Source organism: Mytilus californianus, unplaced genomic scaffold (assembly GCF_021869535.1).
Source record: "Mytilus californianus isolate M0D057914Y unplaced genomic scaffold, xbMytCali1.0.p SCAF_33, whole genome shotgun sequence".
Taxonomy (NCBI): domain Eukaryota; kingdom Metazoa; phylum Mollusca; class Bivalvia; order Mytilida; family Mytilidae; genus Mytilus; species Mytilus californianus.
The window spans coordinates 550,429-622,517 of record NW_026262683.1 but is presented as its reverse complement, the minus strand read 5'-3'; the positions used below and the strand labels follow the sequence as shown (position 1 = coordinate 622,517).

Here is a 72,089-nt window from a genome sequence, read left to right as displayed (position 1 = left end):
CTTAATCTAGAAATTGACAATGAGGGTCGTTTGAGAACAAAACTTGACGACATGATTTCAGCTTCCCAACTGTGAACTTTCCATTTCTATCTAGCAACATTCAAGCAGCGCCTGCATACAGAGTATATATCTCCCAATTGATACTATATTCTCGCGCCTGTATTTCCTATCATGATTTCCTTGATAGAGGGTTGCTGCTTACAAGGAAGCTATTAAACCAAGAGTTCAAAATGGTGAAGTTTAAATCATCCCTTCGTACATTTTACGGACGCCATCACGAGTTGGTTGACCGTTATGCAATAACCGTTTCACAGATGATATCGGATATGTTTCGTACGTCGTAACTACAATCCCCTTCCCCTTTCATGAATGTGACCTAACGAATTAAAATATATACCGTGTTTGTACATGTAATAACATAACCAACACGACGGGTGCCACATGTGGAGCAGGATCTGCTTACCCTTCCGGAGCACCTGAGATTAACCCCAGTTTTTGGTGGGGTTCGTGTTGCTCAGTCTTTAGTTTTCTATGTTGTTTCTTGTGTACTATTTATTGTCTGTTTGTCTTTTTCATTTTTAGCCATGGCGTTGTCAGTTTATTTTCGATTTATGAGTTTGACCGTTCATCTGTTATCTTTCGCTCCTCTTTTAAAGGTAAAAGGCTTATAATTTGATACCCCGAATTTGGGCAGACAGGCTTTTAGTAGTGGGAGATATTTTTGGGAAAATATACGACTTTTAGTTTTGATATTGTAACGTGTTCGCAACCCGCTGAGATTATTTCGTCCAGACTAGACTAACATCAAGACAAGGCAGACACAAACGGGCAAAATCACTGACCAAAACAATTTAATAAAAAAAAACGCTTAAATAATAACTAATACATTATAAATCATGAATATTCAACACGATTTTGCACAAATAACCCACTATTAATATATGTGTCGTTTTTCTGTTGATTGAAAGTTTCCTTTTTGTGAGGTAAGACGTGTTAGATGTATTTTTATATGCATTCCAACATGAATCATATTCTGTATTAATTGCGATGTTCTTAATTAAAACACAACGCAGTCAAGTTCAACAGTTTATATTAACGATACAAGCATTATAACATGTTCAAAATGAGTTACACTTGTTAACGGTGTGGGTTCTTAAATCAAATATCAACCCTTTTCTGTCTATATTAAACAATGAGTATCAATAATACATAGATCTAACAGAAAACGACATCCATGGTACACGTAGGTTTCATCGTCAATTTTCCGTATTACATGTATTAAATATAGTTATATGTAAATAAATAAATCACAATTCTTTATAACCTTCTTTCTACTTCATTAAAATAGATAAACAGTAACCCAACATTTTAAAACTTAACGCACCTTTACCTTAGTCAAAGTTAAAATTCACTTTACTTCTATTATCATGATGTTGGTCACATATAAGGAGGCATTCGATTCAAAATGAAGGCATACAAAAATAACAAAAGTTAGAGGTTAGTCTTGAAATTAATCCCATTAGTAAACAGAGATCAGTAAATTAGAAAAATCAAACTTTATGAAATAAGTTACACAAAGGAAACAAATAATATAATTTGTTGACTCCATTTTGGCGACAGATTGAGGGAGCGTTAATTAAAGAACAATACACCACGATAAAGGAATGAGCTGACGTCACAGGAATGGTTTAAGTTTTACAGATACAATGGATAAGTGTTGATTCTTGACAATGATACTATGAGCCCGGAGGTTGAATTGTTTGTTTTTCACGATCCAATGCCTATTCGTTGTATATATAACTTAAACTATCATATTGATTTCTTTTAAAAGCTAAAGTCTTTTTTCCAATTAGATGGTATTGACAATGAGTTTAAATAATCCTCCTATCATGATCAACTATGCGTAAATAAGTAAAAGTTCTCAACTAATTTGTTAGAAAATTACAAAACACATTTTCTTTAAATTATTATGAATCTGAATATTACCCATTATTTACAAAGGAAGACATTATTTCCGAGGACATGTAATAATTATGTTACCAAAATATTTAGCAAGAAACCTAATTATAAGCACATCACGTTTTATCGCATAGGTTTTTGCGAATAAACATTTGTAAAGATGTAAAACAGTTTAAATCATACTATATTTATAAAACAAAAAATTGACAAATTGATTATATTTTTTCCCCTTTCAAATAAAACCAATTAAATTCAAATAAAAATAAACGAAGAAAATGATAATATTACTTATATATCCATCATAACATATAAAATAAGAGAAAATGAACAACTAAAGAATTGAGTGGAAATAGGGAAATCTAGCCGACAAGTCTCTAATCTGACTCTGTTACTTAAAGACCTTAACTTTGCGGCTACCAACTTTAATATATACGACTGTCTATTATGTATACATAAAGGTACAAGCATGTGTGTTTGTTGTACTGGTATGCATCATATGATTATTTATATATATCATAAAAATCTCAATTGCAATCTATTGGTAGCGTTGATGTGATGATATCAGACACATATTACAGATTTCATCGAGGTGTTCAATTCCAATTGAAGGCATATAACAGTTACAAACGTCAAAGATAAGTTTTTCAATTAATTCCATTAATGAACAGAATCAGTAAATTAGCAAATCCAATTCGATGAAGTTAGGCACATGAAGGAAGCAATGGAATATGATTTTAGTGACAAATTTAGGGAGCATTGACCCTACAAATAAAGGGAATTATAGTAAATGAAAAGCCTGACGTCACAGTTGTGGTTTAAACAATACTAAATTGCTCATATAAAAGTGAAATGAAAACGAAAACAAACAAAAAAACAAACAAAAAAAACAAACATAAAAACTAACAAACCCAGAATAAGGAATATTCAAAACGGGTGTCCTTTATCAAATGAACGGAAAACAAATGTCATTATCTGGACTTGGTACAGGCATTTCTTTATGTGAAGAATTGCATGTTAAACTTGGTTTCGTAGCTAACTAGTTAAACATGTTACTTGTATGACAGTCGCACAGAATTCCATTATATTGACAACAACATGTGAACAAAACAAACATACATAATAAGCAAAAATGCAAAAAAGATTGGGGTACAACAGTCAACATTGTGTTATAAATCTTAATCACTATAAAAAAATATATATATTTCAGCAAAGTGGCATATATACACTGTATACAAAAAGTACATATTAGGCAAAACTGAAAGACAAGATAGAAGTAAAAATAGTTAACTACATAAATAAATACATACATTTAATACCATAATAAAAAGTCCAATTTGTAACACACATCAATAATAATATCAACAAATGGCATTACTATCATCCAAACTCAAGATTAAAAGACATCAAGATCTTTGACTAAATGTTTTTACAACTCGCTTTGTCCTTTTATGCCATCGTGTCATCAAATTTCTTTCCAAACGCTGTAAAGATGAAACAAGAAGATGTTGTATGATTGCCAATGAGACAAGAATCAAGCAATATATAGTCTGTAGTAACTAGAAATAATATTATTCCAACTAGACAGGAGGGTTGAGATCTCAAAAAACATGTTTAACCCCGCCGCATTTTTGCGCCTGTCCCAAGTCAGGACCCTCTAGCCTTTGTTAGTCTTGTATGATTTTTAATTTTAGTTTCTTGTGTATAATTTGGAGTTTAGTATGACGTCCATTATCACTGAACTAGTATATAAATATATGTTTAGGGGCCAGCTGAAGGACGCCTCCGGGTGCGTGAATTTCTCGCTGCATTGAAGATCTATTGGTGACCTTCTGCTGTTGTCTGTTCTATGGTCGGGTTGTTGTCTCTTTGACACATTCCCTATTTTCATTCTGATATTTGATAAAATGAGTTATCATGTTTAGGGTAACAGAATCTGAGTTGGATAAATATCTTTAGACTGCTTTTGATAAGTTATAGGGGCTGCAATACAGTATTAAACATTGTAGTATTGCAACAAAGTAGTATCTAGTTAAAACTTAACTTACTGAGAATCCTTTATGTACATTTTATAAAGAAAAAAAAAAAAAAAAAAAAAAAAAAAACAAGAATATTGAACATCTCTTTTATAATTGCAATTATATGCTGAATATTCTATAGTACATTGATAACATTTTTTTCTGGCTGGATAAGTCTATCCATGAATAAATAAAACTCTATCTAAGGAAAACATGATCAATAATAAAACCTCTCAATCTGTATTTTTTTTTCTGTTTATACATGGCATTTGGGATGGCGTATATACGTAAGCACGGAACATGTACATAGGCAGAAAAAAGTACATACCGATTGGAATGTTGTATACCTAATTCTACTACTATGTATACTATATTTGACACCTAAACCACCATTTGATGGCAGTGAAGACATCTATAACATAGTCGGTACTATGAAATATTAGGCTTCCATACCTGAGTGTTACAAAAAATGTGTACTAAAAAAATGTCAAGGTCAGATTTGAAGGATACAAACATGTCATAGCTTGACTGTTCCTCTGGTATCTTTCGCCCCTCTTTCATACATTTCTGAGTATGAGTTACTCCAGTTGTTAATCCCAACTAATGCCATTTCATATTAATATTAAAAATAATTATTTGTGAATGTATTGAACAAATATGATTGAATAAAACTATGAATTAAGTTATTAACCTACTTTTATAATAAAAACACAAAAATTGCCCAGTTAAAACATGATAAAATTTAATATCCTTAGTGGACCATTTGATATCCAGTGGGAGGGGATTTTTTGTGTATAGAATATTCATTTTACAACGGTTGATAATTTACTTAGACGGAAAAAAAATTTGATTTTGGTGGGGTTCGTGTTGCATTGTCTTTAGTTTTCTAGGTTGTGTCTTCTGTACTATTATTTGTCTGTTTGTCTTTTTTTTTAGCCATGGCGTTGTCAGTGTATTTTCAATCTGTGAGTTTGACTTTTCCTCTGGTACCTTTAGTCCCTCTTTTATACTAGTACACAACTTTTTCTTGCAAAGTCCTTCATTTTGTAGGACAAACTATTCATTTGCAACATGTCGGAGACACAGTTTTTATTACAGTTAGGAACAGTCCAGACTATCAATTTCTAATATTATCTGATGTGTGACTGAGGAAAAAAAATATAGTCTTTTACATCTTCTTCCGATTGGTCGTAAAACCTTTGCCAAAGTAGGGCGTCCGTTTTGCTTTGCGGGATGTACAAGTACTCAACCACGTCCATCTTTATCTCGGAGTGCCTCTATTATAGGACTTACCTATTATATATATGGTGGATTTGTTCCCGCCCTGAACATCAATGAAATATTTGCCACTAGACGTTTAGCAATCAACAGTTAATTCATTTCAAATTACCTTGTTTCGCCTGTTGGTACGCTGATTTAGCAAACGTTATTGAAAAATTTTGAAATCAATAGGAAGACTATCATAAGGAACGGACTATTAACTTCGTGGGATAAACTACTTTTTTTTTTAGATCATCAGTTTTCCAATAACATACAAGACATTTTGTTTAAACTCCATAATGAATCCACTTCCTTTTATTTTCAAGAAATCAAACAATTTTCTCACGTTCCTCCTCCTACAAAAAATATGTTTTTCGAAACAAAAATGAATGTAAACAATTTTTCCCCCTCCCCCACACCTCAAAAAGTATTGGTCTAACTGATACAAAAGTTTACAGAGATAGTTTTTAAATAAAATTCAATGCAATGAATATCTAAATTACGTGTACATGTTGTTTACTGATGTGAACAATTTTCAGGTACATGTAATTAAAACCGGTGTACAGATGAGAACAAATTAAATGTGTTGAAGTTCGGTATCCCATAACCTTCCGATAGCTTAATATAAGTTAACAGTTTTGTTTATTGTTGTGCAGTACCAAAACTGTACTCTATGTGCACGATATGCACGATATGGATATTAAACGATCTTAATAATAGAACATTTGTATGATAAATGTCATTAACTGCATTTAGCAATAAATCGTGTTGTTTGAATATGCATCATAATGTATTTGGTGAGAATATTCTTGGGATCATAAGCAATTGAAATGAAAATGGATCATATTTGTAGAATTCATACATGTATTTATATACAGGTGATCTTTCAAATAATCGTTTTTACTGATCGTGCTCGATTTTTAACAATATCAATACCTAATTGATATGGAAACTTAGCGTGCCGAGCAAAAATATTTTTGCCATTTAGCAACATATCTTCGCAAGGGAGTCATCTTTTACATGTTTCACTAAAACGGGAATATGGGGACCTATATTTAAAAGACGAGTATTATGCTCACTGAAAGCATGTCAAAGGTTTTTACTACACTATGTTTAATTTGTATCATGATATGTGTAGCATACCAGGCCTGTGAGGATATACACTGTGTTTGCTTTACATTTGATTACTTACTAAGTAATGCAATAGAAAATCCACACAACAATCCATCGGTGGTAACATATACAGCAATTGCAACAAGACCACCTAAGATATATGGTTGAACTACAAAAAGATATGCATTGCAGATTATACAAGAATAGTGATGTTTGTGTTTGTTAAATAATAAATTTGCTTTTAAATTACAGTAGAAAAATATCGTCTTGTTTTTGGATCTCTAAAATAATATCAGTTCAAAATTATTTACCAACGTATGCCAATTTGGAAAAATGTGTTCTTATTGTGTTTGTCTCGTCCTTGACATGTTTCAGAGAATGATAATCCTATTCCATAAGTGTTTCATCAACACTGTAGATAACGTTGATTTTATGCACGAGGCCCTTACCGATTAGATGTCTGGTATTCCAATATTTATAGTATATACATGCCATAACTATCTTTGTCAATTGTAAAGGAAAGACTATCATGATAATCTGAATTTAGTAATACTTATAATTAAACTGTAAATGAATCTTGCACTGGAATTTTTCATATCCGTTAAACAATGGTAACATAATCTGCTAAAAGTATTGGCAGTAAATGATTTCTTAATATTCAAGGCATGACCTTTACAAATTTTAAAATACTCTAGAGAGATTGGACATTAATTTATAATAATTACATAAGAAGTGTGTTTCGTTATTTTACATTATTTTAATTGGCTAACAGCAATCTCGACTCATTCTTTTTTTCAAAATGAATTGCATGAAATGTAACAAACATGATGACACACGTTTCCCAAATAAAGTGCACAGGTTAATGAAAGGAAAATTTGATAGTAATCTTATTTCATGATGACAGCGAACAAATGTAATTTTAAGTAAGAAATGCTTTTTTTAGTAATTTAATAGGGTTGTAAAAGCGTTGACCGTGCCATACATTTTCAGAATGAAGAGCTTCTGCGCTATAAAATAACTGTTAACAAAACTTTGAATTATTAAAATACTAAGGCTTTTCTACCTCAGGAATAAATTACCTTAGCTTTATTTGGCAAAACTTTTAGGAATTTTTGGTCCTCAATGCTCTTCAACTTCGTACTTTATTTGGCCTTTTTAACATTTTTTTATTCGATCGTCACTGATGAGTCTTTTGTAGACGAAACGCGCGTCTGGCGTAAATATAATCTTTCAAATCCTGGTATCTATAATGAGTTTATTTACAACCACTGGGTCGATGCCACTGATGGTGGAGTTTTAATTCCCCGAGGGTATCACCAGCCCAGTAGTCAGCACTTCTGTGTTGACTTGAGTTATCGTTGATATGTTCATGATTATAAAATAAATGTAAACAAAACTTTGAATTATTGAAATACTAAGGCTTCTCTACCTCAGGAATAGATTACCTTAGCTTTATTTGGCAAAATTTTTAGGAATTTTTGGTCCTCAATGCTCTTCAACTTCGTACTTTATTTGGCCTTTTTAACATTTTTTGATTCGAGCTTCACTGATGAGACTTTTGTAGACGAAACGCGCGTCTGGCGTAAATATAAAAGTTCAAATCCTGGTATCTATAATGAGTTTATTTCATACAGAATGTACTTAGCTAAATACAGAAATACTGAATGCTGAAAATCTGTAAACCTTTTATGTTAACAAACATTATGTTATATAGTATGAATACAAACATGTAGAAAATCAGTACGTTATGGACTTAAGTTCTTTGTATGTCTTCTTTATTTACATCGAATTGACTAAAATCAACATAGATTCCAGAGATTTGATATTTAAAACTATATGAAGTGTAATCTTTATGGAGATCACTGAAAAAAACACGTGTTATGCAATTGTCAATATTTAAATGAACGTAATGTAAAGCAATATCCTTATGTTAAGCCATATAATAGAACAGATTTAATTAATTATGCAATTATGTATATTCTCGTTACAAACAATAACCTATGTCGTCATGAAAGCTAAGCCTAGCCCATGTAAATACGAAATTTAAAACAAGCAACTTTGCAATAAATCCTCTTTAGAATTAATTTGTAAAGGAAGGGATTATTGTTATAATAACACTCTAGTGGAAAGTTGTCTCGAGCTCAATAACAATCATACCACATCTTCTTTTTTATGTTGCTTAAATTCCAGCCAATGTCTTACGTTATTGACAGAAAGTTGATATAACAAAATACAAAAATAATTAAAATTTAGCTAATTTAATGTATGGAAGGCCTTCCTACTTTATACTGCTGTTTCATTGCATTTGTTGTGGTCTTTGCATAGCGCGGTCTAAACATCTATAGCATTTCGTATTTCGTGAAAATCGTAAATATTTATTATTTTGATATTGATATATCTTGGAAATGTTACCTCTATTTATAGCTGCTTGGCTATCATTTCCTGAATTTACACATTTACGAGTGTTCGTTGTAGATCTACGTCTTCCTAAACACGCGCCTACACAGATATAATAATATGCAATCAAGATAACGAGAATTTATTGAATAAGTATCCGATGTTATGAGGCTCATGTCCAGCAGATAAATTCCCAAACATTATTGGTTCGTTTTGTCAAACACATTCATCAAACTGCTTGATCAAGGACTAAAGTTTGACACATCAAATGGAAACTATGACACTACTCTATGAACTATGTTCTAGAGCCAATTCTAAAACAGGAAATATCACTGGATTGTTCATTTTGATGAAGAGCCAGAACTCCCTTCACTATATTGGTTACCAAAATTATTTTTTTGTATTCACAATGACTTACTACATGATTTAAAATGAAGAGAAGACAGCATAGACATGATAGATACATTCAATGTATATATTTTAAGAAGGGACTGGTCATACTTTGATGCAACAACAACAACAAAAACTCTAACTGAAACACAATTTTTTCTGAGACTGCCATCAGCACTATGTTTGATAAATTACTTTAATAGCAATTTTGGATCCATACCTTATTAAGCAACTTTAATAGTATACACTATTCAGAGGCAACGCAGCGAATAGAAAAAGGTAAAATCTCAAAACATAACGAACTCCGAGGAAAATTCAAAACGGAAAGTCCCGAATCAAATGGCAAAATCAAAAGCTCAAACACATCAAAGAAATGGATAACAACTGACATACATGTTTACATTACTTTTAAAATGCATCAGTGAAATATTAATAACAATATTTCTACAAATTTCTCAAAAAAGAGGGGCGAAAGATACCAGAGGGACAGTCAAACTCATTAATCGTAATTAAACTGACAACGCGTGCGCCATGGCTAAAAAATAAAATGGCAAACAGACAAATAATAGTACAAAAGAAACAACATAGAAACCTAAAGACTATGCAACACGAACCCCACCAAAAACTGGGGTGATCTAAGGTGCTTCAGAAGGGTGAGAAGATCCTGCTTCACATGTGGCACCCGTCGTGTTGCTAATTTTATTACAAACCCGGTAAATAGTTTAATTCGGTAAGTCTCAACAATTGAACTCCCCATTTTGAACCAAAACTGAATCATTCTTCTGTGTTTTTCATAATATATTAGTTAACGTCCCGATACAAATTAAACCATGTTATGAACAGTAGTTTCTCGAACTTTACACAAATTCAAATGTGATTTAACGAAATCATCAGTTTTGTGAATACCCCTTACTTTACAGCTATAGTTAAGAATATTTGATAAATGAGTATCAAGTAAGGACAGTAACTTTTCACAGTAATAATAATCATCTACAGTGTTACTACAAAAAGCAAAAACGGCGTTTCTACCTTGATTGGCTAATATTGTTTGAGTATCTCAAAAGCTACCATTATAATTAATAAGGATGTACAAATATACAAAATTTTCACATATATCAAGTTGGAATTTCTTTTTAAATGTGTACACTAACTCTGTTTCTATAAACTGGACTACATTAATTCTAGACATATTAATATGTAAATAATATTCATTTGACATGTTTGAGGAAGAGTTTACTGTATTCATCATATTTTGCACATCATCTATGTTTTCACTAATTAAAACAGTGTTGTCTGCATACATACATAAGAACAAATTTAGCCTTAATTCTCTTTCATTAACACACAACGAGTATAATAATGGAGATAAATATTCCGCTTGCATCAAGCCTGTATTACATTCACATAAATCTGAAATGTTCCCATTACACTTTATACAAGTTTTCTATTTTGAAAACATAGCTTTATTTAGAGTGAGAAGTTTACCAGTAACTCTACATCTAACTAGTCTTAACCACAACATGAAAAACACTACCAAAGGCTTTAATATAATCGACGACATAACACCAGCGTTACCCTTACTTAATGACTTAGAAATCAAAGAATGAAGTGAGAAGATGGCAGCAGAAGTGCCGAATCAGAACGAAAAAAAAAACCAATGCATCTGACAGAGTGTTGTAAATTTTGCACCATGTTATAAGTCTTGATCACATCAACGACGTTAACACTTTTCCTTGATTTGAAACCAATGGAATACATCTATAGATTCCAGAATAGTCAGGATTTTCTTTCTTAGCGATTGGAATTTAAATACATTTCACCCATATTTCAGGAAAATGTCAGGCACATAAAATGTTTTTGAAAAGTTTGCAAAGAACAGGTTTCAATAAAGTTTTACCAAAACGTATATACGCGTTCATTATATTATCATAACCAGTGGACTTGTTTTGTTTTTTTTTTTTTTCTTCATGCACGCATCAAGTTCTGTCTCTATATACGGAAGATCTACTTAATCAAAAACAGTTTCTGGAGTATTGACCGTGAAATAATAAATGATGTAAGGCAAGAACCGCAATTCGATCGGTAAAACCATCCCTTATCAGTTCATTTGTGAGCTCTCAACTGGAAGAAATAATATGTCTTGATTGTTTTAGTAACAAAAGTATATTATTATAAGCATTTTGAGTCGAGGACTTGTATATTTTATGTCAACGTTTGACGTTATGTTTTTCTTCTTGCTTAGAATATTTACTTCCGGGAATTTCAAATAAATACCAGTGCAACGTCACGTTCGTCAGTCTTTGCTGTGTTTACATTTGGCTTGCAGCAAGGCTCAGTCCGGGGGTTCCTAGAGGTGAGAAGCAGCGCATTTAGCTGTATGCCTCGCAGTTTATATTACAAGTAAGGGTCGTAGTTTAGAGGTAAAAAGCAGCGCAGATAGCTGTATGCCTTGCATTTATTTACGTTGTCATTGTAGAATTTATTAAGATAATCCCGTTTGGTCCGTACAAAAATACAAGAGAAAGAATGTTATTTTAGTAGCTCCGCCCCGTATGTAAATTATATAATTGTTGCTCGAATATTGTACATGTATGGAAATATATCGGCTGTTCTAGAAGTTTAATATAAGTACCATTTTCTACTTTTGATTATTTATTCACGCTACCAATAATGAGAGAGAACAGACAACAGATTTGACGGCCGTATTTATTCATCCCTTAATTTAGTCACAAGTTTTGTGAGTTTATTCGTATTTGCTGGCTTTAAAACTATACAAATACATAGCAAGAAGCAGAAATTACGACAATGGTGGCAGCGGTTTAGTTCTCACGTTTCAAGGAATTTGGCACGTCTATTTTTAGAAATGTTAGTGTGTATGGAACACATTTCGAAATATATTTTGTGTATGAAGTGCATTTAGCTCTATACATTATACTATAATAAATAGAATATTTTGGAAAATAAAGGAGTGCATTTAGCTTCTAATCTTTTTTTAAATATTTATTAAGGAAGTGCATTTAGCTTCCAAATAATTATTTATTAGAAAAATAGAGGTGCAGTTAGCTTCTATTGGCATATTATTGGGAACATTGTTTGATTTTAAACATGGATCTTAGAAATAGAAAAATCCCAGCTCCAAATTTTGGAAGGGGGGAAAGTATGAAGAATATCATTATTTCACAGAGCGGTAACTGTTGAGCCCTGTAATTTAATAGATTTGGGTATAGAAGATGGTGTTAATTTATCTACCTCCAGCTCACAGTAAGTCCTATAAACTCGCCTGTGCAGAATACTAGGACGATTGAGGAAAGTAAGACGAATTTGAATGATAACAATATTATTGCGATTCTAACGGACATTCAGAGACAATTAAAAATCAAAATGATAGATTTTCTGAGCTCAAGACGAAAGTTTCTGAGATAAGCACGCAAGTTTCTGAGATGAGCACGTAAGTTAAGTTAAATCAGGAAAATATAGCTAAATTAGCAAGGGGTAACCATGTGGCTGAAAATAACACCAATACGCAGAATTTCAGTCGAAATAGCATAGGCTGTAACATGACCACAACTGAACAAAATAACCAGGTATCAGGGACCCAACAGTTAGCAGCTGGTCTAAGTACTTATAACACTTATACACAACGTCCAGTTAGTACAAATTATGTAAGAGAAAGTAGTCGTACTCAGCAACTACAAAGGGAAGAACCAAAATCTAGAATTCCATTCTTTGATGGTAAAGGGGATTTCAAGACCTTCTGAACACAGTTTAGTTTACTGAGTAATAGGTTTAGATGGTCCAATGACAGACAAATAGAGGAACTAGTTCTAAATTGTCTGAGAGATGAATCCCTAGTATATGTAAATGATCTTCCTATGCCATTCCATAAAGATATCAAATGTATTCATGAGGCTATGTCATAGAGATTTGGGGACCATATATTACCAGAGACTTATAGGACCAATTTGCAGTTTATTAAACAGGACCACAAAGAAAGCATACACGAATATGGATCTCGTGTGGAGAGACTAATAGGTAAGGCATACCCTGATGTAAATGACTTGAGTTTACTGGACCGTTTCAAAACAGAACACTTTATTAAGGGTCTGCCAGACCATTCACTAGCTTATGAGGTCCTCATACAGAAGCCAGCAACATCGCATGATGCAATAAATATTGTCACATGGCACGAGTGTTGTCGAAAAAATGTAAACAAAAACTTTAATGTTAGACAAGTAAATACCGATGCAAACTGTATAGCACAAGAGAAAACAGAAGACTTCGAGGTATGCAGGACGGAGAATCCATCCCAATATGTCACTCATGCAGAATTTAAAATGGGCATAGATAATTTGAAAAAGGGGTTCAAAATGGATGTTGAAGACATAAAGCAGGATTTAAATGAGATAAAAGATCTGTTTAAAACTGAGAAGCAAGAAAGAGAAAATTTTGGTCCGTTAAATAGACATAATGTTAGGAAGAAAGACCAATTTAATGCCAACAACAGTAACAGAGTAAATACATGTTACTCATGCCACCAAGAGGGACATTACAGCAGAGATTGTCCTTTCTCAAGCGGAAAAAGAGGGAAACAAGAAAATATGAATACTTTCGAAGGGAACCCGCAGTTTGGATTTACAAGTCAGGATTATCAGAAATAGTTGGGCCTATATAGCAGATAAGCCTACTGGCCAAATATCAGAATATTTTTGTGTAGATTCGGATTTTTTATAATGTAGATATGAAACTTGTGTGTGATTTTTTTGTAATTGATGAAATGTAAAAAGCACAAATATGTATAGATGTTTGCACTTTAAGGAATATATAGTGGTATTGATATGTTTTTAAGATTTTAGAAAACAGGTGATTTTTTTTATCAGAATTTAGAATTTGATGGTCCTATTGGCGTTGTTATCATTATGCAGTAAAATTGTTTAATACTATTTTGGTGTGAAGCTGCTTTCGGTGGGTGTATATTGGCAGTTGGGATACTTAAAAGGAGCCATTTTTGTTTTGGCGGAGATTAAGTTAAGACTAATGATTAGTCTAGATTGCAATATACATTTTGGTTACACCATGGGTATGCTGAGCTATAGTCTACACCATTTTAGATATTTCTCGGGGAATACTGATGACTATTTTTTATTAGTTGTACTTTTGTACCTATTTTTAAACTTATGTTTGTATGGGATATCAGTATTGAAGATTGTGTATAAATTTATACGCGGGGTACCCTTGTGGTATAGAACTTGATAGGACATTTGTTGGCTTATGGTTAGCCTGGTGTTTAGAAGAAGTTGAGCTTCATGATGTTTATAATTCCAGCGTCTGATAGAATGGAGAATCTTGGATTGAACTTTAAATGGAGTATACGTCATTAGTGCTGTAACTGGATGCACAAATAGACTTTTATTTTATATTTTCGATAATGACACAATGAAGAAAAATGTATATTTTGCCTTTTAAGTATTAACAGGCGCATTAGTTTGTTAACACAGACATTAGTTTTTATGACATAAACAGGCGCAGTAGTTTGTTGATGTATGGTTAAGTTTAAGCTTTGAGATAGCTGTAATATTTGCTTGTTTTTGGCAAATTAGAGATTTCTAATTTGTATAATAGAGTATTACGTACATAGCAATATGTGAAAAGAATTTTTTAAATGTATTGTCAGAATTGACAAGACCATATTTCGAGGACGAAATGTATTCTGGGGGAGGGGCAGTGTTGTAAATGTGTGTATTGGTTATTTCCAAGTAAAGAAATATTGTTATTATTGTATTAAGAGAGTTTATATGAGTTGTCAGAAGTTATTTCTAGTATTTCTAGTATATTGAATGAGTAATTAACTTTCGTTTTACTTTATGTTATTAGATGTATCGATAACGTCATATATGGCGCAAATTTGTCATGTATTATTCAGAACATTACCGTTGGGTAAATATTGTTATCGTGAACCCAAAAGTGTTCATTTGTGAGCTCTCAACTGGAAGAAATAATATGTCTTGATTGTTTTAGTAACAAAAGTGTATTATTATAAGCATTTTGAGTCGAGGACTTGTATATTTTATGTCAGCGTTTGACGTTATGTTTTTCTTCTTGCTTAGAATATTTACTTCCGGGAATTTAAAATAAATACCAGTGCAACGTCACGTTTTTCAGTCTTTGCTGTGTTTACATTTGGCTTGCAGCAAGGCTCAGCCCGAGGGTTCCTAGAGGTGAGAAGCAGCGCATTTAGCTGTATGCCTCGCAGTTTATATTACAAGTAAGGGTCGTAGTTTAGAGGTAAGAAGCAGCGCAGATAGCTGTATGCCTTGCATTTATTTACGTTGTCATTGTAGAATTTATTAAGATAATCCCGTTTGGTCCGTACAAAAAGACAAGAGAAAGAATGTTATTTTAGTAGCTCCGCCCCGTATGCAAATTATATAATTGTTGCTCGAATATTGTACATGAATGAAAATATATCGGCTGTTCTAGAAGTTTAATAAAATTATCGTTTTCTACTATTGATTATCTATTCACGCTACCAATGATGAGACAGAACAGACAACAGATTTGACGGCCGTATTTATTCATCCCTTAGTTTAGTCACAAGTTTTGTGAGTTTATTCGTATTTGCTGGCTTTAAAACTATACAAAAACATAGCAAGAAGCAGAAATTATGACAACATGTTTGATTTGATTGAAGTGTTGGAAGCGACTTGGCCAATCAAGACATTAATGTTGTTCGTTTGGAACAGATTTATCGCCAGGCGAGCAATATGTGGTCTTGCATTGTCCTGTTGAAAATGGAAATTGGTGTTAGTTTTTTTTGTGTGGGGTCTACCAGATATTGGCCTATTCTGTGCAGATTCAGTTTGTTTGAATTTGTTTATTAGTCTCCGAACTGTTGACCTATGCATATTAAATTGAGCCACGACGTCGACAACACTCATTCCGGCATCATCCATTCCAATAGCTTTCTAGTTGTCATTTCGGGGAGGCCTGGTCGACGTCCTGTGCAATTGTTTTGACCTTTGTGTGTTTTTCTTACCAAGGGTGTGTCTCTGAGGCTCAGTGAAAAATAATTTCATAGTTCGTTTTAAAACTACAGGTAAAGAAGGTAAACCATTGATTACACGTGCAAAGTTAAAATGGCGTGCAATCACCCGAGAAAAGGACGTCTATTTAGATTTATAGGTAGACCTTAAGTTTTATCTACGATGTAGAAATATTTGTTTTGCAAAAACGAAAATATTTTTTTTTAAATGTTGCTACACTTTTTTGAGTTAGTATAATAACAAGGGCTTGTTGAAAAAATTTCATCCGACTATTTTGTCTCGATCTCCGTATAATTATTCTATCAATATTAATATATATGACCTTATCGATACATATAATAACATAAAGTAAAACGAAAGTTAATTACTCATTCCATATACTAGAAATACTAGAAATAACTTCTGACAACTCATATAAACTCTCTTAATACAATAATAACAATATTTCTTTACTTGGAAATAACCAATAAACACATTCACAACACTGCCCCTCCCCCAGAATACATTTCGTCCTCGAAATATGGTCTTGTCAATTCTGACAATACATTTAAAAAATTCTTTAATATTGGAGGCCAGAGGGTAATCTTACACTGACGAACCAAGTCCGAATGGGATAACTATTTAACATCCCAGCTGTTCTAGATTAGATAAAAAAAACATTTACACTTCATAAAATCTAGTTTAGATCGCCACATAATTCTTAAAATATATTTTAATCCCAGCATCGACACTGGATTTTTTCTACAGAATTTTTGATAGTTCATCTTTTCCATAGAAATAATTTTAAGTTTTATTGTGGATTAGATATTCCCGACAAAATGTTACAAAACAAAGGAAAGCATGCAAAACATAGAAACTCAAACTGGGGTGATCTGGTAGGGGTGATCCGGCTCAGATCACCCCTGGAATTACAAAGGAGCTGGGATGTAATAAGTATCCTTATATATGTTGTGTACAAGTTATCATTTTGTACAAATCATAATTTGTATTTTAACTTTTTAAAAATTGTAATTTGCACAAAAAATGCTTTGACTGAAATTCACTTTTAACTTGTATATAATTTTTGTATTTTTTGTTATAAAAAACAACATTGATACACACTAAAGAATTTTCATTCAATTAACCTTATTTATAAAATACAAAAAAAAATAGTTTTGTATCATTTGATTGAGCATTTGAATGAATTATGGCATCAAGTATTGCACAACATTTTTCTTGTTTACATTTACACTGGTGTTAAACTGATAATCGTAACTATAATTACGATGATCCCAATATGGCGACGGCAGAAATTGATAAAATCTGTCATTTTTCTCAAATGTAGACTGTTGATGCCAAGAGTTCCTAAGCTGCAAGGTTCTTCTATACCATTGCCGTCATATTTGAATCGTAACGGTGCACTGTAATTGTCTAAGCGCTTTAGTGATTCAGAAGTGCTGCACTCCCTTTGCATTTAGATAAAATAGACCCTTGAATGATCATGTAAATCAGTTTGTAAAACCTAATTTACAAAGTACAAACATAGTTTTGTATCATTTGCTTGAGCATGTGAGTGAATTATGGTAACGAGAATTAAACAAAATCTTCTGTTTTTTACATTGTGATTTAGAAGTGCTGCATCCCTTTTCAGTTACACAAGAGAAACCCCTGACGGATCCTGACCATCAGTTTTTTAAAGATTTTTAACAGATTTATGTATTGAAAAGGGAATCTCAGGAACTGTTGCTGCGAAAAAAAAATGTTGCCTTTGTCATCTAAAATTAGATTTTTCGACAAATATCCTGTTACAATTCCTACAGCTGTTTGAACACGGTACCAAAATTCCCCAGATTCAATAATTACATCTAAGATATATCGAGGATCAGTTGCATGATAACTTGTACACACAACATATATAATTCAATAAATGACCTTAGACATGTATTTTGATATGAATAAAGGGAGATATTGAGTCAACATCAATGAGTATGCAACCAAACACAAATATTGCCAATGAAAGACATTAAGTCCGTCAATCTTTTCGCACGGCATAATCTGATTAAAGTTTGTGTTTGCTATAATTTTTTATAGAAAAAATAAACCTACATATATATAAGAAATTTCTGTTTTTATCACTGATTATTCGTTTAATCTTGTAATAGTAAACTTGTTAAGTATATAATATGTTACCCAGCAACAAACAACTAAATGTAACATCAAATATTTACAGTTTGTTCAAATAACGTCACTAGCGCTTTCAAAACTTCTGGCTGTGTTGTTAAAGGTTTTCTCTAGCTATATTCAAAATTAAATTCAACTTTAGTAGTACTTGATATTGGATTTTGTTAATTCAAAACCATGGAAGTTCCAATGTTTATATCTTAATCCTAAACACGTTGTGTAAATCTAAGCTTATTTTCTGTTTCCCTGTACATTCTATGATGTCATAGCTAGCTTGTTTTCACTGTCAATGCGGGCTCGTATATATATATATATATATATATAATTGCAACAAAAGCGACAAAGCACAATTCAAAGTTCGTGAACATATGTTATGATATAATATCAACCGTGTTCATATAATATTATTAACACGTCAAACTATTCCAATTATGTTCATAATGACAGGTATACGGCGTGTCTGACAAACATCGATTATGAAATCGTACTGGTAGATTTTTCCCAATATTAGGATAATCGTTAACAATATTCCTATTGAAGACATGCGGATACCTAGGACTACTCAAATCAATATTTTCGGATTTATCGTAATTTTCCTTAAGTATCTTTGCACGTTGTACTTTGCGTAAATAATACATAACCATTAACGGAACACACACGACAAGCATAACTGAAGCAAGGCTATATGATAAAATAATGATTTGAGCCTCTCCAACCGATAGTTCAGGGGTCTGTGTAGGTCGAGACGTTGGCTGACTGCTAAACATGTAAAAAGTGTCAGATGATGGAATGGAATTAATGTTAGAATAAACATCATTATTAATATTTGTAGACATAATTTCAAAAAAAGATGAAAACTCTTTGAAAGTTTCAAATTTTATAGATGAGGAAGGGGATAACAGAGAAACATCATGAATTGTAGTTGACCTCATTGCTGAAGAAAATTTAATAAACAATGAAGAAATTCCAAAAGGTAGGTTTGTAGCTTCAGTCAAAATTACATTAATGAATGGTGATGTTGTAGTAGGTTCAGAAAAAGTAAAATGGTTGACGGATGGTGTTACAGTACGTTCAGGTGGATTAGATGAAGACGTACTAAATAAGTGGGGAAACTGACTGTTGCCGTTAAATTTTTCACTTGAAAAAGCAACAGATTTATCAAAAGATGATAATTGTAAAGATTGGTAAACCTTACTTGATATAGATTCATTAGCAAATATATTATTATACTGCAACGTCAATGTGTCTACCAGAGATATAAATGAATTGCCTGACGAACTTGGTACAGAAGATGGTACAATCTTAATAAAAGATAAGTCAGTTGAATGAACCGTCTGCTTGATAATGAAAGAATCAACGTTAGAAGTGTTTACAAATACATTTCCAGTTTGACTTACTGACCATGGATCGACCGATGTAAACATGTGATTATTAGAGGATGTTTCAACTGACAGAACCGGACTCTCTGGAGAATGTTCGATACTGATCAAAAACGTGTTAGCAGATTTATTCTTACTAACCGAAGAAATAATAAATGAGTTCAGGGAGGATTCTAAGGACAACGAATCGATATAATTCGTGTTAAATTTGGCTGATGTGCTAGGGGACGAATCAGTTTGAATATTTGATGTTTGAGTATGCAAAGGGACATAATTGAATAAAGATGTGTAACGCGTCTGGGTATTCTGAATAATATCACTTGTCGGTATGTGTAGACTTTGCGTTAAATCATTTTGGAATGACATCCCTGTGGTAATATCTAAAATTGACGCAAAATATATTGGTAAACTATTTTTTGTTGAAGTAGACATGTCACTGTTCAGAAATCCTGTTTTGATGGTTTCATCGATATAATTCGAAGTTTGTAATGAGAACACCGTAGAGTTTACTTCATTTGCATGTGTCGTGTATTCATTTTTTATCCTTAGTGTAGGTTCAAGGGATCCAATTGTACTTAAAGGTAAAATCCTTGAAATACTATCTTCTAATGACAATGTATTTGTATTCAAAGATGTGTCCAGTATAAACGTAAAATCTGTACTTTCAAATGATGACTGAAAATTTGAAATGTCTACTGTCACAGCCACTTTCAGCTTAGATGATTCCATTTCACTTGTCGTCTCACTTGAAGGCGTTGCTGATATCAGGCCTAAAATGAGGAAAGTCCTCATATTAAAACCCAAACACTAATACTTAAAATAAATTTTATTACGCTGTAATACAGTACACATACGCTGTTGAGAAAAAGCTGCATGCTCCGATACTCTGTCCTATCGTCTTACATACACATATAGTTTGTATTAGTATTCTTAGCTGTGTACTTGTATGAATAACTACAACATGTAATATTACGTCCACGACGAAATAAGTAATGTCACATGCCACTACATGTATCTTAATTATTTTTGACAATATAATTATGTAGACTAGAGGGAAAACCGTAGCAATGTGGACAACAACAATACAAATTTTGGTACTGAATCATTTAGATTTATTACAACAATACAAATCTTGGTACTGAATCATTTAGATTTAACTTGTTTGTCATCGGCTTCGTAAACAATGATTGTACGTATACGCTCACACAGTCTGTCAGGTGCTTTCTAGCGGGAATTTAATTAACCACTTGTTACACATTTCGATGCATAAATGATTTTTTTTTACACAAAACTTTAATTTAAAGTAGTTTGTTATAGATATCTTTTATATCAGAACACCAAACTCTTTCATTTTGAAGAGTAATTAATGTTCAGAGCTACATGTATTATCATTAGATAATCGAAAAAATGTATTTACACATTTCAATTTTATTTTGAAAACACTTGTATTATCAATTGTGACACCGTTCGCGTTAACCCGGTTTCAATCCCTTGAGTGTTCATCGGGGATATTGCATCATCATGATTAAATCAGCATAAATAATCCTCACCTTATCAGATTGTCTTAGAATGACGATTATCCCTTTAAGATGTATGCGTATTTTCATTTTGTTCTTAAAAGGGACGAAGTTGATTTTAAGCCACCGTTCATTATTATGTGTGTGTCAATTTTCTCGATAAATTGTTAAACGCTTCAAAAACATAGAGAAAAAATACTTTGTTTAAAAAAAAAACAATATTACGAAAGCAAACACGACATTGAGGTTAAAAAATATTGTTCATATATATTCATGAGAGAAAAAAAACGAAATCCTCCCAAAATTGGAAGAATAATCAGTGCATAATTACGTTTTAAAAAGTAGTAGTAAGCAGAACAGTTCCAATTTTCTTTCTAATATTTTAAATATCTAGTTCGATTGCAAGGTCAGTGAGATGAATTTCGGCAATGCTATAATTCGATTTTTCTTTCTAGCTTTCTGGTAAAGACCTTATCATTTGTGATTTAATTGTTGTAACAATTAATTAATATACGATGTTGAATTATAATCAACTTATTTAAAAGAAAAATGAAAATTGCAAAAGGCTTGGTTCAAATAGCTTTGTATGGCCCAATATCTTGCAAGTACGAAAAAGACGTATACAAAGTAAACTTTGTCTTTCTTTTGTAACTGCACAACGATAAAACAACTATAATGCATTAGTTCGAAAATAAAAGTTTTGAAAATATAAAATTTGAAAGGCACTAAGTAAAAAAAAAGAAGACAAAATCAATTTTTAAATCGCTTTGAAGTCAATAATAGGTATAACTTAAACGCTTGCACATTCTATGCTTCTTTAAAGGTATGTAAATTTATTTTCATGTTTATAGAAGGTTCAATATCATACAAATTGGTTTATTAAAACTTAACAAACACACCAGTAAAGAATCTAAAGAAAGTTAGGTATTCAATATTAATCAAAACACAAGGTTTATTCCTATATTCCTTTTTCTAATTATTTGTGTTATGCGTTGCAATTGATAATCTTTCGCGACCCCACAGTTTAAGAGTCTATAATACATGCGACATGTTACATAGGCGTTCACCTAATCTGATCTGTAATAGTAATCCCATGAGTCCGAATGGGATAACTATTTTACATTCAAGCTTTTCTAGATTATATAAAAAAAAACATTTACGCTTCATAACATCTAGTTTAAGAACGCCGCACAATCATTATAATATACGTTATATATTACTATATAGTACAGATGTATATAAAATTGAGAATGGAAATGGGGAATGTGTCAAAGAGACAACAACCCGACCATAGAACAGACAACAGCAGAAGGTCACCAACAGGTCTTCAATGCAGCGAGAAATTCCCGCACCCGGAGGCGTCCTTCAGCTGGCCCCTAAACAAATATATATATACTAGTTCAGTGATAATCAACGCCATACTAAACTCCAAATTGTACACAAGAAACTAAAATTAAAAATAATACAAGACTAACAAAGGCTAGAGGCTCCTGACTTGGGACAGGAGCAAAAATGCGGCGGGGTTAAACATGTTTTTGAGATCTCAACCCTCCCCCTATACCTCTAGCCAATGTAGAAAAGTAAATGCATAACAATACGCACAGTAAAATTCAGTTCAAGAGAAGTCCGAGTCTGATGTCAGAAGAAGTAACCAAAAAAAATAAACAAAATGACAATAATACATAAATAACAACAGACTACTAGCAGTTAACTGACATGCCAGCTCCAGACTTCAATTAAACTGACTGAAAGATTATGTCTTCATCATATGAATATCAGGCACAATCCTTCCCGTTAGGGTTTAGTATCATATCATCATAACATATATGAGAAGAACATAACCCGTGTCATGCCAAAAACTGGTTTTTAAATAAATGTGTTTAGTGCCGATGCCCTTTATACCCTTTATGAGCCACGAACACAATGTTTTAATATGCTTAATTACTACTATTTATGTACAAGATAATGAAAATATAAAAATTTAACAAAGCAACAAAAGACAACCACTAAATTTGGACAGGTACACTCGATTACAGGCTCCTGACTTAGGACTGGCACATATAGAATGTGACGGGGTTAAACATGTTAGCGAGCTCCAACAATCCCCTTAAACGGAGAGTGGTGTAACAGTACAACACAAGAACAAACTATAAAAATCATTTGAAATGGCGCACCTCATGAGATTGAAGCAAATAGAAAAAAATCTAACAAAAATACAAAGTGCACGTGGCCGGGAACTTGTGCATCCCAACACCAAAAAAGACACTAAGTACAAAAAGACACTAAGTATAGACATAGTCATATTTTCATTTGAAGAGTAAATCTATATATAGCTTGCATTTCGGTAAATATCTACAATGCAATTTCCTTTTACGGCTAAAACTGTACCACTTTTACTATAAAGTTTTGAAAAAATACACCTAGAATGGAAAGTTCATATGCACTACTATTTTTTCCAAAGGTCAAAATATAGAACTGTGCGGCATTTTTTCAACGTTAGTATGCCCCGATCTTCTAATAGTTTAAACTAACACTAAAATTATTTACCATCGCTACCTTGACTTTAAGGTTCCCATAGATTTCAATTTGACCAAAATGCATATGCATATTTATGTCGCTATGAGATGAAACATAGAGATCATTTCTAGGAACCAGTACGTAAACAGAATTAATTATCTAGTATATATATAATATATCTCCCCAAATGGGGCGTGGTTTGAGAAACAGCTGTATTTACAAAGTGCAACCGGAAGCAACCTAATAATTGCTTACATCAACTTTGAACAATGAACTTTGGTGGTTTGTTGTCTCATTGGCAATCATATCACATCTCCTGATTTATATTATATTTCTTGTGTTTTTTTTTATTTTAAATACCTGGTAATGCTCTCACAATAATCGATTTACAAATAAATATCATTGGGTAAAAGTCATCGAAACCTCAACAACAACAAAAAAACACATGAGCGGTCAATACAATACTTTGATGAAAACCATGCTTCCACATCAAGCTTGCTGGTACTGAATTGATATAAGTAATGCGAAAATCAGCTTTTAAATGTGAAACATATGACTTGTACATACTTAAACCACAATGATGTTCCGATATCCCAAATTTCCAAGAGACTTACATTTACAAATAAATTATGTATGGTTGTCACAAACAGTTTCAATAATGATATTATCAATAATTAAAGGCATACGAGAAACAAAATATTGAGATATGAAAGATAAAATACATTGTACATGCATCGAGCTTATTAGGCAAATTGAGTGTTTTAGAAATGAAATAATATAGCATGCATATCAAGATTTTCAATCCCATTATTGCTAACTATGTTTGGTTGTTTGCTCATACATTATAATTTAGATCGATAACTAAATTCAATTTGTAGGCGGAGTAACAGACTGTGTACCAAATAAAAAGATTTGATAACTCAATGAATATCAAAAATTGTTTCCAGTTAGGTACTTGAAAGATAAAAAGAAACATGGGCTGAAAGGGGGTATAGGAAAGTAAAGTTAACTAATTTTGAAATGAATTTAAAACGTAAAGCATGAGCAGTTTTAACATCATGTTTTAATTCAAACTGTAATGTTGACATGGAATAGTATTTCTTATTTACATTTTACAGATACATATAATACAATAATACATATATGTCTTTACTAATTACGTGACATTTTGCACTTTCAGCCACTGGTTATATTCGACAAGCAATAAATAACTTCAGATAACTTTGTTGTAACTTGTGTTGGTATTTTAAAAATGAGAATAGCAAATGCATTTAGGTGTCAATCTTAATTACAATGTCTGAGCAAACAATAAAACAAGCCATCTAAACTCTTGATTTGCAAGTTATATTATTTCAACTCTAATTTATATTGCGATCGGCCTATGGAATTTACTTAAGACATCTGGTTTACAGAAAATGTGATATAACATTAGTATTAAGACTCTGTATTGATGCATTGATGTACACTTCAAAATAAATTGTTAATCCTTAAAAGATAAACTCAAATGGTAGTTGTTTACAATTTTCTAGTTACAACTTAAACCCAAACAGTGCTTTTAATTGGCTTGTTCAAGAATCTTTCAATGGTATATTTTATACTTTTCTATAAACACGCTACCAATTAGACACGAACTATTTAATATGTTGACTGTAAAGGAAATACCTCTTAACATATTATACAACTTACATAAATCTGTTAGATTACGTGTAAACACATTAAATGAGTATGATCCAACACTACAGGATATATCAACTAGTTAATTGCATGAATATGCTACTTCTGACATGCTGATTACTGCAAACTTGAAGGGGAAGTTGTCAGTCGACGTTAACGTCATATTGGACGTTAAATCTGCGCTCTGTAAACAAAAATATTGATGACTGCATTCAGGTAATGAATTATTTTCTCTACTTTATCCCGTTTCTCGTCTAGCCTCGCCTTTTAAATTTGAAAATTTAACTGTCTCGAATGGGTGAATATCGTATCATACTTGATGCAGTGGTAGCATCTATATGTTCATATGTTAGATACAGCATGTCATACAAATATCAAAATCTTCTATTTAGACCTTTTTCGACAAATTTTGGCGTCTAACCTATGTATTGCGTTTATTTGAACTTTCTTAACACATAACAGAGTCAAAATATCTTTGTTCTTATTGTGCTATTAAGGTTGTTAAAGTGATATTTCATAGTTATTGAAAAATATATCGGTGTAAGTTAGTTATAATGTACAGCTTAGTTGATTCTTTTTGACCTGAACTTATACGTCATTCACTATGCAAGATTTTAATGAAATGTGTAAGAAACCATATTGAAAACTTAATACTCTTCCCATAAACAAAAAACAACAATGAAAACATGCAGAAATCCACTTAATACATAAAATAAAATAAATAAACTTAACTGGTATTTTTCACAAGGGCATGTATGAACAAACCAGACCGCATAACGGCCTACAACAATGACCAAAACTCAACGTATAGTAGCCTAAGTATACAATTGAAACATTATAACTTGTGAAAGATAAATAATCATAAAAGCCAGCAATAAAGAATAGCATACGATTGCATATATTACTTCGGTCTAGGAATATACACAGTGACATATCGAATAGGGTGACATTTTAAAACCGTAGGTGAGTCCAAACCCTGCAGCTAATGTCACCTTAAGTAGCCCAGACCTTATCTTTTTAATGGTAAACGAGCTCAAGATGAAACAAACTATAAAAATCAAACTAACAAAAAAAAGTTTCTTTCTGTTTTTAAATAAATACAATTACATTTCATGTTCTCCGCCAATGTTCATTATCATATATTGTACAAAAATGTATTATACTATAAATATGCTCAATGTTTGTAATGGTGAAGACAATCATATACATATTACAAGAAATGACCTGTTAAATTGAAATCAAATTGTATTTTCTGTATTTTGAAGGCACTTTCAGGCTTGTTAGACAAGACAAGAACTGCGTCTATTTACCAATCTATCATGAAGCATAACGTATGAAAAGCAAAAGTCGTCAATATTGAACTTGTAATGACCTTCCTTTATCATCAGTAACAACATATATTGAAATTTGAAAAAAACATTGATTGTAAATACACCTTATTGCTATACGTCCAATCTGTTTAAATCTGTTAAAAGCGAATAATTATGTCACTATTTCACTTTCATTAATGATTGAACCAAAAGAAAATCATTTTCATTTTTTTTTTATTTCTCGTAGTTTATAATAAAACTGAGAATGGAAATGGGGAATGTGTCAAAGAGACAACGACCCGACCATAGAGCAGACAACAGCCGAAGGCCACCAATGGGTCTTCAATGCAGCAAGAAACTCCCGCACCCGGAGGCGTCCTTCAGCTGGCCCCTAAACAAAAAAGTATACTAGTTCAGTGATAATGGACGTCATACTAAACTCCAAATTATACACAGGAAACTAAAATTAAAAAAATGATACAAGACTAACAAAGACCAGAGGCTCCTGACTTGGGACAGGCGCAATAATGCGGCGGGGTTAAACATGTTTTTTGAGATCTCAACCCTCCCCCTATACCTCTAGCCAATGTAGTAAAAACAAACGCACAACAGTACGCACAGTAAAACTCAGTATAAGAGAAGTCCGAGTCCGATGTCAGAATAGGAAACAAAAGAAAATAAACAAAATGACAATAATACATAAATAACAACAGACTACTAGCAGTAACAGACATGCCAACTCCAGACCTCAATTAAACTAATTGAAATCATATGAATATCAGGCACAATCCCTCCTGTTAGGGGTTTAGTATTATACCGTCATAAAATATATGAGAAGAACATAACACGTGTCATGCCAACAACTGGTTTTAGAATAAATGTGTTTAATTCCGATGCAAAGACCCTATAAGTGAATCAATATTAAAGCCAAAATGTGCAATCTTTAATGACCTGACAACAGTATCGTAACTATATCCCTTCTTAATAAGTCTGTTTAAAGGTTTTGTTAGCTTTTGAGGTGAATACTGACATTGTTGTGCTTTGTAAAGAATATTACCATATGTCCCTTTATAGTGGAGCGTCGAATGTTGGAAAGGACGCTACGTCAACGAGTTTAAACTACCTAAATACATGTACCTCATGAAATATTAATCTATCGATCATTCAACTTTTAACAAATATTTGTCGTCAATATCAAATGTGGTCAGAATGACGTTCAAAACGACCTTAACTAACGTTACCCAGCTGTCATCAAAGACCCCACTACTATTTCTATAGACTAATCTGATTGACAATTTAGTCTTAGATGCATCATATTTTTTTATGAGTTGTTGGTGGCTTTTAACTAGCTGTCAGTTACTGTGAGTAGATCTGAACGTAGTGTTTTTTTGTTGTTTAGATATACAAGTACCCGGCCACGTCCACTCTGTGTAGTATTTCTATTTGTATCCACTTGAGGAGTTAAGCCTTTTGCAACTGATTTTTATAGTTCGTTCTTATGTTGTAATGTTACACCACTGTCCCAGGTTAGGGGAGGGTTGGGATCCCGTCAATATGTTTAACCCCGGCATTCTGTGTGTATGTGCCTGTCCCAAGTCAGGAGCCTATAATTCAATGGTTGTCGTTTGTTCATGTGTTACACATTTGTTGTTCGTTCATTTTTTGTACATTAATTAGGCCGTTGGTTTTCTCGTTTGAATTGTTTTACATTTGTCATTTCGGGGCCTTTTATAGCTGCCTATGCGGTACGGGCTTTGCGCATTGTTGAAGGCCGTACGGTGACCTATAATTGATAATTTCTGTGTCATTTTGGTCTCTTGTGGAGAGTTGTCTTATTGGCAATCATACCACATCTTCTTTTTTTATAATAGAGGTTGACTCGTTTTTTCCTCCTTCAGAATGGCTAAATTTCCGTCAAATTCTAGAATAACAAATAACGGACGAGAAGCATTCTACTTTCATTATAACGAAATTGTTCATGCTTTACATCCATCAATGCTCGTGTTTTAGATACTCTCTATACGTTTCAGACCACGTCATAAATTAAAATCTAAAGTTACAAACGACAAATTTAAATAACGTGACTGTGGTTTATCAAAATTAAGCAACCTTGTGAGAACATGACTACATGCATACAGAATAATGGAAAAAAACATATATCTCTTCGCCAGAAAGTTAAAAATAGTTTCTACTTATACAGTTACACATGTCAAAACTGAACTTAACAAATGCAATATTGGTAAATACCCCAAATTTTGCAGTACAACTTGGTGCAGGAAACACTGTTGTTACATTAACCATCAAATTCAGATAACCAATAACTGCTGACGATGAAAGTGGCTGTATCTCACTTGTAGCTGGTATATCTTCGGAAAAATAAATGAGTGATTTATGATAATATGTATGTAGAAAGGTATGTGTTTCTCAATTTAAAAACGATTGATAACAGAAAGTAAATATTAAAATCCTTCCGACCTATATGTTTTGTCAGTTCATACTTCTACGTTTGAGCAGCTGAATTTACATATATATTTTCCTTCTGAATAATAATTCCCTTTTAGCAGCAAGTATGGTTCAATATTGTCAAAAAATGCTAAGAAACATCGATCACTTGCAAGCGAATATTTCGACCTCATTGAATCCATATTCATGTGACCTTCAATTTAACCCTAGAGATAGATTACTCATGAATTGTGGGTGTCAGTTATTTTAAGTGGAAAAGAATGTCAACTTTGAAAGTGAAACAAAGGTAAATTATTGGATTGATTCGATCCACAGAAACTCTAATTATACAAGTAAAAACGATAATTAACATATATTTTTTAACGATAATATGATATTAAACAGACTTACAAAAATTACATTGCACGAGTCCGCTATCTATTTATATCTATAGTTATGTTAACATGACCATCGGCAGTCTTCGGAGGTCAACTCGATCGTTAATAAGATGGCGTCAATGCCCCTTTAAAGGTAGAAAATGTCTACATTGAAAGTGACACTAGGGTTAACCATTTTATTGAATTATTATATCTACAAAAACTTATTTTCATACAGGTAAAACTGATGATCGCAAGATAGTTTAAACCTTTATATTTATAAAATCAAACAAACATCGAAAACATTTATTCCAAGAGCTCGCTATCTATATATACAGTGTCTATATAAATGTTTATTTCGCGTGATATTATCGTCGGCAGTCTTCGGACGTCATCTCGATTGTGTTTTTTTTAACACCATTTATCCATCAAATCTTGCTTGTTAAAAATTTCACCAAGAGTCCAAGCTTCTCTTGATTTACCCTGTTACACTCCACTGATTATCCAGGGAAATAAACAGCTGATCCAACTTATTAACTTATAAAAAATAATATAAAGGATGTGTAATTGTCCTATACAGATACTTATCATTGCTAAAAAAAAATTTAATTGACAATACCATTGGACATCTTGATTTATATGTATCTACTCTTTTATTAAATTCATTTTCAAAAATACTAAAGACATCAACAGTTTTTGTTCTCTGCTCGGATACATAATATCACTTATAAATAGAAAAACTTAATACTGTTAATATATAATTCATAAAGTAATATTTACTATCTGTGACTTTATATCCAAATACATGATGTTGCAATTTAATATCAAAATCTATTTTACTTCTTTTAAAGATGTCATAGATTTTTTGCCAAAATCTATTCAAATATCTACACTTCAGAAAATAGTGAGCATAAACTTCTTTTTGGTTACAAAAATTACACTTATCTGTCTTAGTTACTTTCCACTGCAATAACAGTTTTTTAGTTGGAACAATATAATGTTACAGTAATAATTTCCATCTGAATATTTTTTATTTATTTTCTGTCATATATTCAAAAATAAATTGGTACAATGAATTCATATTAAGAGTTTTTTGTATTGGTAGGATGCGAAGCCATCTGTTTATCCCTATTGAAGACTCTAGTTTTATACTTATCAAAGAGTTATATAACATTTTATTTGTTAATAATGTAGTTTCGATTAAATGATTTTTCCATATGATCTTATTACTCTGAATATTAACAGTAGTTTTGACAGAATTCTCTTTTTGAGCAGCTTGGATATAATCTGTTGGAATGGATTTTTTTAATTTGTGAAATTCAGCGATCCAGTTTATTTTGAACTTTAATTTGTTTAGAATATAGATTTCCGATAATGATATTTTATCATCTAAGATATCATTTATGTAAATCAGATCACTCCTAATACAGTTCTCAAATATAATTGGTTTATTACCAAATTTTATAAATTTATTTCCCCATATTACTTGTTTTCTAATATCGACAAATGTGTCTGGTTGTTTTGTTTGCCTCCCGTCAGTCAAATTCCAAGACTTAATTACTTCTTTATAAAACGCAAGAGTATCTTTAAAATATTTCGATTGTAAATTAGATGGCGTCTAGGCTATAACATACACAAAATGCTGATACATAAAATTGAACCCTTGCATTGTTAATTGTTAATTTTAGACTTTTGATAATTTGATAATTATCATATTTGCCACCATGGTTTTGCCCAAAAAACTTTGCCACATGTTTTTTATACATAAAGGAAGATAGCTCAGATAAAATTATATTAATAATAGAATGTGTTGTGATTTAACTATTTTGTAATTTGGCAAGAAAACGAGTCCGTTGACCCAATATTTTTCTTTTTTCTTATCTGAAAACATATCATAAGAACTATCTTCTCATATTTTATCTTAATTCTATGGTGCAGGGTTTTTTTTTAACAAAATTGGAGTTTCAGTGTATTATCTGTTTAAAATCTGACAATTTTGCACAGCATGCCTGTAGCGTGAATAATAGTCCAGTGACCCATATTTTTTATTACAGTTTTGAAATAGCATGATATAAATTACATTCTGACAAAATCATCGAAAGTTCTATGTATTTTATTTAAGACCACTCGTGTACCTGGAGGTCTTTTACGAGCATCCCTTCTGGGCATGTTGCAAAAATGATTTTTGGTTTAAAAGTATCTATGAATATCATTCAATATAAAACAGAAAAAATCTATAACTTTACATTTTTGGTTTAACTATCGGAAAATGAAGTGTCAAAAGTCCATTTAAAATCAAGGGCAAATAATTATATAGAATTTGATAGGACAATTTATGTAAATTTGATTCGAAAAGAAAATAAGGCCCATAACCCACTATTCTGTTTTTGATATTTCGGATGTATTTATTGAAAGCTAATTCTATCGTTGAATTTTAACCAATTGTATTGTTTAATAGTTCCTTAATAATTTTAAATTTCATGCTTTTTAAGTGATATATTACAAAAAAAGAAGTATTCTGAATGGATCAAGTCTCAAAAACACATTTTATGAGAACATTGTTTTGAAATAGGCTGTACCATTAAAATTAATAGACAGAGCAAGGCACATTAAGTAATGTGTGGAGCTTTCTATGACGTTTTCTCCTTATTTCTTATATTCTGCTATAATAAAACTTGTTCCTAAGTAATAATTTAATAAATATGTAGTTATAAGTAAATGAAATAATTTGTTAAAGCATTTACAACAAGTTATCCATAATAATGGACGCTTTTTATGTCCGGCTGTGAAACGCAACGTGCATTTAAGTTTTACGTAAAGACTTATATAAACCCCCATGGAGTCAGTTAACTTTTATATGGATGGTTCATTCAGCTTGAATACTTCAATTACACATATATTATCTCAGCTACCTCAATTTTTTTTTTAATTGGCCTAAAATGTTGAAATCATGAGGAAATGAGAGGGACCAATCAACCAAAAGTGACCTTATAATCAAGACAAACAGGTCCATTAGTGGTATTTATCATCCTAGAGTCATCTTTTGTATCATATTCAACTTTTTTAGGCAGATAAGATAAATATTAGATCTTTAATTGGTCCACACTACTAGAATATACTATCATGATGCAGCTTGATTTGGATTTTTCGAAGACATTTTGTTCGAATTGCTGTAGATGTCGTCTTATATTATACTAAATATTTCTCAAACTATTGAACTGATTATGACAAAACTTGACTGTAATGCTTGAAATAACCAGTATTACAAAGGAAAAAAAATCACATTCAGTTTATTTAACAAAAAAGTTTTCTTTAGAGGTAATACCACCAAATCATATTACGTCATATCCAGATGCACACGACAAAGGGTCGAACAAAAATATTCCCTTGAATTTGAGAGTTGTAGAAAATTTTTCCTACATTTCATTGCAATACAAAAGATCTGTGTCATACAGCTACATCTTGGGTTTCAAGCACCATTATGTTTTGTTTTTGTTTTGGTGTTTCTATAGAATATTTTGGAAACTTGAGCTTACATGGTTACCCAAGCTTGTATACAGAAAGAAAAAGGCTGAACAGTTGATTGGTTAACTTCCAGTGATGGATATTTTCTTATATGCAATGAAACATTATGTGAACATTTGTCTATAGTACTGGATAGGATACAACTTTACTCATGCCAAGTATTTCTTTATTTGAAACAAAATTTATACTGCACAATATTTAGAAAAGTGTAAATTTAACACAGACTAATAGGGAAAAATCAATGGTGGTGTTACACCTGTACATGTACCCGGAATGAAGTTTTTTCAATGAAATTTTTTCTCGACTAAAATATTGTTTTGATCTTACATGTATTCTTTGGTAGTCTTCGGCTGTTGTCTGCTCTATGGTCGGGTTGTTGTCTCTTTGACACATTCCCCATTTCCATTCTCAATTTTATTATGTATTTTATTGTCATATAAGCGATGAATTTGTTTCTGGTTTTACTGTCACAGAAGAAGTTTTACAGCCGTAGCTGATATATCACACTTCAGTCAAATAGAGTCCGTTTAATTTTGACGTGATGTATATTTGGACCATTTATAATCAAACAAAGAAAAAGTTATTGATAGTATGATAACATTATAAGATTAAAATCATAAGACAGAATTTGCTATGGTGAAAAGGAAAAGTCCTTGTACGTTAAAAGTAACAAGTTTAATGGGCATATTGATGTTTATTTTATCAAGAAATTTTCTAATGTAAACAATTCCGGAACTCTGTAGTGTAATAGCCACACTCGTAGAAATATTCATCAGTTCAGTAGAACGGTGTTGAAAATCGACCAATGTTCAAACCTGACATCAGGAATAAACTCTTGTTTATGATTTTAAAGGAAAAATAATATTTAATTTTTCTCTTGTCAGTTTATATTTTCAAACTGCTATCTTAACTATCATGCTCAAGAACGTTCAAATGTAGAACGTTACCGTCCTTAAAAAATCAACGCCAAACATAAAACAATTTAAATAAATTTGAAAAGAACATGAACAAACCCAGAAATAATATATATATTTCATTAAAAAACAAAAGCGAATTATCTATGAGACAGAAATACAGTTTATTGACATGTATTGACAATTAAGGTGGTATAGGAGTTTAAATTTTCGCGCCTTATGCGCAAGAAGTTGCGCATCTGATATCGACATAAGATTTGTTGTCGTAAATGAAATATTTTGCACCAAGAAGAAAATAAAACAGATTTTTCTTGATTCTGTGCTTCAATTAATCAGGTTCGCTTTTTTTGTTGAAAAAAAATCAAATACGCATCTTTCATCTAATAACATTTGGCAGTGATCACTTTCAATCCCTTATACACAACATTTAAATAGCATGTTTATAGCAAAAACACATATTAAGTTTCAATCCAAATTTTGTAGACGTATTTTGTAGAAGATATCAAAAGTAATTACATGTCTCTTTCAAAACAAATATTCGTAAGCGCAACATATCACATATTCATGATATTGCATTTTGTAAAATCTAATTTACTTTTGAATCAGAATTAAATAGTATGTATACTAATCATTGTAAATATATGACAAACAAAATTTGCATAAATTCAGTACACTGAACTTTGTGTGGAGTAACTTTTACGCAAGGGTTTGCGTTATAACGCAACCATAGAAAGAAATATAAAAACTAATCAGTGGCGGCAGCATCGCAGGCAAAACATACTGTTTCTGGAAACTTATAACGATTTTTGTTTTATGTATTCAATGTGCAATCGTCGAAATAAAATAATACATGTAGGTGAATGTATGCCCACATTCAGTAACATTCTCTGAAAGCTAGACAAAATTCTATAAAAACGTAAATTCAGTATATATGTCAGTCAATTTACTGTACAGGTACACAAGACGTTATATAACATACAATGTATTAGTATAACGAATTATATGTGATTTCTCTTAAAGTTTGAACATATTATTAACAAATTTTAATATTCTAGCATTTATGAAAACACGTTTAGTGTGCGGTCCATTAATATTAGCATTTTAACGAACAGCACATTCCACGGTTTTATGAATAATGATTTTTACCAACAAAAAAAGAATTAAATGTTTGAGGCATGATAATGGGAAGGAAAATAGTATGTTTTTTAAGTCTCTCTATCTGAAATTTTATAAAGACAAAATAAAAGTGCTTCCTATTATACATTTTTGAACATTGTGTGATTAAAGTTTTATCTAAGAAAATATCACATTGTAGATAAAGATAATTATTGATAAAACTTACACCGCGCATTCCCTGGAGGAGTCAATAAATGTCTCGGTGAATCATCAAAACCATATGTACATCTATAATCATATAAGAAGTCAGATCTATTCATATTGTATATCAGAAGGCTAAAAGAATTCGAATGTATAATCTCTCCATATTTGTTAGAATCGCTTGGTGCACCATCATTCATCAAAAAAGAAAAGGACGGTCCTCCATTCCATTTTCTCGTTGAATTGCAACAAGGATCGGTCACGGTACAAATTAGTTCCATTATGTCACCATTTTTAAATTCCTCTGTATTATTGACATTCCAAGAAACTGCGAATGTAAGATTGTAGAATTTTACTACATTGATAAACTTTGTATCGAAAGCTATTACAGATATATATAATATATGTCGTGTTCATGTTATTATTTTGTAATAGTTATTTCTTGTACAAACATTTTGTACAAGTATTTACTTGTATGATGGCATTATATAAGTTTTAATTCTAACAAATGCAACTGTACAGGTAAATACTTATACAAATTTTAATTTGAAAAAAATATAACTTGTACATTTCATTTGTTTTACCTTGGCCTATTTATTGTTTACGTAATAGTTATCCCATGAGGACGCGGTGTGTCAGTGTAAGATCACCCCGATGGCCGGAGGCCAGAGGGTAATCTTACACTGACACAGCAAGTCCGACTGGGATAACTATTTTACATCCCACTGACACACCAAGTCCGACTGGGATAACTATTTTACATCATACAACCATTATAATATACTTTATATATTACTATATGATGTGTACCCTGTATTACCCCCGAACACGATGTTTAAATATAAATTAAACCATGTCAACTCGCCCCACTGGACAATCGGAACACACTAAATCGCCACTTTCTAAAAAATGGCCCTTCTCTTGTTTACCAACTCGCCCTTCTTCATATAAAGGGTTAAATCCCATTGAACAATCAGTCTGACAACTCGCCTTATTTATGAAAAGGGTTAAAATCCCAATGAATAAAGATCTGCCAACACGCCCCACTTATAAAAATATCTTGCTTCCTTTAAATATGTTTAATTACTGAGAGATAGTATCCGTATCCAGTCGTCCTGGTGTAGGGTATGTGTCGTGGGTTGATATGCTAAAGGTCTTGAGTTCGAATCCCAACATAGACAATGGATTTTTTCTACATAAATTTTGAATGTGTGTCTTTTCTGAATAAATAATTATAAGTTTTATTGTGGATTAGGCATTCCCGCCAAAATGTTACAAAACAAAGGAAAGCATGCAAAACAAAGAAACTCAAGCTGGGGTGATCTGGTAGGGATGATCCGGCTCAGATCACCCCTGGTAGAACAAAGGAGCTGGGATGTAAAACAATTGTTTTCCCTGTACACACAACAATTTACCACTAAATCTAAAGGTAAATACATTTAACATGTGATTACTTTTTATTTAAGAATTATGTAAGCAAAACTGTTCAGTCTAGTAGGCCTAATTGAAGTGTAAAGATGAAAACCAGTGAAGAAAGGTAATTGCATTTTGAAATAATTAAATTGTGAGATACAACAAAATCTTCTAATTATTCAGTATCAAGACTTGAAAGACTATGAGTAATGTAAAGGTAGCAAAATTAAGTTCCAAAAAAAGACGGCACATCAAAGATATTTCTTAAGGCAGTATGATGTTTTAAATGCAGCAGAAATTGAAACACTCATTCTCAACGGAATTATCTTTTATTATACAGTTGAAGAAATTTACCATCTGATTAGAACAGCACATTCTGGAGTAAGTCACTGAGGCAAACACAAAATTAATAAGGATTTAGAAAAACAACAATTTGCCCATATCAGCAGAGAAGTTATATGAATTTTCATTCAGTGTCTTTTGCCCTAAAATCACATAATTAGTCGTACAAACTTTAATTCTTGTTTCTTAAGTTATTACTTTCGACCGTCGTTCTTCTGTAACCTTATAACATTTCAGATTCAATACTTACAAACACAAAAATAAATAAAGAAAAACAAACACAAAATATGTAAATTTCAAAAATGCATACGCTCAATAATGTCTTCAAAGCAAAATTAAACATACAAATAAATTAGAAAAAATAGTAAAAACACTAAATATCACGACGAATGACGAACTAATCAAAATAACAATCCCAAAGAAAAGTCTTTTGAATAAAACATTTAAAAAAATCAGAAGGAAGAAACAAAGATAACTCAAAGATAGTGAGTTGTACAAGTTATTATCTTTTTCTCAACAAAAATTGAACAATAAATCGGATGACATGAACAAACAACCAATCGAAACAATAATAATATGTCACCCGACATATTGCTTTTCCGCCGTTTCTTTTTTTAGTATAGAACGTAGAATAAAAATACGTCACCCCAACTCCGTTGAGGGTGTCATAATTGAAAAAAAACGGAGAACAAGCAATATGTCGCCAGACATTGTCGATCGGGTAACACAAAATAAGAAAAAAAAAAGTAGAATAACAATATGTCACCCGAACTCCGTTTAGGGTGCCAAAATAATAATAATACGAAAAAAGAAACACAGGAAGAGCAATATGTCATCAGACATTGTCGATCGGGTGACAAAAAAAGTTTTATGAACATCTGACAAGAATTGTACATGTGAGAGCGCTAACAAGACCGAAGGGTGGTCGCACAGACGGACGGACGGTATTTCTATGTCCCCGGTAACACGTTGAGCGGGGGACAATAACTCAATTTAAATGTCTCCCGTGTTGTACATATTGTATCTATCCCAGGACAATAAATTGAAAAAAACTTCTTTTGTTCCTAATTTTTTTGTTTAATATATAAATATTTTGGAGAAATTAAGGAATTTGAGTAAGATGAGTAAATGCAATGCAATTTTTTAAATACTTAATTTTAATTCGAAGGGGCATAACTCTTTTGAAATAATTTGATCGGCACTAATCTTCAAAATTATCCAAGACATTAATGTTATAAATCTTTGATATGAGATAATTAAAAACATGACACATATGTACGCGAATAATTACATAACGCCGAGGAAAATTCAAAACGGAAAGTCCCTAATCAAATGGTAAAATAAAAAGCTCAAACACATCAAACGAATGGATAGCAACTGTCATATGTGGTACATGCAGTTTTTTGTGTGGAAAATGGTAGATTAAACCTAGTTTTATAGCTAGCTAAACCGCTCTCCTGTATGACAGTCGCATAAAATTCCATTATATTGACAATGATGTGTGAACAAAACATACAGACATGATAGGTAAAAATATCAAAATTTGGGGTGAGAGCACTTACAATGCAACTTACCATATAGATAATATTTCCAAGGGCGGCATTTATGTATCTCCTTAAAAAAATATTTGATCGGCCCAGGTTTTCGACCTTGTCTGAGACATTGTTAATAAAAAAAAACCTTTGAAATAAGTTTCCAAAAATGTTGACAAGAATTGTACACATGATATTGTTTACAATGGATTCCATATATTTAATATTTCCAAGGGGCATATTTTTTTTTTTTAAATTATTGATCGACACTAATCTTTGAACCTGTCCGAGACATTCCTCATATAAACCTTTGATTTTGACAATTCAATCAATTCAATTCAATGTGTTATTAAAGTCTCATTTCTCAACACGATCAATCGATATTTATAATAGTAATACAATACTACTTACAATGAGAACCATATACATTATTCAGAAATACTACATGCGCTTCTTCTTCAATGAACCATCACATATATGGCACACTCTATTTTTTAAACTAAATTATCCTAATCCCCAGTTTCAATCCTTATAGTGGGGCTACACCACATCCAAATTTAAAAGGACTACTATGACTGGAGGCAAAGCTATTTAACTAAGAGTATTTGTAGAGTTCAAAACGGTAAAGGCAATATTTGGCCCCTATTTTGAAGTTAAATATTTCAAGATAGAAACAGTTTTCAGTTGATAAAAACACATGCGAGAAAGTTAAAAAGAACTGTTTGTCAAAGTTTTCTTTTAAGGTGTTGAGATTTTCAACCCTTATAGGTAAAAAAAAAATGGGTCTTCTCTACATTTGACAAAATCCTCCAGATTTCATTAACATTTCGGCCTAGGAAAGATAGAGCGCAGGCATCGACAAACTAAATATTAAATTCAGATATGTAAATATTTTTTGTTAGGTGATATGTTATAAACATTGCTTAAGAAGCAAATGCACTGTAAAAATGTATGGAAGTCATGATCAGACATTGGCAAATTCCAGCAAGAAAAAGTCCAAACCAAACACATAGCAGGTTCGATGGAAAAAAATTAAAGATGGTATCGCTTAAAATACCCACTACCAAGAATGCCTGGAATGTTTATGGTCCAGACGCCATATACGTATTAGATGATGCTTCTTCTGGCAATCTGGAAAGACTAAAACAAGGATATTTGGACAATCATGTCAACCTTTCGACACAAAAATGTTTCAACATTACAAATTAAACATTTTACCAATTACAAGCTGGTCTTTGCCATTCAGAGAAACAGAAAAAGATTATTTCTTATAAACATCCAACTTATTATACAAAGAATACAAAGACTCCAAAATTGATGTATGAGGAAATTCTATGCAGTCACAGGTGAAAGCTTTCTACACCAGACCAAGTCATTGAAAAGGAAAAGGCCAAACCATTTAAGAACCTGGAAAATTTGTGAGATTTTTGTCAAGATATTATGGTCTGGAAGGGATTTACAGAATAGGAATAATGGACCAATATTATGAGCTTTAAAAATTACTAATTTAAAATTAATACAAGACTCGAACTTTACCTTTACCAATTAATGTAAATGTAAATTTAATGTCGGCTATAACAAGACATCGAAATCCAATATCAAGTTTAACCCGATGAAAGACAAGTTTCAAAGAATTTCCTAATACGGATACCTGTTTCGATCTCCTTATCATAGTGCATTGTTTGGACTAAGAGGACGTTAAATGTGCTCACGACTTCTTGAATATAAGTTCGCCTTACAGACTAGTATTTTTAAGGTCAAAACACATTGTTGATACACTTAGAACATTTTAAAAGTACACTAATACAATCTGTAACCGGTAACATAAGACTTGTGCTTGCAACGGTAATATCACGCAGTGTCAATCATCACCAGACCAGACACGCTCTCAGCAGATACGATGATCATAAGAATCTCAGACTACTTTCGTGTCTACAACCGATAAAGTGAATATGCTTGACAGTTCCGAATAAATCAATATAATGTTCACATCGGTCAACTATATTCCTTCTGAATAAGTCTGTTGAAATGATTGGTTAGTTTTTGAGGTAAATGTCGACATTTTTGTGCTCTGTAAAGAATACTACCACAAAAGTTTGGATGTAAAATACCTGAACGTATAAGATGTCTGCATTTTGATTTATATTTACGAATGATGTTCTTGTACAGATGATAAAAGCTAGTTAATAAATGTTTTGAATAATTTGTGATATCGAAAACCCCGAAAACCCTGGTGTAATAATGCTTCAGTAATACAGAGATATTTTCGTGAAAATCACATACTTTATTACATACACGAGCGAATCAAATAAGTGGAAATACTATGGATTTACTATTATTCGTTGGATAACAATTTTCGTGGATTTTGTGGGTACAGGTGAACTATGAAACTAAATGTTCATTGACTAACAAATTTTCTATAGGCTTGTCTGAAGACTTCGGAAAATCCACGAAATTACATATCCACGAACATGTAAGTCTTCCTCAATCCACGACAATTGGTACCCACGAAAATAAATGAATCCACAGTACATAAACACCATACCATGGTGACAAGGAAACGTCACATCTAAAAATGGATAATACACAATAGGAAATGAAAATTCTTCTCTTTTACCATAACTTTTGGTATTAAGCTTCCCGATAAAGATATAGATATCAAGATCTAGGAAAGGGCAGTGTTCATTGTTAGTATTATCTTTATTATAATTAAAGTCAGTTCGGCAGGATAAATATCTTTACTATATATGAATTGTACCGAATTCGTCGTTATTGAGAGCCAACATATAATTCAAATATCTAAAAGTGTTATTAAATTTTAGAATCAGCTGTTGTTCCGATGGGTCTATGCTGATTTGAGTCATAAATTGTAACTCATAACAATACAAAAACAGGTCCGCAATAAGTGGTGCACAGTTAGTCCCCATGTGAATTCCGATAAAAGTTGACGATATACGGAATCTCCATAGCGTAGCGAACAAAAATTTTATCTAGTAAAAATTCAAGGGCAGTTATGGTATCAAGGCAGGTCCACTTGACATAGTTCTTTTGTAAGTTGTTACTAAAAATTGACCTACAACAGGGTAGGTAAAGTGTCCGGCTAGGATCGTGGTTTTTCGAGTGAATCGGTCCATTTTTTTCGAGTGTAGATCGGGTTTTTTCGAGTGAGAAAACATCCGATAAGGTCAATTACCTGTAATTTCGTAATTATAATAATTTTGATACATGACGACCCAACTTTTCTTGAATAATTTTTTGAGCAACAAAGAAGCACAACTTCCTTGTATTTAACCAAAACATTCAGTTTTTAATATTGTCCGGGTTTTTTCGAGAAGAACAGTGACACCGTCCGGGGTTTATTTCATGAAAATTTGAATAAGAAAAAAGGTATTCTTGACTTTAAAAATTACTCTTTCTAGTTTATAACTGTAATTAAGTGAAGAACAATGTCAAAAATTCCCAATAAATCACCAACACATATGATATAGTTATACACTGAGGGATTGGTGTGTCTGGATAAGAAACCTCGACAGACGGAGGACGGAGGATTTTTTTTTTCGTCACGTTACACAGCACCTCGAGGTGTAAAACTATCTTACACACGATGCTAAACCTTTTATTTGTTTATACTGAATATTAAATGAAAAAGCATGGATAGCATTTTTATTGACAGTATCAAATCATGATTAATAAGATTTTTTTTGAAACCCCACTAGTAACCTTACTATGACATCTTCATTCAAACTTTGACAAGTTGGTTACAAAAGTCAAAGTTGACGTTTTGCATATTCCCGTTAAATCTATGTGCTAATATGGATTAGCAGGTCAAAGGTGGCCGTATCGTGCATTCTTATTACCAAAAACAATACATCATCTCATTGTATGCAGTTGTCAATATGAACGGGTATAAGACGGACCACATTTTGGGTCATTCGTTGGATTTGGCAGAAGAGACTGAAGATAACGCAATATTTATAACCCAAGGTACTTACATGTTTCAGTTTAATAAAGGAAATCAAACATGTATTTTACATGTAACAGCTTTATATAAAAAAAAGCCACCCCTATCTTCTAAACATTTAACAAACATCTATAGTCGAACATACAGAGGCATACATGTATATGCGTTTGGATTAGAAATTCGACAAACGGATACGCTGAACATACACAAAAACATATTGCATATGTAGGAACGCCCCCCCCCCCCCCCCCTTTTGGGGGCAATCCATTTTCAAGGAGATGGGGTCCTGGGATTGGACTTTTTAACGATCAATGTTTTTGAATGGGGACATATGACTGAAACCCTTTTTATCCTGGGTTGGCTTCCCCTTTTAACAAATGACTGGATCCGACCCTAGGTGCCATCATTAGTCTTCAACAATCCTAACTTTATATTTATTTTATCATTAAGACTTAGTCCGAATGAAATCCGAATGTTTTGAATGTATAATTGAAATAAAATTCTTTACATGTATGTTCTTTAAAACATTGCCATATTGGATTAAAATTAAAGCTTCAAACAAAGGAGTAATTGAATGATTTTTGTAATTCAAATAGAAGCTAAGTAATTATTTTGCTATTGGAATTGCCTGAAATATGTTTTTTTTTATATATTTTGAAACAACTTGTAGTGAATTCTATTAATAATCTCTTATGGTCATGCTTAAAATAACAATTTCTATTGTTATGAATAACAATGGACTGTCTTAACGGTATGTAGAAGCAGGGGTTTCCAGAAAACCCGCTCGTAACACTTTGTGGTCAAAATCCATTCTTGGTCCTAACAATAGATCTATTCAATATACACTTGTTTCAGAAATAGTAACTATGAAATATAGAAATAGAACTGGGGTGTAATACTACATGGATCAAAATTAACCTTTTCAATTTAATTCAAATTTTCTATTAGGGAAACGTACCAAAACTCTACCTTTGTTTATACAGTTGACAAACTTTTTTGTGGTGAACCCCAGAGTAATACAAAAAAAAGAGACCTACTAGACAGCAGTGAGGAATCAGAAAAACCCTCTGTAATAAAATATATTCTACATGTACTAAAGGAGGCCTGCCTATACCCTATTCTAATGCCGTAACTACAATCCCCTTCCCATTTCACGAATGCGACCTACCGAATTATACTATTTACCGGATTTGTAATAACATGAGCAGCACGACGGGTGCCACATGTGGAGCAGAATCTGCTTAGCCTTCGGAAGCACCTGAGATCGCCAAATGTTTTGGTGGGGTTCGTGTTGCTTAGTCTTTAGTTTTCTATGTTGTTTCCTGTGTACTATTATTTGTCTGTTTGTCTTTCTCTTTTTTAGCCCTGGCTTTGTCAGTTCATTTTCGATCTATGCGTTTGATTGTCCCTCTTATATATTTCGCCCCTCTTGTATAACCTTTGTATATTAAACTGAAGTGTCTGTATCGCGTCTTGTTAGAAAGGAAGTCTGTTTGTTAATATTTTTGTTCATATTCACTCGAAAAAAAGTGGTCACACTCGAAAAACCCAATTAAATCACTCAAAAAACCACGATCCTAGCCGGACACTATATCTACCGTGTACAAGAGTTTAAATATATATATTCGCATGCTTGACTTTTTGAATGCCAATTTAATCCGGTGTATGATTTGTTTCTTAATAAGATTATGAGGCAAAGTGGTTTGTATAGTAAAAAAATCAAAACTTTGACAGATTCAAAATCACCAATATGTGCATGCGATTTATCAAGTACTTCCAACGATTATTTACACTCCAAAAGTAATTAATAATTAATTCCACTATTTGCAAAGCTATTAGTATTGTTAGCTCCCTATGATATCATCAGCTCAGATTTTAGTATTTTATTCATCTTTTATTTCGTCTTTGGATGTTCCAAAATCACTCAAAGTGTATACATGTATACGCCGAGTTGCATAAATCCGACGCAGATCACGCATGTTTCGGTATTTATTCATCCTTGGCTATCAAGTGTTTGAGCGTTGCTGATGAAAGTAAATCCAGAAAAGCGTTTTGCACGCACAATATAATTTAAAAAGTGTTTTTTTCATTATCTCTCATTCCTTAAAAACAAATGTCGATTAATCACAACCATTGTAAGTAAAAAGTGAATGTCTTACCTGTCGCAAAACTCGGTACAATTATTGCAAACAAATAAGTAATTGCAAACGCCATAATCTTCTTCATTTCTGAAAAAAGTTTTTTTTTCAATCTTTATAGTATTATAATTTATTTTTAATATTATAAAATTATTTTTTTTCGATTAAACAAGTACGGAAGCGTATAGGTATCTTTTTTTTTTTTGTTGCTATTGACTTGTTGCGTTATAGCATACGTATCAATATATTTTATATCGTCTTTTGTGGCAATACCGCAATAGGTTATGAAAAATATTGCAAAATAGTGTGTTATATCAAAACAATGCGATATAAAAAATATTGACTTGAAGTAGATGTCTATATATTTATGTCTATACAAATTATAATCGAATTTAATTATGTCGATCAAAAGTGACAATCAATTTTGTAAATATAGTTATCTCAATATTTCGAAAACAATACCGTTATCTGTTTCTTATATTACGATATATCGATATGCTAGATAATTATTTGTTGCGTTATTTTAACATATATCGATTTTAATATATATGAATGATTGACGTCGGCGCGCTTGATACGGTGCTTTTGGTCCGGGATTTGCTTTAGTCCGATTATTTGGCTTTTTTTATTCGTTGCTTTCGGTCCGTTTTACTTATTTTCCGATTATTTTGTTTTTCGTCCGACACTTTTGCTTTTTGTCCTTGTTATTATAAGTATGTACAGTCAGATACGTCCGGGGTGCGAATCACAAACTCGCAATGCATTCTTCAGATGCTAGGGGTGACCTCTATTTCAGTAGATTTGAAATTAAAACAGATTAAAACTGACGAGGAAAGGTAACACCCGGCCACCGAAAGCTTTATTTTTGTAAAACCTAGGTGGTCGAGTGGTCTAGCGCGTCGGATACAGTGCAGGCGATTTGGTGTCACGATATCTCAGTAGCATGAGTTCGAATCCCGGCGAGGGAAGAACAAAAAAATTGCGAAAGCAAATTTACAGATCTAACATTGTTGGCTGATGTTAAGACGAGTTGTATATACAGAATGTACACAGCCATGTTTCACCATCGCTGCTGGTGATCCGATGGATAAATCTGTTGTAGAGTTGTCACTGGTTCAGACATACTTATAATTATGATTATTTCTGTGACTGTATCGTGCATTAATTTGTAGGATCCTTTACAATAGATGATTCAGCTGATGTGTAACAATACCATCTTCATGCCTTATATATAATGTACTGTATTACGACGCTAGATTAAAACTGACGAGGAAAGGTAACACCCGGCCACCGAAAGCTTTATTTTTGTGAGGCCAAGGTGGTCGAGTGGTCTAGCGCGTCGGATACAGTGCAGGCGATTTGGTGTCACGATATCTCAGTAGCATGAGTTCGAATCCCGGCGAGGGAAGAACAAAAAAATTGCGAAAGCAAATTTACAGATGTAACATTGTTGGCTGATGTTAAGACGAGTTGTATATACAGAATGTACACAGCCATGTTTCACCATCGCTGCTGGTGATCCGATGGATAAATCTGTTGTAGAGTTGTCACTGGTTCAGACATACTTATAAATATGATTATTTCTGTGACTGTATCGTGCATTAATTTGTAGGATCCTTTACAATAGATATTTCAGCTGATCTGTAACAATTCCATCTTCATGCCTGATATATCATGTACTGTATTACGACGCAAGATTAAAACTGACGAGGAAAGGTAACACCCGGCCACCGAAAGCTTTATTTTTGTAAAGCCTAGGTGGTCGAGTGGTCTATCGCGTCGGATACAGTGCAGGCGATTTGGTGTCACGATATCTCAGTAGCATGAGTTCGAATCCCGGCGAGGGAAGAACAAAAAATTTGCTTTACATTTACAGATCTAACATTGTTAGGCTGATGTTTAGACGAGTTATATATATATATATGAAGTGACTAGAAAATCAACCTAACGATGTTAGAGAAGATTTGATTCGTAACTTCCTCCCCGGCCGGGTATATATATATATATATATATATATATATATATATAAATAAGTCTAAATTGAAATCAACGTTCAAAACTATGATTGCGTTGGATAAAAACCACAATTTTTATACGTGTGCATGCAAAACTAATTTCTTGTTAGAGGGGTCTAAATACAGCACAAACAACATTTTCCAAAAGACCAAAAAAGTGAAAAAGTATATTTTAACAAAAAACGCATTTGACTAACAGGTCGAACAACAAATGTTCTTAAACCCTGCTGACTGCCATTGGCGATTGCCAAATAAACGGATCACCGATGTAATAAATGCATCTTAATTTTAAATTTAATACTAAACAGAAAACAATAAATTTGCGGAAAAGATGATATACCGCAAACAAAAGGTGCAAAAGTTTTTGTACACCATATCCGGATTTCGACAAATAATGTCTCTTCAGTGATGTTAGGAATCGAAACGGTATTTGGAAAGGCCAACAATTTACTTCAATTTAGGATAGACCCTAGAATTTTGAGGAGTCAAAATAGGATGAACGGATCATATAAACCCTAAGGCAAATATAATACAAGCCAAAACGAAAAAATATAAACAAGTCTAAATTGAAAACAACGTTCAAACCTATGATTGCGTTGGATAAAAACCGCAATTTTTATACGTGTGCATGCAAAACTAATTTCTTGTTAGAGTGGTCTAAATACAGCACAAACAACATTTTCCAAAAGACCAAAAAAGTGAAAAAGTATATTTTAACAAAACGCATTTGACTAACAGGTCGAACAACAAATGTTCTTAAACCCTGCTGACTGCCATTGGCGATTGCCAAATAAACGGATCACCGATGTAATAAATGCATCTTAATTTTGAATTTAATACTAAACAGAAAACAATAAACTTGCAGAAAAGATGAAATACTGCAAACAAAAGGTGCAAAGGTTTTTGTACACCATATACGGATTTCGACAAATAATGTCTCTTCAGTGATGTTAGGAATCGAAACGGTATTTGGAAAGCCTAAATTACAGGGAATTCATCGTAATAACTATTATATTGTTGCATATATGTGGGTATTACATCTATTATTGTAGTGATACATATCAGTATACTCTGGTTTGTTATGGTATAGAACCACTAATTCAGGCCCGGTAGGAAAGAACATACAAGAAAGTAGTACATATTTTAAACAAAATAGTTCCTACGCATAGCTGTATCTTTGTCAATAGTGGGAATATTTGGGTAGTTTTAGTATCAAATGAAAGCTTGGGGACTTGGGATCACTGTAGAACCCTTGTTGAAAGTTTTATTTGAATAATAAAGAAGTATAAGAAATTTTAATAGGAGGGCTCATTTGGCCTGTTGTTCAGATCAGAAGTTCCTGTTTTTGTACTATCAAACTTCCGGGAACCAATACGCTTTAATATGCAATTAAAGGTATGTTGATTTTTTCAGCACAAGTCAGCATAAGGTACAGTTTTGACATGAAATAACTGCCACTTTATTTGAACTTAAGACAAAGTAGCCATTTATGCTTGAAATTGCAGAATTTAACATAGAAAGCAATGGGGCTATGAATTAGTGGTTTTATACCTATTACTGACAGGCATGTGAAATTCTATTTTTAGAAATCATACCCTTTACAGTGAAAATTGGTCACATTTGTTGTCAGAAATCATGTTACATTATTTTTTTTATGTATCAATTATGTTAGTGTCAAATTACAGCCCTCAAATTGCTACAATAAGGTATTTTAGCCTTTTTTGGTCAATTAGCATGCACACAGTTAAGATTTTACCTGAAATTTAAATTTTTGGATTATCTAACACTGAAACCAATGAAACTTGTATATTATGACTAGTTTATAGTATAAATATTGTTTTTGGTCAAATTATCTAGTGAGTGTTCATGTTTTATTGTGTTTCTTGGTGAATTGTTTATTTCAAGGAAAATTGGTGTATACTTATATAGGAATTCCAAAATATCACTTGAAATGCATTTTATAACCATTTTAGCAAGTTGTCTAGCTTGGAGATACATAAATTGCTCTTGTTGATCCATGTTAATACATAAAAGTATGTTTTTTTTACCAAATCACTCTCCTTTTCCAACATGTAGAAAAAAGGGGGGACAAAATTATCAATTATATTTTATGTTTGGACCACTGTATTTATATTCAAGGAAGAATCTCTGATAAAAATAAGACATATAGGTAAGAACACTGTTATTTGAGTAGATATTAACAAATCAGAACTGGTAAAAATTGAAAAAGTGTCATATCTGTCACTATTAGTATCCATATGTTGTTTTCTTTGTTTAACGCATATGTTACTACCAGTCCAATATGAGCTTGAATTCAGTAATATAGTGTTTTGACAAAAGCTTTATGTGTTTTTCTATGCTAGAAATAGATCATAGAAGGAAATTAAGTCAAGCAGAAGTCAATATAACAAGTTTGGTGCTGTTATAACTGACAGGCATGTGAAATTCTATTTTTAGAAATCATACCCTTTACAGTGAAAATTGGTCACATTTGTTGTCAGAAATCATGTTACATTATTTTTTTTATGTAACAATTATGTTAGTGTCAAATTACAGCCCTCAAATTGCTACAATAAGGTATTTTTGCCCTTTTTTGTCAATTAGCATGCACACAGTTAAGATTTTACCTGAAATTTAAATTTTTGGATTATCTAACACTGAAACCAATGAAACTTGTATATTATGACTAGTTTATAGTATAAATATTGTTTTTGGTCAAATTATCTAGTGAGTGTTCATGTTTTATTGTGTTTTTTGGTGAATTGTTTATTTCGAGGAAAATTGGTGTATACTTATATAGGAATTCCAAAATCTCACTTGAAATGCATTTTATAACCATTTTAGCAAGTTGTTTAGCTTGGAGATACATAAATTGCTCTTGTTGATCCATGTTAATACATAAAAGTATGTTTTTTTTTACCAAATCACTTTCCTTTTCTAACATGTAGAAAAAAGGGGGGACAAAATTATCAATTATATTTTATGTTTGGACCACTGTATTTATATTCAAGGAAGAATCTCTGATAAAAATAAGACATATAGGTAAGAACACTGTTATTTGAGTAGATATTAACAAATCAGAACTGGTAAAAATTGAAAAAGTGTCATATCTGTCACTATTAGTATCCATATGTAGTTTTCTTTGTTTAACGCATATGTTACTACCAGTCCAATATGAGCTTGAATTCAGTGATATAGTGTTTTGACAAAAGCTTTATGTGTTTTTCTATGCTAGAAATAGATCATAGAAGGAAATTAAGTCAAGCAGAAGTCAATATAACAAGTTTGGTGCTGTTATAGGAATAGAACCACTAATTCAGGCCCGGTAGGAAAGAACATACAAGAAAGTAGTACATATTTTAAACAAAATAGTTCCTACGCATAGCTGTATCTTTGTCAATAGTGGGAATATTTGGGTAGTTTTAGTATCAAATGAAAGCTTGGGGACTTGGAATCACTGTAGAACCCTTGTTGAAAGTTTTATTTGAATAATAAAGAAGTATAAGAAATTTTAATAGGAGGGCTCATTTGGCCTGTTGTTCAGATCAGAAGTTCCTGTTTTTGTACTATCAAACTTCCGGGAACCAATACGCTTTAATATGCAATTAAAGGTATGTTGATTTTTTCAGCACAAGTCAGCATAAGGTACAGTTTTGACATGAAATAACTGCCACTTTATTTGAACTTAAGACAAAGTAGCCATTTATGCTTGAAATTGCAGAATTTAACATAGAAAGCAATGGGGCTATGAATTAGTGGTTTTATACCTATTACTGACAGGCATGTGAAATTCTATTTTTAGAAATCATACCCTTTACAGTGAAAATTGGTCACATTTGTTGTCAGAAATCATGTTACATTATTTTTTTTATGTATCAATTATGTTAGTGTCAAATTACAGCCCTCAAATTGCTACAATAAGGTATTTTAGCCTTTTTTGGTCAATTAGCATGCACACAGTTAAGATTTTACCTGAAATTTAAATTTTTGGATTATCTAACACTGAAACCAATGAAACTTGTATATTATGACTAGTTTATAGTATAAATATTGTTTTTGGTCAAATTATCTAGTGAGTGTTCATGTTTTATTGTGTTTCTTGGTGAATTGTTTATTTCAAGGAAAATTGGTGTATACTTATATAGGAATTCCAAAATATCACTTGAAATGCATTTTATAACCATTTTAGCAAGTTGTCTAGCTTGGAGATACATAAATTGCTCTTGTTGATCCATGTTAATACATAAAAGTATGTTTTTTTTACCAAATCACTCTCCTTTTCCAACATGTAGAAAAAAGGGGGGACAAAATTATCAATTATATTTTATGTTTGGACCACTGTATTTATATTCAAGGAAGAATCTCTGATAAAAATAAGACATATAGGTAAGAACACTGTTATTTGAGTAGATATTAACAAATCAGAACTGGTAAAAATTGAAAAAGTGTCATATCTGTCACTATTAGTATCCATATGTTGTTTTCTTTGTTTAACGCATATGTTACTACCAGTCCAATATGAGCTTGAATTCAGTAATATAGTGTTTTGACAAAAGCTTTATGTGTTTTTCTATGCTAGAAATAGATCATAGAAGGAAATTAAGTCAAGCAGAAGTCAATATAACAAGTTTGGTGCTGTTATAACTGACAGGCATGTGAAATTCTATTTTTAGAAATCATACCCTTTACAGTGAAAATTGGTCACATTTGTTGTCAGAAATCATGTTACATTATTTTTTTTATGTAACAATTATGTTAGTGTCAAATTACAGCCCTCAAATTGCTACAATAAGGTATTTTTGCCCTTTTTTGTCAATTAGCATGCACACAGTTAAGATTTTACCTGAAATTTAAATTTTTGGATTATCTAACACTGAAACCAATGAAACTTGTATATTATGACTAGTTTATAGTATAAATATTGTTTTTGGTCAAATTATCTAGTGAGTGTTCATGTTTTATTGTGTTTTTTGGTGAATTGTTTATTTCGAGGAAAATTGGTGTATACTTATATAGGAATTCCAAAATCTCACTTGAAATGCATTTTATAACCATTTTAGCAAGTTGTTTAGCTTGGAGATACATAAATTGCTCTTGTTGATCCATGTTAATACATAAAAGTATGTTTTTTTTTACCAAATCACTTTCCTTTTCTAACATGTAGAAAAAAGGGGGGACAAAATTATCAATTATATTTTATGTTTGGACCACTGTATTTATATTCAAGGAAGAATCTCTGATAAAAATAAGACATATAGGTAAGAACACTGTTATTTGAGTAGATATTAACAAATCAGAACTGGTAAAAATTGAAAAAGTGTCATATCTGTCACTATTAGTATCCATATGTAGTTTTCTTTGTTTAACGCATATGTTACTACCAGTCCAATATGAGCTTGAATTCAGTGATATAGTGTTTTGACAAAAGCTTTATGTGTTTTTCTATGCTAGAAATAGATCATAGAAGGAAATTAAGTCAAGCAGAAGTCAATATAACAAGTTTGGTGCTGTTATAGGAATAGAACCACTAATTCAGGCCCGGTAGGAAAGAACATACAAGAAAGTAGTACATATTTTAAACAAAATAGTTCCTACGCATAGCTGTATCTTTGTCAATAGTGGGAATATTTGGGTAGTTTTAGTATCAAATGAAAGCTTGGGGACTTGGAATCACTGTAGAACCCTTGTTGAAAGTTTTATTTGAATAATAAAGAAGTATAAGAAATTTTAATAGGAGGGCTCATTTGGCCTGTTGTTCAGATCAGAAGTTCCTGTTTTTGTACTATCAAACTTCCGGGAACCAGTACGCTCTAATATGCAATTAAAGGTATGTTGATTTTTTCAGCACAAGTCAGCATAAGGTACAGTTTTGACATGAAATAACTGCCACTTTATTTGAACTTAAGACAAAGTAGCCATTTATGCTTGAAATTGCAGAATTTAACATAGAAAGCAATGGGGCTATGAATTAGTGGTTTTATACCTATTACTGACAGGCATGTGAAATTCTATTTTTAGAAATCATACCCTTTACAGTGAAAATTGGTCACATTTGTTGTCAGAAATCATGTTACATTATTTTTTTTATGTAACAATTATGTTAGTGTCAAATTACAGCCCTCAAATTGCTACAATAAGGTATTTTAGCCTTTTTTGGTCAATTAGCATGCACACAGTTAAGATTTTACCTGAAATTTAAATTTTTGGATTATCTAACACTGAAACCAATGAAACTTGTATATTATGACTAGTTTATAGTATAAACATTGTTTTTTGGTCAAATTATCTAGTGAGTGTTCATGTTTTATTGTGTTTCTTGGTGAATTGTTTATTTCAAGGAAAATTGGTGTATACTTATATAGGAATTCCAAAATCTCACTTGAAATGCATTTTATAACCATTTTAGCAAGTTGTTTAGCTTGGAGATACATAAATTGCTCTTGTTGATCCATGTTAATACATAAAAGTATATTTTTTTTTACCAAATCACTCTCCTTTTCCAACATGTAGAAAAAAGGGGGGACACAATTATCAATTATATTTTATGTTTGGACCACTGTATTTATATTCAAGGAAGAATCTCTGATAAAAATAAGACATATAGGTAAGAACACTGTTATTTGAGTAGATATTAACAAATCAGAACTGGTAAAAATTGAAAAAGTGTCATATCTGTCACTATTAGTATCCATATGTAGTTTTCTTTGTTTAACGCATATGTTACTACCAGTCCAATATGAGCTTGAATTCAGTGATATAGTGTTTTGACAAAAGCTTTATGTGTTTTTCTATGCTAGAAATAGATCATAGAAGGAAATTAAGTCAAGCAGAAGTCAATATAACAAGTTTGTAGCTGTTATACTGACAGGCATGTGAAATTCTATTTTTAGAAATCATACCCTTTACAGTGAAAATTGGTCACATTTGTTGTCAGAAATCATGTTACATTATTTTTTTTATGTTACAATTATGTTAGTGTCAAATTACAGCCCTCAAATTGCTACAATAAGGTATTTTAGCCTTTTTTGGTCAATTAGCATGCACACAGTTAAGATTTTACCTGAAATTTAAATTTTTGGATTATCTAACACTGAAACCAATGAAACTTGTATATTATGACTAGTTTATAGTATAAACATTGTTTTTGGTCAAATTATCTAGTGAGTGTTCATGTTTTATTGTGTTTCTTGGTGAATTGTTTATTTCAAGGAACATTGGTGTATACTTATATAGGAATTCCAAAATCTCAATTGAAATGCATTTTATAACCATTTTAGCAAGTTGTTTAGCTTGGAGATACATGAATTGCTCTTGTTGATCCATGTTAATACATAAAAGTATGTTTTTTTTTACCAAATCACTCTCCTTTTCCAACATGTAGAAAAAAGGGGGGACAAAATTATCAATTATATTTTATGTTTGGACCACTGTATTTATATTCAAGGAAGAATCTCTGATAAAAATAAGACATATAGGTAAGAACACTGTTATTTGAGTAGATATTAACAAATCAGAACTGGTAAAAATTGAAAAAGTGTCATATCTGTCACTATTAGTATCCATATGTAGTTTTCTTTGTTTAACGCATATGTTACTACCAGTCCAATATGAGCTTGAATTCAGTGATATAGTGTTTTGACAAAAGCTTTATGTGTTTTTCTATGCTAGAAATAGATCATAGAAGGAAATTAAGTCAAGCAGAAGTCAATATAACAAGTTTGATGCTGTTATAACTGACAGGCATGTGAAATTCTATTTTTAGAAATCATACCCTTTACAGTGAAAATTGGTCACATTTGTTGTCAGAAATCATGTTACATTATTTTTTTTATGTAACAATTATGTTAGTGTCAAATTACAGCCCTCAAATTGCTACAATAAGGTATTTTTGCCCTTTTTTGTCAATTAGCATGCACACAGTTAAGATTTTACCTGAAATTTAAATTTTTGGATTATCTAACACTGAAACCAATGAAACTTGTATATTATGACTAGTTTATAGTATAAATATTGTTTTTGGTCAAATTATCTAGTGAGTGTTCATGTTTTATTGTGTTTTTTGGTGAATTGTTTATTTCGAGGAAAATTGGTGTATACTTATATAGGAATTCCAAAATCTCACTTGAAATGCATTTTATAACCATTTTAGCAAGTTGTTTAGCTTGGAGATACATAAATTGCTCTTGTTGATCCATGTTAATACATAAAAGTATGTTTTTTTTTACCAAATCACTTTCCTTTTCTAACATGTAGAAAAAAGGGGGGACAAAATTATCAATTATATTTTATGTTTGGACCACTGTATTTATATTCAAGGAAGAATCTCTGATAAAAATAAGACATATAGGTAAGAACACTGTTATTTGAGTAGATATTAACAAATCAGAACTGGTAAAAATTGAAAAAGTGTCATATCTGTCACTATTAGTATCCATATGTAGTTTTCTTTGTTTAACGCATATGTTACTACCAGTCCAATATGAGCTTGAATTCAGTGATATAGTGTTTTGACAAAAGCTTTATGTGTTTTTCTATGCTAGAAATAGATCATAGAAGGAAATTAAGTCAAGCAGAAGTCAATATAACAAGTTTGGTGCTGTTATAGGAATAGAACCACTAATTCAGGCCCGGTAGGAAAGAACATACAAGAAAGTAGTACATATTTTAAACAAAATAGTTCCTACGCATAGCTGTATCTTTGTCAATAGTGGGAATATTTGGGTAGTTTTAGTATCAAATGAAAGCTTGGGGACTTGGAATCACTGTAGAACCCTTGTTGAAAGTTTTATTTGAATAATAAAGAAGTATAAGAAATTTTAATAGGAGGGCTCATTTGGCCTGTTGTTCAGATCAGAAGTTCCTGTTTTTGTACTATCAAACTTCCGGGAACCAGTACGCTCTAATATGCAATTAAAGGTATGTTGATTTTTTCAGCACAAGTCAGCATAAGGTACAGTTTTGACATGAAATAACTGCCACTTTATTTGAACTTAAGACAAAGTAGCCATTTATGCTTGAAATTGCAGAATTTAACATAGAAAGCAATGGGGCTATGAATTAGTGGTTTTATACCTATTACTGACAGGCATGTGAAATTCTATTTTTAGAAATCATACCCTTTACAGTGAAAATTGGTCACATTTGTTGTCAGAAATCATGTTACATTATTTTTTTTATGTAACAATTATGTTAGTGTCAAATTACAGCCCTCAAATTGCTACAATAAGGTATTTTAGCCTTTTTTGGTCAATTAGCATGCACACAGTTAAGATTTTACCTGAAATTTAAATTTTTGGATTATCTAACACTGAAACCAATGAAACTTGTATATTATGACTAGTTTATAGTATAAACATTGTTTTTGGTCAAATTATCTAGTGAGTGTTCATGTTTTATTGTGTTTCTTGGTGAATTGTTTATTTCAAGGAAAATTGGTGTATACTTATATAGGAATTCCAAAATCTCACTTGAAATGCATTTTATAACCATTTTAGCAAGTTGTTTAGCTTGGAGATACATAAATTGCTCTTGTTGATCCATGTTAATACATAAAAGTATATTTTTTTTTACCAAATCACTCTCCTTTTCCAACATGTAGAAAAAAAGGGGGGACAAAATTATCAATTATATTTTATGTTTGGACCACTGTATTTATATTCAAGGAAGAATCTCTGATAAAAATAAGACATATAGGTAAGAACACTGTTATTTGAGTAGATATTAACAAATCAGAACTGGTAAAAATTGAAAAAGTGTCATATCTGTCACTATTAGTATCCATATGTAGTTTTCTTTGTTTAACGCATATGTTACTACCAGTCCAATATGAGCTTGAATTCAGTGATATAGTGTTTTGACAAAAGCTTTATGTGTTTTTCTATGCTAGAAATAGATCATAGAAGGAAATTAAGTCAAGCAGAAGTCAATATAACAAGTTTGTAGCTGTTATACTGACAGGCATGTGAAATTCTATTTTTAGAAATCATACCCTTTACAGTGAAAATTGGTCACATTTGTTGTCAGAAATCATGTTACATTATTTTTTTTATGTTACAATTATGTTAGTGTCAAATTACAGCCCTCAAATTGCTACAATAAGGTATTTTAGCCTTTTTTGGTCAATTAGCATGCACACAGTTAAGATTTTACCTGAAATTTAAATTTTTGGATTATCTAACACTGAAACCAATGAAACTTGTATATTATGACTAGTTTATAGTATAAACATTGTTTTTGGTCAAATTATCTAGTGAGTGTTCATGTTTTATTGTGTTTCTTGGTGAATTGTTTATTTCAAGGAACATTGGTGTATACTTATATAGGAATTCCAAAATCTCAATTGAAATGCATTTTATAACCATTTTAGCAAGTTGTTTAGCTTGGAGATACATGAATTGCTCTTGTTGATCCATGTTAATACATAAAAGTATGTTTTTTTTTACCAAATCACTCTCCTTTTCCAACATGTAGAAAAAAGGGGGGACAAAATTATCAATTATATTTTATGTTTGGACCACTGTATTTATATTCAAGGAAGAATCTCTGATAAAAATAAGACATATAGGTAAGAACACTGTTATTTGAGTAGATATTAACAAATCAGAACTGGTAAAAATTGAAAAAGTGTCATATCTGTCACTATTAGTATCCATATGTAGTTTTCTTTGTTTAACGCATATGTTACTACCAGTCCAATATGAGCTTGAATTCAGTGATATAGTGTTTTGACAAAAGCTTTATGTGTTTTTCTATGCTAGAAATAGATCATAGAAGGAAATTAAGTCAAGCAGAAGTCAATATAACAAGTTTGATGCTGTTATAACTGACAGGCATGTGAAATTCTATTTTTAGAAATCATACCCTTTACAGTGAAAATTGGTCACATTTGTTGTCAGAAATCATGTTACATTATTTTTTTTATGTAACAATTATGTTAGTGTCAAATTACAGCCCTCAAATTGCTACAATAAGGTATTTTAGCCTTTTTTGGTCAATTAGCATGCACACAGTTAAGATTTTACCTGAAATTTAAATTTTTGGATTATCTAACACTGAAACCAATGAAACTTGTATATTATGACTAGTTTATAGTATAAATATTGTTTTTGGTCAAATTATCTAGTGAGTGTTCATGTTTTATTGTGTTTCTTGGTGAATTGTTTATTTCAAGGAAAATTGGTGTATACTTATATAGGAATTCCAAAATCTCATTTGAAATGCATTTTATAACCATTTTAGCAAGTTGTTTAGCTTGGAGATACATAAATTGCTCTTGTTGATCCATGTTAATACATAAAAGTATGTTTTTTTTTTACCAAATCACTCTCCTTTTCCAACATGTAGAAAAAAGGGGGGACAAAATTATCAATTATATTTTATGTTTGGACCACTGTATTTATATTCAAGGAAGAATCTCTGATAAAAATAAGACATATAGATAAGAACACTGTTATTTGAGTAGATATTAACAAATCAGAACTGGTAAAAATTGAAAAAGTGTCATATCTGTCACTATTAGTATCCATATGTAGTTTTCTTTGTTTAACGCATATGTTACTACCAGTCCAATATGAGCTTGAATTCAGTGATATAGTGTTTTGACAAAAGCTTTATGTGTTTTTCTATGCTAGAAATAGATCATAGAAGGAAATTAAGTCAAGCAGAAGTCAATATAACAAGTTTGATGCTGTTATAGGTATAGAACCACTAATTCAGGCCCGGTAGGAAAGAACATACAAGAAAGTAGTACATATTTTAAACAAAATAGTTATTACGCATAGCTGTATCTTTGTCAATAGTGGGAATATTTGGGTAGTTTTAGTATCAAATGAAAGCTTGGGGACCTGGGATCACTGTAGGACCCTTGTTGAAAGTTTTATTTGAATAATAAAGAAGTATAAGAAATTTTAATAGGAGGGTGTATTTGGCCTGTTGTTCAGATCAGAAGTTCCTGTTTTTGTACTATCAAACTTCGGGGAACCAGTACGCTCTAATATGCAATTAAAGGTATGTTGATTTTTTCAGCACAAGTCAGCATAAGGTACAGTTTTGACATAAAATAACTGCCACTTTATTTGAACTTAAGACAAAGTAGCCATTTATGCTTGAAATTGCAGAATTTAACATAGAAAGCAATGGGGCTATGAATTAGTGGTTTTATACCTAATTTATAGGTATAGAACCACTAATTCAGGCCCGGTAGGAAAGAACATACAAGAAAGTAGTACATATTTTAAACAAAATAGTTCCTACGCATAGCTGTATCTTTGTCAATAGTGGGAATATTTGGGTAGTTTTAGTATCAAATGAAAGCTTGGGGACTTGGGATCACTGTAGAACCCTTGTTGAAAGTTTTATTTGAATAATAAAAAAGTATAAGAAATTTTAATAGGAGGGTTCATTTGGCCTGTTGTTCAGATCAGAAGTTCCTGTTTTTGTACTATCAAACTTCCGGGAACCAGTACGCTCTAATATGCAATTAAAGGTATGTTGATTTTTTCAGCACAAGTCAGCATAAGGTACAGTTTTGACATAAAATAACTGCCACTTTATTTGAAATTAAGACAAAGTAGCCATTTATGCTTGAAATTGCAGAATTTAACATAGAAAGCAATGGGGCTATGAATTAGTGGTTTTATACCTATTACTGACAGGCATGTGAAATTCTATTTTTAGAAATCATACCCTTTACAGTGAAAATTGGTCACATTTGTTGTCAGAAATCATGTTACCTTATTTTTTTTATGTAACAATTATGTTAGTGTCAAATTACAGCCCTCAAATTGCTACAATAAGGTATTTTAGCCTTTTTTGGTCAATTAGCATGCACACAGTTAAGATTTTACCTGAAATTTAAATTTTTGGATTATCTAACACTGAAACCAATGAAACTTGTATATTATGACTAGTTTATAGTATAAATATTGTTTTTGGTCAAATTATCTAGTGAGTGTTCATGTTTTATTGTGTTTCTTGGTGAATTGTTTATTTCGAGGAAAATTGGTGTATACTTATATAGGAACTCCAAAATCTCACTTGAAATGCATTTTATAACCATTTTAGCAAGTTGTTTAGCTTGGAGATACATAAATTGCTCTTGTTGATCCATGTTAATACATAAAAGTATATTTTTTTTTACCAAATCACTCTCCTTTTCCAACATGTAGAAAAAAGGGGGGACAAAATTATCAATTATATTTTATGTTTGGACCACTGTATTTATATTCAAGGAAGAATCTCTGATAAAAATAAGACATATAGGTAAGAACACTGTTATTTGAGTAGATATTAACAAATCAGAACTGGTAAAAATTGAAAAAGTGTCATATCTGTCACTATTAGTATCCATATGTAGTTTTCTTTGTTTAACGCATATGTTACTACCAGTCCAATATGAGCTTGAATTCAGTGATATAGTGTTTTGACAAAAGCTTTATGTGTTTTTCTATGCTAGAAATAGATCATAGAAGGAAATTAAGTCAAGCAGAAGTCAATATAACAAGTTTGTAGCTGTTATACTGACAGGCATGTGAAATTCTATTTTTAGAAATCATACCCTTTACAGTGAAAATTGGTCACATTTGTTGTCAGAAATCATGTTACATTATTTTTTTTATGTTACAATTATGTTAGTGTCAAATTACAGCCCTCAAATTGCTACAATAAGGTATTTTAGCCTTTTTTGGTCAATTAGCATGCACACAGTTAAGATTTTACCTGAAATTTAAATTTTTGGATTATCTAACACTGAAACCAATGAAACTTGTATATTATGACTAGTTTATAGTATAAACATTGTTTTTGGTCAAATTATCTAGTGAGTGTTCATGTTTTATTGTGTTTCTTGGTGAATTGTTTATTTCAAGGAACATTGGTGTATACTTATATAGGAATTCCAAAATCTCACTTGAAATGCATTTTATAACCATTTTAGCAAGTTGTTTAGCTTGGAGATACATGAATTGCTCTTGTTGATCCATGTTAATACATAAAAGTATGTTTTTTTTTACCAAATCACTCTCCTTTTCCAACATGTAGAAAAAAGGGGGGACAAAATTATCAATTATATTTTATGTTTGGACCACTGTATTTATATTCAAGGAAGAATCTCTGATAAAAATAAGACATATAGGTAAGAACACTGTTATTTGAGTAGATATTAACAAATCAGAACTGGTAAAAATTGAAAAAGTGTCATATCTGTCACTATTAGTATCCATATGTAGTTTTCTTTGTTTAACGCATATGTTACTACCAGTCCAATATGAGCTTGAATTCAGTGATATAGTGTTTTGACAAAAGCTTTATGTGTTTTTCTATGCTAGAAATAGATCATAGAAGGAAATTAAGTCAAGCAGAAGTCAATATAACAAGTTTGATGCTGTTATAACTGACAGGCATGTGAAATTCTATTTTTAGAAATCATACCCTTTACAGTGAAAATTGGTCACATTTGTTGTCAGAAATCATGTTACATTATTTTTTTATGTAACAATTATGTTAGTGTCAAATTACAGCCCTCAAATTGCTACAATAAGGTATTTTAGCCTTTTTTGGTCAATTAGCATGCACACAGTTAAGATTTTACCTGAAATTTAAATTTTTGGATTATCTAACACTGAAACCAATGAAACTTGTATATTATGACTAGTTTATAGTATAAATATTGTTTTTGGTCAAATTATCTAGTGAGTGTTCATGTTTTATTGTGTTTCTTGGTGAATTGTTTATTTCAAGGAAAATTGGTGTATACTTATATAGGAATTCCAAAATCTCATTTGAAATGCATTTTATAACCATTTTAGCAAGTTGTTTAGCTTGGAGATACATAAATTGCTCTTGTTGATCCATGTTAATACATAAAAGTATGTTTTTTTTTTTACCAAATCACTCTCCTTTTCCAACATGTAGAAAAAAGGGGGGACAAAATTATCAATTATATTTTATGTTTGGACCACTGTATTTATATTCAAGGAAGAATCTCTGATAAAAATAAGACATATAGATAAGAACACTGTTATTTGAGTAGATATTAACAAATCAGAACTGGTAAAAATTGAAAAAGTGTCATATCTGTCACTATTAGTATCCATATGTAGTTTTCTTTGTTTAACGCATATGTTACTACCAGTCCAATATGAGCTTGAATTCAGTGATATAGTGTTTTGACAAAAGCTTTATGTGTTTTTCTATGCTAGAAATAGATCATAGAAGGAAATTAAGTCAAGCAGAAGTCAATATAACAAGTTTGATGCTGTTATAGGTATAGAACCACTAATTCAGGCCCGGTAGGAAAGAACATACAAGAAAGTAGTACATATTTTAAACAAAATAGTTATTACGCATAGCTGTATCTTTGTCAATAGTGGGAATATTTGGGTAGTTTTAGTATCAAATGAAAGCTTGGGGACCTGGGATCACTGTAGGACCCTTGTTGAAAGTTTTATTTGAATAATAAAGAAGTATAAGAAATTTTAATAGGAGGGTGTATTTGGCCTGTTGTTCAGATCAGAAGTTCCTGTTTTTGTACTATCAAACTTCGGGGAACCAGTACGCTCTAATATGCAATTAAAGGTATGTTGATTTTTTCAGCACAAGTCAGCATAAGGTACAGTTTTGACATAAAATAACTGCCACTTTATTTGAACTTAAGACAAAGTAGCCATTTATGCTTGAAATTGCAGAATTTAACATAGAAAGCAATGGGGCTATGAATTAGTGGTTTTATACCTAATTTATAGGTATAGAACCACTAATTCAGGCCCGGTAGGAAAGAACATACAAGAAAGTAGTACATATTTTAAACAAAATAGTTTCTACGCATAGCTGTATCTTTGTCAATAGTGGGAATATTTGGGTAGTTTTAGTATCAAATGAAAGCTTGGGGACTTGGGATCACTGTAGAACCCTTGTTGAAAGTTTTATTTGAATAATAAAAAAGTATAAGAAATTTTAATAGGAGGGTTCATTTGGCCTGTTGTTCAGATCAGAAGTTCCTGTTTTTGTACTATCAAACTTCCGGGAACCAGTACGCTCTAATATGCAATTAAAGGTATGTTGATTTTTTCAGCACAAGTCAGCATAAGGTACAGTTTTGACATAAAATAACTGCCACTTTATTTGAAATTAAGACAAAGTAGCCATTTATGCTTGAAATTGCAGAATTTAACATAGAAAGCAATGGGGCTATGAATTAGTGGTTTTATACCTATTACTGACAGGCATGTGAAATTCTATTTTTAGAAATCATACCCTTTACAGTGAAAATTGGTCACATTTGTTGTCAGAAATCATGTTACCTTATTTTTTTTATGTAACAATTATGTTAGTGTCAAATTACAGCCCTCAAATTGCTACAATAAGGTATTTTAGCCTTTTTTGGTCAATTAGCATGCACACAGTTAAGATTTTACCTGAAATTTAAATTTTTGGATTATCTAACACTGAAACCAATGAAACTTGTATATTATGACTAGTTTATAGTATAAATATTGTTTTTGGTCAAATTATCTAGTGAGTGTTCATGTTTTATTGTGTTTCTTGGTGAATTGTTTATTTCGAGGAAAATTGGTGTATACTTATATAGGAACTCCAAAATCTCACTTGAAATGCATTTTATAACCATTTTAGCAAGTTGTTTAGCTTGGAGATACATAAATTGCTCTTGTTGATCCATGTTAATACATAAAAGTATGTTTTTTTTACCAAATCACTCTCCTTTTCCAACATGTAGAAAAAAGGGGGGACAAAATTATCAATTATATTTTATGTTTGGACCACTGTATTTATATTCAAGGAAGAATCTCTGATAAAAATAAGACATATAGGTAAGAACACTGTTATTTGAGTAGATATTAACAAATCAGAACTGGTAAAAATTGAAAAAGTGTCATATCTGTCACTATTAGTATCCATATGTAGTTTTCTTTGTTTAACGCATATGTTACTACCAGTCCAATATGAGCTTGAATTCAGTGATATAGTGTTTTGACAAAAGCTTTATGTGTTTTTCTATGCTAGAAATAGATCATAGAAGGAAATTAAGTCAAGCAGAAGTCAATATAACAAGTTTGGTGCTGTATTACTGACAGGCATGTGAAATTCTATTTTTAGAAATCATACCCTTTACAGTGAAAATTGGTCACATTTGTTGTCAGAAATCATGTTACATTATTTTTTTTATGTAACAATTATGTTAGTGTCAAATTACAGCCCTCAAATTGCTACAATAAGGTATTTTAGCCTTTTTTGGTCAATTAGCATGCACACAGTTAAGATTTTACCTGAAATTTAAATTTTTGGATTATCTAACACTGAAACCAATGAAACTTGTATATTATGACTAGTTTATAGTATAAATATTGTTTTTGGTCAAATTATCTAGTGAGTGTTCATGTTTTATTGTGTTTCTTGGTGAATTGTTTATTTCGAGGAAAATTGGTGTATACTTATATAGGAACTCCAAAATCTCACTTGAAATGCATTTTATAACCATTTTAGCAAGTTGTTTAGCTTGGAGATACATAAATTGCTCTTGTTGATCCATGTTAATACATAAAAGTATGTTTTTTTTACCAAATCACTCTCCTTTTCCAACATGTAGAAAAAAGGGGGGACAAAATTATCAATTATATTTTATGTTTGGACCACTGTATTTATATTCAAGGAAGAATCTCTGATAAAAATAAGACATATAGGTAAGAACACTGTTATTTGAGTAGATATTAACAAATCAGAACTGGTAAAAATTGAAAAAGTGTCATATCTGTCACTATTAGTATCCATATGTAGTTTTCTTTGTTTAACGCATATGTTACTACCAGTCCAATATGAGCTTGAATTCAGTGATATAGTGTTTTGACAAAAGCTTTATGTGTTTTTCTATGCTAGAAATAGATCATAGAAGGAAATTAAGTCAAGCAGAAGTCAATATAACAAGTTTGGTGCTGTATTACTGACAGGCATGTGAAATTCTATTTTTAGAAATCATACCCTTTACAGTGAAAATTGGTCACATTTGTTGTCAGAAATCATGTTACCTTATTTTTTTTATGTAACAATTATGTTAGTGTCAAATTACAGCCCTCAAATTGCTACAATAAGGTATTTTAGCCTTTTTTGGTCAATTAGCATGCACACAGTTAAGATTTTACCTGAAATTTAAATTTTTGGATTATCTAACACTGAAACCAATGAAACTTGTATATTATGACTAGTTTATAGTATAAATATTGTTTTTGGTCAAATTATCTAGTGAGTGTTCATGTTTTATTGTGTTTCTTGGTGAATTGTTTATTTCGAGGAAGATTGGTGTATACTTATATAGGAACTCCAAAATCTCACTTGAAATGCATTTTATAACCATTTTAGCAAGTTGTTTAGCTTGGAGATACATAAATTGCTCTTGTTGATCCATGTTAATACATAAAAGTATGTTTTTTTTACCAAATCACTCTCCTTTTCCAACATGTAGAAAAAAGGGGGGACAAAATTATCAATTATATTTTATGTTTGGACCACTGTATTTATATTCAAGGAAGAATCTCTGATAAAAATAAGACATATAGGTAAGAACACTGTTATTTGAGTAGATATTAACAAATCAGAACTGGTAAAAATTGAAAAAGTGTCATATCTGTCACTATTAGTATCCATATGTAGTTTTCTTTGTTTAACGCATATGTTACTACCAGTCCAATATGAGCTTGAATTCAGTGATATAGTGTTTTGACAAAAGCTTTATGTGTTTTTCTATGCTAGAAATAGATCATAGAAGGAAATTAAGTCAAGCAGAAGTCAATATAACAAGTTTGGTGCTGTATTACTGACAGGCATGTGAAATTCTATTTTTAGAAATCATACCCTTTACAGTGAAAATTGGTCACATTTGTTGTCAGAAATCATGTTACATTATTTTTTTTATGTAACAATTATGTTAGTGTCAAATTACAGCCCTCAAATTGCTACAATAAGGTATTTTAGCCTTTTTTGGTCAATTAGCATGCACACAGTTAAGATTTTACCTGAAATTTAAATTTTTGGATTATCTAACACTGAAACCAATGAAACTTGTATATTATGACTAGTTTATAGTATAAATATTGTTTTTGGTCAAATTATCTAGTGAGTGTTCATGTTTTATTGTGTTTCTTGGTGAATTGTTTATTTCGAGGAAAATTGGTGTATACTTATATAGGAACTCCAAAATCTCACTTGAAATGCATTTTATAACCATTTTAGCAAGTTGTTTAGCTTGGAGATACATAAATTGCTCTTGTTGATCCATGTTAATACATAAAAGTATGTTTTTTTTACCAAATCACTCTCCTTTTCCAACATGTAGAAAAAAGGGGGGACAAAATTATCAATTATATTTTATGTTTGGACCACTGTATTTATATTCAAGGAAGAATCTCTGACAAAAATAAGACATATAGGTAAGAACACTGTTATTTGAGTAGATATTAACAAATCAGAACTGGTAAAAATTGAAAAAGTGTCATATCTGTCACTATTAGTATCCATATGTAGTTTTCTTTGTTTAACGCATATGTTACTACCAGTCCAATATGAGCTTGAATTCAGTGATATAGTGTTTTGACAAAAGCTTTATGTGTTTTTCTATGCTAGAAATAGATCATAGAAGGAAATTAAGTCAAGCAGAAGTCAATATAACAAGTTTGGTGCTGTATTACTGACAGGCATGTGAAATTCTATTTTTAGAAATCATACCCTTTACAGTGAAAATTGGTCACATTTGTTGTCAGAAATCATGTTACATTATTTTTTTTATGTAACAATTATGTTAGTGTCAAATTACAGCCCTCAAATTGCTACAATAAGGTATTTTAGCCTTTTTTGGTCAATTAGCATGCACACAGTTAAGATTTTACCTGAAATTTAAATTTTTGGATTATCTAACACTGAAACCAATGAAACTTGTATATTATGACTAGTTTATAGTATAAATATTGTTTTTGGTCAAATTATCTAGTGAGTGTTCATGTTTTATTGTGTTTCTTGGTGAATTGTTTATTTCAAGGAAAATTGGTGTATACTTATATAGGAATTCCAAAATCTCACTTGAAATGCATTTTATAACCATTTTAGCAAGTTGTTTAGCTTGGAGATACATAAATTGCTCTTGTTGATCCATGTTAATACATAAAAGTATGTTTTTTTTTACCAAATCACTCTCCTTTTCCAACATGTAGAAAAAAGGGGGGACAAAATTATCAATTATATTTTATGTTTGGACCACTGTATTTATATTCAAGGAAGAATCTCTGATAAAAATAAGACATATAGGTAAGAACACTGTTATTTGAGTAGATATTAACAAATCAGAACTGGTAAAAATTGAAAAAGTGTCATATCTGTCACTATTAGTATCCATATGTAGTTTTCTTTGTTTAACGCATATGTTACTACCAGTCCAATATGAGCTTGAATTCAGTGATATAGTGTTTTGACAAAAGCTTTATGTGTTTTTCTGTGCTAGAAATAGATCATAGAAGGAAATTAAGTCAAGCAGAAGTCAATATAACAAGTTTGGTGCTGTTATTACTGACAGGCATGTGAAATTCTATTTTTAGAAATCATACCCTTTACAGTGAAAATTGGTCACATTTGTTGTCAGAAATCATGTTACATTATTTGTTTTATGTAACAATTATGTTAGTGTCAAATTACAGCCCTCAAATTGCTACAATAAGGTATTTTAGCCTTTTTTGGTCAATTAGCATGCACACAGTTAAGATTTTACCTGAAATTTAAATTTTTGGATTATCTAACACTGAAACCAATGAAACTTGTATATTATGACTAGTTTATAGTATAAATATTGTTTTTGGTCAAATTATCTAGTGAGTGTTCATCTTTTATTGTGTTTCTTGGTGAATTGTTTATTTCGAGGAAAATTGGTGTATACTTATATAGGAATTCCAAAATCTCACTTGAAATGCATTTTATAACCATTTTAGCAAGTTGTTTAGCTTGGAGATACATAAATTGCTCTTGTTGATCCATGTTAATACATAAAAGTATGTTTTTTTTTACCAAATCACTCTCCTTTTCCAACATGTAGAAAAAAGGGGGGACAAAATTATCAATTATATTTTATGTTTGGACCACTGTATTTATATTCAAGGAAGAATCTCTGATAAAAATAAGACATATAGGTAAGAACACTGTTATTTGAGTAGATATTAACAAATCAGAACTGGTAAAAATTGAAAAAGTGTCATATCTGTCACTATTAGTATCCATATGTAGTTTTCTTTGTTTAACGCATATGTTACTACCAGTCCAATATGAGCTTGAATTCAGTGATATAGTGTTTTGACAAAAGCTTTATGTGTTTTTCTATGCTAGAAATAGATCATAGAAGGAAATTAAGTCAAGCAGAAGTCAATATAACAAGTTTGATGCTGTATTACTGACAGGCATGTGAAATTCTATTTTTAGAAATCATACCCTTTACAGTGAAAATTGGTCACATTTGTTGTCAGAAATCATGTTACATTATTTTTTTTATGTAACAATTATGTTAGTGTCAAATTACAGCCCTCAAATTGCTACAATAAGGTATTTTAGCCTTTTTTGGTCAATTAGCATGCACACAGTTAAGATTTTACCTGAAATTTAAATTTTTGGATTATCTAACACTGAAACCAATGAAACTTGTATATTATGACTAATTTATAGTATAAACATTGTTTTTGGTCAAATTATCTAGTGAGTGTTCATGTTTTATTGTGTTTCTTGGTGAATTGTTTATTTCAAGGAAAATTGGTGTATACTTATATAGGAATTCCAAAATCTCACTTGAAATGCATTTTATAACCATTTTAGCAAGTTGTTTAGCTTCGAGATACATAAATTGCTCTTGTTGATCCATGTTTATACATAAAAGTATGGTTTTTTTTTACCAAATCACTCTCCTTTTCCAACATGTAGAAAAAAGGGGGGACAAAATTATCAATTATATTTTATGTTTGGACCACTGTATTTATATTCAAGGAAGAATCTCTGATAAAAATAAGACATATAGGTAAGAACACTGTTATTTGAGTAGATATTAACAAATCAGAACTGGTAAAAATTGAAAAAGTGTCATATCTGTCACTATTAGTATCCATATGTAGTTTTCTTTGTTTAACGCATATGTTACTACCAGTCCAATATGAGCTTGAATTCAGTGATATAGTGTTTTGACAAAAGCTTTATGTGTTTTTCTATGCTAGAAATAGATCATAGAAGGAAATTAAGTCAAGCAGAAGTCAATATAACAAGTCTGATGCTGTTATAGGTATAAAACCACTAATTCAGGCCCGGTAGGAAAGAACATACAAGAAAGTAGTACATATTTTAAACAAAATAGTTCCTACGCATAGCTGTATCTTTGTCAATAGTGGGAATATTTGGGTAGTTTTAGTATCAAATGAAAGCTTGGGGACTTGGGATCACTGTAGAACCCTTGTTGAAAGTTTTATTTGAATAATAAAAAAGTATAAGAAATTTTAATAGGAGGGCTCATTTGGCCTGTTGTTTAGATCAGAAGTTCCTGTTTTTGTACTATCAAACTTCCGGGAACCAGTACGCTCTAATATGCAATTAAAGGTATGTTGATTTTTTCAGCACAAGTCAGCATAAGGTACAGTTTTGACATGAAATAACTGCCACTTTATTTGAACTTAAGACAAAGTAGTCATTTATGCTTGAAATTAAAGAATTTAACATAGAAAGCAATGGGGCTATGAATTAGTGGTTTTATACCTATTACTGACAGGCATGTGAAATTCTATTTTTAGAAATCATACCCTTTACAGTGAAAATTGGTCACATTTGTTGTCAGAAATCATGTTACATTATTTTTTTTATGTAACAATTATGTTAGTGTCAAATTACAGCCCTCAAATTGCTACAATAAGGTATTTTAGCCTTTTTTGGTCAATTAGCATGCACACAGTTAAGATTTTACCTGAAATTTAAATTTTTGGATTATCTTACACTGAAACCAATGAAACTTGTATATTATGACTAGTTTATAGTATAAACATTGTTTTTGGTCAAATTATCTAGTGAGTGTTCATGTTTTATTGTGTTTCTTGGTGAATTGTTTATTTCAAGGAAAATTGGTGTATACTTATATAGGAATTCCAAAATCTCACTTGAAATGCATTTTATAACCATTTTAGCAAGTTGTTTAGCTTGGAGATACATAAATTGCTCTTGTTGATCCATGTTAATACATAAAAGTATGTTTTTTTTTACCAAATCACTCTCCTTTTCCAACATGTAGAAAAAAGGGGGGACAAAATTATCAATTATATTTTATGTTTGGACCACTGTATTTATATTCAAGGAAGAATCTCTGATAAAAATAAGACATATAGGTAAGAACACTGTTATTTGAGTAGATATTAACAAATCAGAACTGGTAAAAATTGAAAAAGTGTCATATCTGTCACTATTAGTATCCATATGTAGTTTTCTTTGTTTAACGCATATGTTACTACCAGTCCAATATGAGCTTGAATTCAGTGATATAGTGTTTTGACAAAAGCTTTATGTGTTTTTCTATGCTAGAAATAGATCATAGAAGGAAATTAAGTCAAGCAGAAGTCAATATAACAAGTTTGATGCTGTATTACTGACAGGCATGTGAAATTCTATTTTTAGAAATCATACCCTTTATAGTGAAAATTGGTCACATTTGTTGTCAGAAATCATGTTACATTATTTTTTTTATGTAACAATTATGTTAGTGTCAAATTACAGCCCTCAAATTGCTACAATAAGGTATTTTAGCCTTTTTTGGTCAATTAGCATGCACACAGTTAAGATTTTACCTGAAATTTAAATTTTTGGATTATCTAACACTGAAACCAATGAAACTTGTATATTATGACTAGTTTATAGTATAAACATTGTTTTTGGTCAAATTATCTAGTGAGTGTTCATGTTTTATTGTGTTTCTTGGTGAATTGTTTATTTCAAGGAAAATTGGTGTATACTTATATAGGAATTCCAAAATCTCACTTGAAATGCATTTTATAACCATTTTAGCAAGTTGTTTAGCTTGGAGATACATAAATTGCTCTTGTTGATCCATGTTAATACATAAAAGTATGGGTTTTTTTTACCAAATCACTCTCCTTTTCCAACATGTAGAAAAAAGGGGGGACAAAATTATCAATTATATTTTATGTTTGGACCACTGTATTTATATTCAAGGAAGAATCTCTGATAAAAATAAGACATATAGGTAAGAACACTGTTATTTGAGTAGATATTAACAAATCAGAACTGGTAAAAATTGAAAAAGTGTCATATCTGTCACTATTAGTATCCATATGTAGTTTTCTTTGTTTAACGCATATGTTACTACCAGTCCAATATGAGCTTGAATTCAGTGATATAGTGTTTTGACAAAAGCTTTATGTGTTTTTCTATGCTAGAAATAGATCATAGAAGGAAATTAAGTCAAGCAGAAGTCAATATAACAAGTCTGATGCTGTATTACTGACAGGCATGTGAAATTCTATTTTTAGAAATCATACCCTTTACAGTGAAAATTGGTCACATTTGTTGTCAGAAATCATGTTACATTATTTTTTTTATGTAACAATTATGTTAGTGTCAAATTACAGCCCTCAAATTGCTACAATAAGGTATTTTAGCCTTTTTTGGTCAATTAGCATGCACACAGTTAAGATTTTACCTGAAATTTAAATTTTTGGATTATCTAACACTGAAACCAATGAAACTTGTATATTATGACTAGTTCATAGTATAAATATTGTTTTTGGTCAAATTATCTGGTGAGTGTTCATGTTTTATTGTGTTTCTTGGTGAATTGTTTATTTCAAGGAAAATTGGTGTATACTTATATAGGAATTCCAAAATCTCACTTGAAATGCATTTTATAACCATTTTAGCAAGTTGTTTAGCTTGGAGATACATAAATTGCTCTTGTTGATCCATGTTAATACATAAAAGTATGTTTTTTTTTACCAAATCATTCTCCTTTTCCAACATGTAGAAAAAAGGGGGGACAAAATTATCAATTATATTTTATGTTTGGACCACTGTATTTATATTCAAGGAAGAATCTCTGATAAAAATAAGACATATAGGTAAGAACACTGTTATTTGAGTAGATATTAACAAATCAGAACTGGTAAAAATTGAAAAAGTGTCATATCTGTCACTATTAGTATCCATATGTAGTTTTCTTTGTTTAACGCATATGTTACTACCAGTCCAATATGAGCTTGAATTCAGTGATATAGTGTTTTGACAAAAGCTTTATGTGTTTTTCTATGCTAGAAATAGATCATAGAAGGAAATTAAGTCAAGCAGAAGTCAATATAACAAGT

At 31.4% G+C, this 72,089-nt stretch overlaps 1 protein-coding gene across 1 annotated transcript; it reads right to left on the bottom strand.

Moving 5' to 3' along the window:
- Positions 1-18,227: 18,227 nt before the first annotated feature.
- Positions 18,228-35,630, bottom strand: LOC127736562 (uncharacterized). The gene is made up of 4 exons (XM_052247135.1): positions 35,332-35,630; positions 28,979-29,097; positions 25,434-25,605; positions 18,228-20,483 (listed from the first exon to the last, which is right to left on the bottom strand). The coding sequence occupies exon 4, from the start codon at positions 20,440-20,442 to the stop codon at positions 18,742-18,744; it is 1,701 nt and encodes a 566-aa protein (XP_052103095.1). The 5' UTR covers positions 20,443-20,483; positions 25,434-25,605; positions 28,979-29,097; positions 35,332-35,630; the 3' UTR covers positions 18,228-18,741.
- Positions 35,631-72,089: the final 36,459 nt, after the last annotated feature.

What these genes read in the sequence shown, in the direction of transcription:
- LOC127736562 (XM_052247135.1), bottom strand. Translation starts at nt 20,442, where the DNA reads ATGGAATCATCTAAGCTGAAAGTGGCTGTGACAGTAGACATTTCAAAT.